Genomic DNA, 69,780 nt, shown 5'->3' on the forward strand with positions numbered 1-69,780 from the left:
CCTTAGGGCTGGCCTGCCTGGGTCCCGCTCACACCACAGACAGGAAGCACAGCCCACAATAGGCAGAAAGGAAAAGTGTGTCAGACAAAACAGCGGGGCAGGAGCAACACCATGGGATAGAGACCAAAGCTGTCCAGGTCATGGTGAACAGAGACACTGCACTGCAGGCACTCCAGGACCTCTTCCTCACTGAGTCACTACTTCCAAAAGCAGGAGACACAGCTTAGTGAGTTCATACACATGAACAGACAGAGAGAGGCAAACCACACAGGGTGAGGGAGAAATTTACCCCAAATGAAAGAAAGGAACAAGGCCACAGCCAGAGATCTAGGCAAAACAGATCTAAGAAACCTGCTTGATAGAAAATGTAAAGCAATGATCATAAGGATACTCATTGGGCTTGAGAAAAGAGTGAAGAATATGAGTGAGTCCCTTAACACAGAGATAAGGACCAACATAGCAGAGATAAAGGGCTCAATAAACAAAATGAGAAACACACCTGATGGAATGAACAGCAGCAAAGAAGAAGAAAAGGAATGACTTAATGACCTAGGAGACAGAGTAATGAAAAGTAATCAAGCCGAGGAAAAGAGAGGAAAAAAATAATTATGCAAAACGTGAATAGATTTAGGGACCTCAGTGACTCCATCCAACATAATAACATTCATACCATAGGAGTCCCAGAAGAAGAAGAGAGAGAAGGGGGGATGGGCAGAATATTTATTTCAGGAAATAATAGCTAAAAACTTCTTTAATCTGGAGAAGGAAACAGACATCAGATCCAGGAGGCACATCAAATGTCCATCAAAACCAACAAAAGCAGACCCACAGCAAAACATATTTTGCTTAAACTGGCAAAATATAGTGATAAAAAAGTCCTAAAAGCAGCAAGACAAAAGAAGGCCCTAACTTACAAAAGAAAACATCAGGTTAGCAGCAGATCTCTACACAGAAACTTGGCAGGCCAGAAGGGAATAGCAGGATGTATTCAACGTGCTGAATGGGAAAAAACTGTAGCCAAGAATCTTTTATCCAACAAGTCTGTCATTCAGAATGGGAGAGATCAAGAGTTTACCAAAGAAAAACCACTAATTTAGTGACCACTAAACCAGTATGCAAGAAATTTGAAGATGGACTCTTTGAGTGGAAAAACCAAAAGCCACAATACAACAGTAGGAAACACAAAAGCAGTAAAACGAATATTTCTATTTAAAAAATTCAGTTAAGGGGCGCCTGGGTGGCTCAGTCGGTTGAGCGCCGACTTTGGCTCAGGTCACGATCTCGCAGTCTGTGAGTTCGAGCCCTGCATCGGGCCCCTGTGCTGACAGCTCAGAGCCCGGAGCCTGTTTCAGATTCTGTGTCTCCCTCTCTCTGACCCTCCCCCGTTCATGCTCTGTCTCTCTCTGTCTCAAAAATAAATAAACGTTAAAAAAAAAATTCAGTCAAGAAACTCACAAAATAAGAGAATGTAAAGTATGACACCACATACCTGAAACCTGGGGAGGAGAGGAATAAAGAATGGATTCGAACTTAAATGATCATCAACGTAATATAGACTGCTATATGCAGATGTTATATACAAACCTAATGGTAACTACAAATCAAAAACCACTAATAAACATGCAAAAAATAAAGACAAAGAAATCCAAATACATCACTAAAGAAAGCAAAACATAAAAGAAAGAAAGAATCAGAGAAAAATTCAGAAGCAAAAACAAAAGTAATAATAAAATGGCAATAAATACATATCTATCAATAATTGCTTTGAATGTAAATGGACTAAACACTCCAATCAAAAAACAGAGGTGAAGCATATTAAGGAGGACACGTGTTATGATAAGGGTATTAAGGAGGACACGGATGTTGTATTTAAGTGATGAATCACTAAATTGTACACGTAAAACTAATATTATATTGCATATTAACTAACTGGAATTTAAATTTAAATTTTAAAAAAGACATAGGGTGACAGAGTGGATAAAAAATTAAGATCCATCTATATGCTACCTACAACAGACTCAGTTTAGACCTAAAGACACCTGCAGACTGAAAGTGAGGAGATGGAGAAATATGTCACGCAAATTAGGTCAAAAGAAAGCTGGAGTAGAAATACTTATATCACACAAAATGAATTTTAAAACAAATACCAGAAATGGAAAAACATTCCATGCTCATGGATTGGAAGAATAAATATTGTTAAAATGTCAATACTACCCAAAACTATCTACACATTCAATGCAATCCCAGTCAAACCTGTACTAGCATTCTTCTTGAAGCTAAAATAAGCAATCCTAAAATTTGTATGGAACCACAAAAGGCCCCGAATAGCCAAAGTAATTTTGAAGAAGAAGACCAAAGCAGGAGGCATCACAATCCCAGCTTTAGCTTCGACTACAAAGCTGTAATCATCAAGACAGCATGGTATTGGCACAAAAACAGACACATAGAACAATTGGAATAGAATAGAAACCCCAGAACTAGACCCACAAAAATAAGGCCAACTAATCTTTGACAAAGCAGGAAAGAATATCCAATGGAAAAAAAGACAGTCTCTTTAACAAATGGTACTGGCAGAACTGGACAGCAACATGCAGAAGAATGAAGCTAGATCATTTTCTGACACCATTCACAAAAATAAACTCAAAATGGATAAAGGACCTGAATGTGAGACAGGAAACCATCAAAACCCTAGAGGAGAAAGCAGGAAAAAACCTCTCTGACCTCAGCTGCAGCAATTTCTTACTTGACACATCTCCAAAGGCAAGGGAATTAAAAACAAAAATGAACCATTGGGACCTCATGAAGATAAAAAGTTTCTGCACTGCAAAGGAAACAATCAACAAAACTAAAAGGCAACCAATGGAATGGGAAAAGATATTTGCAAATTACATATCAGACAAAGGGCTAGTATCAAAAATCTATAAAGAACTCACCAAACTCCACACCCCAAAACAAATAATCCAGTGAAGAAATGGGCAGAAAACATGAATAGATACTTTTCCAAAGAAGACATTCAGATGGCCAACAGGCACATGAAACAATGCTCAATGTCACTCCTCATCAGGGAAATACTAATCAAATCTACACTGAGCTACCATCTCATGCCAGTCAGAGTGGCTAAAATGAACAAATCAGGAGACTATAGATGCTGGAGAGGATGTGGAGAAATGGGAACCCTCTTGCACTGTTGGTGGGAATGCAAACTGGTGCAGCCACTCCAGAAAACAGTGTGGAAGTTGTCAAAAAATTAAAAATAGACCTACCCTATGACCCAGCAATAGCACTGCTAGGAATTTACCCAAGGGATACAGGAGTGTTGATGCATAGGGGCACCTGTACCCCAATGTTTATAGCAGCACTGTCAACAATAGCCAAATTGTGGAAAGAGCCTAAATGTCCATCAACTGATGAATGGATAAAGAAATTGTGGTTTATATACACCATGGAATACTACATGGCAATGAGAAAGAATGAAATATGGCCTTTTGTAGCAACGTGAATGGAACTGGAGAGTGTTATGCTAAGTGAAATTAGTCATAGAGAGAAAGACAGATACCATATGTTTTCACTCTTATGTGGATCCTGAGAAACTTAACAGAAGACCACAGGGGAGGGGAAGAGGAAAAAAAGTTAGAGAGGGAGAGAGCCAAACCATAAGAGACTCTTAAAAACTGAGAATAAACTGAGGGTTGATGAGGGGTGGGAGGGGGGGGAAAGTGGGTGATGGGCATTGAGGAGGGCACCTGTTGGGATGAGCACTGGGTGTTGTATGGAAACCAATTTGACAATAAATTTCATATTAAAAAATAAAAATAAAACAAATACCATAAAAAGAGACAAAGAAGTATCCTTCCCAAGAAGGACACTATACAATCATAAATCATAAAAGGATCTATCCATCAAGAAGATCTAACAATTGTAAATATTTATGCCCCCAACTTGGAAAAATCCATATATATATATATATATATATATATATATATATGGATTACAATATACAATATACTATGTACAATAATACTAGGAGACTTTAACACCCCACTGACAGCAGTGGACAGATCATCTAAAAGGAAAATCAATAAGGAAACAATGGTTTTGAGTGGCACACTGGACCAAATGGACTTAATAGATATATGCAGAACATTTCATCCTAAAGCAGCAAAATATACATTCTTCTCGAGTGCACATGGGACATTCTCCAGAATAGATCACATACTGGGACACAAAACAGCCCTCAACAAGTAAAAAAGATTGAGATCATACCATGCATATTTTCTGACTACAATGCTGTGAAACTTGAAATCAACCACAAGAAATAATCTGGAAAGACCACAAATACATGTAGGTTAAAGAACATCCTACTAAATAATGAATGGGTTAACCAGGAAATTAAAGAAGAAATTTAAAAATGCATGGATGTAAATTAAAATGAAAACACAAAAGCCCAAAACCTTTGGGATGCAGCAAAGGCCGTCTCAGAGGAAAGTACATTTCAATTCAGGCCTATCTTAAGCAGTAAGAAAGGTCCCAAATACACAACCTAACCTTACACCTAAAGTAGCTAGGAAAAGGAAAAACAACACCTAAAGTCAGCAGAAGGGGGATAATAAAGATTTGAGAAGAAATAAACAATATAGAAACAAAAACAACAGAATAGGTCAATGAAACCAGGAGCTGTTTTTTTGAAAGAATTAATGCAATTGATACACCCCTAGCCAGACTTATCAAAAAGAAAAGAGAAAGGACCCACATAAGTAAAATCACAGGTGAGAGAGGAGAGATCACAACCAACACCACAGACATACAATTATAAGAGAATATTATGAAAAACTATATGCCAACAAATTGGGCAAGCTGGAAGAAACGGATAAATTCCTAGAAACATATAAACTACCAAATCTGAAACAGGAAGAAACAGAAAACTTGAACAGACCAATAACCAGCAAAGAAATTTAATCAGTCATCAAGTATCTCCCAACAAAGTCCAGGACCACATAGCTTCACAGGGGAATTCGGTCAAACACTTAAAGAAGAGTTAATACCTATTCTTCTCAAATTGTTCCATAATATAGAAAAAGAAGGAAAACTTCCAATTTCATTCTCTGAGGTCAGCATTATCCTGATACCAAAACCAGACAGAGTCTCCACTAAAAAAGATAACTATAAGCCAATATCCCTGATGAACATGGATGCAAAGATTCTCAATAAAATACTAACATACTGAATCCAACAGTACATTAAAAATATCATTCACCATGATCAAGTGGGATTTATCCCTGAGCTGCAAGAGTGATTCAATATTCACAATCAATCAATGTGATACACTACATTAATAAAAGAAAGTATAAGAACTACATGATCCTTTCAATAGATGCAGAAGAAGCATTTGACAAAGTACACCATCTATTCATAATAAAAACCTTTGAGGATTGGAGGGAACATGCCTTAACATCATAAAAGCCATATACAAAAACCCCACAGCTAATATCATCCTCAATGGGGAAAAACTGAGAGCTTTCCCCCTAAGGTCAGGAACACAACAGGGATGTCCACTCTCACTACTGTTGTTCAACATAGTGTTGGAAGTCTAGCCTCAGGAATCAGACAACAAAAACAAATAAAAGGCATCCAAACCAGCAAGGAAGAAGTTAAATATTCACTATTTGCAGATGACATGATACTCTATGTAGAAAACCCAAAAGACTCCATCAAAAAATTGCTAGAATTGATACATGAATTCAGTGAAGTCACAGGATACAAAATCAACATACAGAAATCTGTTGCATTTTTATACACCAATAATGAAGCAGCAGAAAGAGAAATCAAGGAACCAATCCATTTACAATTGCACCAAAAAACATAATATACCTAGGAATAAACCTAACCAAAGATGTAAAGGACCTGTACTCTCAAAACTATAAAGCATTTATGAAAGAAATTGAAGAAAACAGAAAGAAATGGAAAAGCATTCCAGACTCATGGATTGGAAGAACAAATACTGTTAAAATATCTATACTACCCAAAGCAATCTACATATTCAATGCAATTCCCATCAAGATAAAACCAGCATTCTTCACAGAGCTAAAACAAACAATCCTAAAATTTGTATGGAACCAGAAAAGACCTCGAATAGCCAAAGCAATCTTGAAAAAGAAAACTATGGGGGCGCCTGGGTGGCTCAGTGGGTTAAGCATCCGACTTCGGCTCAGGTCACGATCTCACAGTCTGTGAGTTCAAGCCCCGCGTCGGGCTCTGGGCTGATGGCTCAGAGCCTGGAGCCTGCTTCTGATTCTGTGTCTCCTTCTCTCTCTGCCCCTCCCCCATTCATGCTCTGTCTCTCTCTGTCTCAAAAATAAATAAAAAACGTTAAAAAAAATTTAAAAAAAATAAAACTTAAGGAAGCTTTAAAAAAAAAAAAGAGAGAGAACCATAGCTGGAAGCATCACAATTCCAGACTTCAAGATGTATTACAAAGGTGTATTCATCAAGATAGTATGGTACTGGCACAAAAACAGACACTTAGATCAAGAATATCCAATGGAATAAAGACAGTCTTCAGCAATCGGTGTTGGGAGAGCTGGACAGCAGAAGAATGAACCTGGACCACTTTCTTACACCATACACAAAAATAAACTCAAAATGGAGGAAAGACCTAAACATAAGACAGGAAGCCATCAAAATCCTAGAAGAGAGAGCAAGCAAAAATCTCTTTGACCTTGGCCGCAGCAATTCTAACTAGACATTGTCTCCAGAGACAAGGGAAACAAAAGCGAAAATGAACTATCGAGATAAAAACTTCTGCACAGAGAAGGAAACAATCAGCAAAACTAAAAGACAAATGACAGATGGGAGAAGATATTTGCACATGACATATCAGATAAAAGGTTAGTATCCAAAATCTATAAAGAACTTATTAAACATAATAACCAAAAAAACCAAATAATCCAGTTAAGAAATGGGCAAAAGACTTTAACAGACACTTTTCCAAAGAAGACATTCAGATGGCAAACAGACACATAAAAAGATGCTCAACATCACCCATCATCAGGGAAATAAAAATCAAAACCACAATGAGATACCACCACACCTGTCAGAATGGCTAAAATTCACAACTCAGGAAACAACGGATGTTGGTGAAGATGCAGAGAAAGGGGAACCTCTTGCACTGTTGGGAATGCAAACTGGTGCGGCTGCTCTGGAAAACAGTATGGAGTTTTGTCGGAAAACTAAAAATAGAACTACCCCACAACCCAGCAATTGCACTACTAGATATTTATCCAAGGAATGCAAATATCCTGCTTCAAAGGGGCACATGCACCCCAATGTTTATAGCAGCACTACCAACAATAGTCACGTTATGAATAGAGCCCAAATGTCCATTGACTAATGAATCAACTGAAGAAGGTATATGTGTGTGTGTACACACACACACACACACACACACACACACACAGGAATCATATATACTCAGCCATAAAAAAGAATGAAATCTTGCCATTTGCAGTGACATGGATGGAGCTAGAGTGTATTATGCTAAGTGAAATAAGTCAGGCATAGAAAGACAAATACCATGTGATTTTACTATGTGGAATTTAAGAAACAAAATTGATGAACATAGGGGAAGGGTGGGGAAGGACAGGGAAAGATACCATAAGAGATTCGTAAAGACGGAAAACAAACTGAGGGACGATGGAGGGAGGTGGATGGGGGATGGGCTAGATGGATGATGGACATTAAGGAGGGCACTTACTGGGAGGAGCACCGGGTGTTATATGTAAGTGATGAACCCCTGGGCTCTACTCTTGAAACCAATACTATACTATAAGTTAACTAACTAGAATTTAAAGAAAAACTTAAACAAAGAAACTGATTTGTGAACCCAAAGGTGAAAAGGGAATTCTCCTTTTCATTCAATTAGAGTGGATGAGATATTACACAACCCAGCCCCCACCCCATCTGGCCAGGGAAAGCAGACTGAGAAGCTCACACAAGCAGAGGACAACTTTATTCCTGCAGATCCTCATATCATTGCTGTGGGTGCTGCCTTTCTGACACTTGGGATGCAGCCTTGGACGTTCCTAACACCTGCTTTTCTACAGACTACTCATCAGGGTTAGTGCTCCTTTAGTTACTAGTCATGCAATGTCCTCTTGCCCTACTTCCTCAGGGTTTCAAAGTAGTCTGTAATATGCCAAGAGTGGATTAAATAAACCTCAGCACAATGTGAGCTACTGGTACGATCATGAAGTAGCCCCCGTGAAGAACCCACTAAGATCACATTGCATACCTGTTTAAAGCTGGGTAGTCCTTGAGGGAGGATAATATCCAGGGCCCTGTGTCTTTCTTAGGAACCATGAAGATAGAGCCCACAGAGATGTTGCACAATGTAGACAGGCTAGACGGTTAGCCTTATAGCCTCCAATCAGAAAGAAAAAGTGCCCCCACCCTCCTGATTAACCTGACTAACCTCTTTGGATATTAGAGGTAAAACATCCCATGAATCTGCACCAAATGCCTAGCAAGCAACATTTGAACAGGACCCTGGTGACAAAAAGCTTTGGAGGTGCCCAAGCTGCTGTAAAACAAGGCTGCCATTGGGGTCCCTGTCTCCTTCAGGAGATCTAAAAAAAAAAAAAATTTTAATGTTTATTTATTCTTGAGAGAGAGACAGAGTGTGAGTGGGGGAGGGTCAGAGAGAGAAGGAGACACAGAATCTGAAGCAGGCTCCAGGCTCTGAGCTGTCGGCACAGAGCCTGACGCGGGGCTCAAACTCACAAACTGTGAGATCGTGACCTGAGCTGAAGTCGGACACCTAACCGACTGAGTCACCCAGGTGCCTCCCACTTCAGGAGATTTTATTAAAATTTGTCTTAAAAAATTTTAGTACAAGGCAGTCACATGATTCTACAAACAGTAAAAAGTTTTACAGATACTTCTGCCCTAATGTTATGTATGTATCCCTGGGGGAAAGAAATTCACAAGTTGCAAAACGTCCACAGAAATAATAGGGTTTATAGTGGAAAATAGTGTTTTGGCAGCCAACTCAAAATCTACACACCTCTGTGACCACAATACCAACAAAATGATAACAATTCCCAGCACAGTTTGGGAAAGACGTGTTAAACTCCTAATAGATAAAGATTATAACATGAAATAAAGGGCTTTACTGATATAAAAGGCAAAAGTAAAGATCTCTTGAGAGTATGAGGGAAGAAGGAAGCTGCTGGTTCATGGAGACAGGCAGAGGGACATTACCACTTGTGTTTCAGGACAGGGGCATCTGGGTGGTTCAATGGGTTAAGTGACTCTTGTCTCAGCTGAGGTGTTATCTCAGGGTGATGAGGTGGGCTCCGAGCCAGGCTCTGTCCCCAGTGTGAAGCCTCCTTTAAAAAAACAGCTCTTTGGGGTGCCTGGGTGGCTCCATTGGTTGAGCAGCCGACTTCGGCTCAGGTCACAATCTCGCGGTCCATGAGTTCGAGCCCCGCATCGGGCTCTGTGCTGACCGCTCAGAGCCTGGAGCCCGCTTCAGATTCTGTGTCTCCCTCTCTCTGACCCTCCCCTGTTCATGCTCTGTCTCTCCCTGTCTCAAAAATAAATAAAACGTTAAAAAATTTTAAAAAAATACAAGCTCTGGGATAAGCAGTTGAGGTTTTGCCAGTGATGGTAGGCTCTGGCTCACCGCCTTGTGCTTGTTTCTGTTTGGCTTAAAAAAGACATCTGGGGGGGCGCCTGGGTGGCGCAGTCGGTTAAGCATCCGACTTCAGCCAGGTCATGATCTCACCGTCTGTGAGTTCGAGCCCCGCATCTGGGCTGATGGCTCAGAGCCTGGAGCCTATTTCCGATTCTGTGTCTCCCTCTCTCTCTGCCCCTCCCCTGCTCATGCTCTGTCTCTCTCTGTCCCAAAAATAAATAAAAGTTGAAAAAAAAAATTAAAAAAAAAAAAAGACATCTGGGTTCATTTTGCTGTCCTGCTACCTTCTCTCCTTAAGAAGCAGCTTAGAGAGCTCCAAACACAACCTTACCCCAGAAGTGCAGTCTGCCCAGCAGCGGTCACTTCTTCCAGTGCACACACGTCCTGTGCACATTTCCCGTGGAAGACAGCAGGGAGAGCTCCTGGGGGGCAGCCTAATGAAGACTTCCTGCTGCACTTTTGAGGGCCCGCACAGACTCAGTTGTGGCTGCTCTCATGCAGGAAGGGTCTGCAGCAGCATATTAATACTCTCATTCCCAAAAAAGGTGCATGATGATTGGGGGGGGGACATAGTAAGCATTTCAAAATGGAGGATGTATCAGGGCTCCTGGGTGGCTCAGTCGGCTAAGTGTCTGACTTTAGCTCGGGTCATGATCTCACAGTTCATGAGTTGGAGCCCCACGTCAGGCTCTGTGCTGACAGCTCAGAGCCTGGAGCCTGCTTCAGATTCTGTCTCCTTTCTCCCTGCCCCTCCTCTGCTCATGCTCTGTGCCTGTCTCTCTCGCTCTCAAAACTAAATAAACATTTAAAAACTTTTTAAACAGGGACTGTGTCCAAAAAGAGTGGAGGAGGATGGAGGAGGGGTGAACAGCATCACACACAGCCCTGTTCTTCCGTGGCCGGCTCTGTTCAGTTGTGTTTGGTACTTTGCTGAGCTGGGACGCTTGCGTGTGGCACAGTGCGGCTTCCATACTTTGCTGACACTCCCCTACTTACTCATTTGCTGTAAGGAACACTCACTGCCTCAGTAGGGACAGGAAAGTGTCCTGCCCCTGCTCCTGTCCACCATTTGTGCAGTTCACTTCTCGTCCTCAGACACATAGCAACTTTCTTTAGTTTCTTGTGTATCTTCTAGTTTATGAGAATATCAATAGAGTCTTTGTTCCATCCTCTTTTTTAATACAAAGGTAGCCTATCATACACTGTTCCTCATCTTGCTGCTTTCACTTAGGAATGTACCTGGAGATCTTACCAAAAGTACACAGAGAACTGCGCTGAGATTAGTTTTTCATTGAATAGGATTCCATTGTGTGAATACATGAATGGGGGAGAGGTCCAAAACTGATGGACACATGGGTACATGTGTCAGGATACATGTGGGATAATGTTTATAGCAGTGTTGACCATAATAGCAAAAAGATGGGGGGACAGACCAAATTCCAGGAACAGTAGAATGAAGAAGAAAAAAATGCAAATTGTTCATATCTGAAATACTACACAGCAATGAAAATGAAGGCATCAAACCTAAATGCATCAAGATGGTGAATCTCAAAAACAAAGACAAGTCACAGAAGAACACGTGCAGGGGGATTTCCAAGTACAGAAAGTTCACAAACAGGCAAAACCAGACAAGGTACTATTTAGAGTTACAAACATGTAAAAAAAGAAGCATAAACAAAAACCAAGGAATGATGATCACACAAGTGCAGATTGATCCTTATGTCTGGGGGAGACCACGAGTGAAATACTGCTTAGGGACACACAGTGAAAGGTACTGGGAATGTCTGATTTCTTAAATGAGAGATGAATGCCAGAGCCTACTTTATTACCTTACCATTAACGCTTTAAAACCTATAACGTATTATGTATACTCTTGAACACATGGTATATTTCACAGTTTTTAACAGACTGAGAGGAAAGGAAATGCAGAGAGCAGGTACAGACAAGATTTTCAAGTTATAAGGAACAGACACGAGAGAAGGGCTGGCTGAGGAAAAATGACTGAAAAACTTAGATATCAAGGAATGTTTCTCTTAACGGGAGATATTATATGTTTATGCTCACGAGTTAGTGAAAAGGTAGAAAATGCTGGAGCAGAAGATGGGATATTTGTGGATGCAGAATCTCAGAAAACAGAGGGGATGGGATCTAGCCTTGTCTGTGGTGGTGTCTCCCAAGATGGCTCCAGCCTTGTCTGTGTGGTGTTTCCCAGGATGGCACAATAGTCACAGAGGTTCTGCTGCAGGGGAAGTTGCTGGAACTTCCCAGAAATCCACCGTCTTGGGTGCAGGAGAAAGCCGTTCACACCAGGAACACTCCAATATAAAGCCACCCAAGCGGGGTGCCAAGAAGCTGCTGGTGGCTGTGTGTTGCTGACCATCATGCATTGCAGACACTGGATGTTAGGGAAGTTTCTGGTGCTTTGGGAGCTGGTGCTGGGAAAGCCAGGTGCCAGCTGCAGGAGCCTGGCATGGAGGACACCAGAACTAGGAAGCAAAAATCATTTTCTTCCTTCAAACACAGAATAAATAAACTGGTTTCTCCAACAAATTAATAGTGTGAAACTAAAGGATTATTATAGATAAAAAGAACATTAAAAGACATGATAATAAAATGCCATATATTGTCAAAGGATAATTTTCAAAAAGTTAAAAACAATGGTCCCCCCCAAAAAAAAATTAAAAAAAAAAACAATGGTCCTATACAAATATAAACTCAGCATGTATCAAAATTATATTAACATGGGGACCAGTAAAAAAAGAACTATTCCAAAGACATTTCAAAAATCAGAGCACATGTGCACATTGAGTGCACGTATTTTATATCTCTACTGAACAATATTCATTGGCATTGCTACTGACCAAGAATCACTTGCATCTACATCACTTTCCATAAGCTAACATCTGCCCAGAGAGAGTCCTCCAAAAATCCTGCCATGGTAAGTCCAACAGGGTTGTGCTAGAGAATTAGATCGTTGCTTTGTGGGCCTGTTGGAAAATGCTCCAGTGTTGCTCAGAAAGCATACACAGTCATCATTTTGCCCATTTCCAAGTTTGGGGTTTTTTTCCTTAATAGTGTGGCCCTTATTTGCATCTGGATTGAGACAACTTAATTGTAAAAAGACATCTTTGAGAAAATCAGGAGGTTTGAATATAGTCTGGGTGCTAAAAGCTATTATGAAAATATTGATTACGTGAATACTTTTACTTGGTGAGATGGTGGCATTTTGGTGATGTAAGCAAATGAAATCCCTGTGGTTAAAAGAGCTAACTTTTAGCTTTTTCTAAGCTTTTTTAGATAGCTTTTTCTAGCTTTTTAAGATAGTCATTTATTCTGGTCCTGATGCAAAGGCATCCTTCATATGAAAGATTCAGACAAATGCTTTGCATCTTTACCAATGGAAACCTCATATTTTCAAGGACTTTTGTTTGGAGGCCTCTTTGCAAGCACTCTAATATTCTTAAAGCCTTGAGATTTACAGATGCCACATTTTAACTCAATATATTTATACTGTGCAAAGTCAGTTTTAGAGGGGACCCCCTAGTTCTTCCTGAGGTTAAGCCTGGGTTGCTCCAGGAACATACTTACAACATCCTGTTGCTTAAGATTCTCATTTCAGGGGCGCATGGGTGGCTCTTTCAGTTAAACTTCTGACTCTTGATTTCAGCTCAGGTCATAATCTCAGGGTCTTGAGTTCAAGCCCTGAAGTGGGCTCTGTGCTGGGTATAAAGCCTACTTAAAAAAAAAAAAAAAAAAAAAAAAAAGATTCTCATTTCAAATGGAAGTAATTATACTACACCCTTTGGCCTCCCAACACTCACCGTTCCAGAAGTTTTATATGTATTATCTTATTTAATCTTCACAGCAGCTCTGTGAAGTGGGTATAATATGTATTATCTTACTTAACCCTCACAGCAGCTCTGTGAATTACCATCTCTATTTTGCAGAGAAAGAGCCTGTGGCACATAGTTTGAGCAACTCTCCAAAGTCACACCAAAAGTAGCTGAGAGTAGGATTCAAGCGCATGTAGAGCCAAACAGAGACTTGACTCCAAAGTCAGACATCTAATCAGCCGCATTTACTGCACTGGACTCCATCTGGTGTGAGCACCGGACCAGAGAACTGGAAGAAGGAATTTTGGCTGTGTTCCAAGAAAGGCGGGAGGCCGGTAAGTCTGAACATGCAGCAGCCAGAGAGGATAGTACTACCCTATGCTGCTACAAATCCATCTCTAACCACAAAACAAGGCCTGGAGTCAGCATTTCCACTGCTGTAACTCAGACCTGAGAAGGTATGGTGTGCTGAAGTGCATGACCAATACTGCAGCCAGGCCGGTTGACACAGCTTCAGAAAGCTTCCAGAAACGCCCAAGCAGAGATCATTCATTCAACATACATTTGCTGAGTGGCAGGCAGGTGCCCGGAAGGAGGCAGGGAACGTGTCCACTCTCATGGGACGCACAAGCCAGGCGGGCAGAGACACCGACAGGAGAGTAAGATGCTTTCCAATGCTGACACTTGCATGAAGACAGTGACAGAATGAAGGCCGGTCTAAGACGCCACCTGAGCCGCTAACAAGAAGAGAGCAGCTGTGTGAAGGGCAGGGGCAGAGTGTTTCAGGCCAGACGGGTTGAAGCGCAGGGACAGAGACAGAAGTGGCTCAGAGAGATAAGTAGGGTCTTCCTGCGTCTCTAAGTGGGCAGGGAAGGTATCATATAATTTGAAGCCGGGCGGGGGACCTCTATGGCTACAGAATGGCCTCTGAGTGGGGCAAGGGTCAGGGACAGGAAGAGGACACACCAGTAGCACGGAATCACTTAAGGAGCATTTTACGTACGCTTTCTCCCACAACACCCACCACAAGACCAGGTGGCAGCAGTTTCCAGGCTGTGCTGAGACCACACCCAGAGCCCAGGCCGGCCTGCGTCCTGTTCAGAGGGTGAGGACAACACCCCTCCACCCCAGAGAGGGGCTTCGAGTGGCACCGCAGCAGAAATGGAGAGAAGACTGCCTGGCGTGGGGGTGGGGGCGCACACGGAGGTCGAGAAACAAGGGCGCGTAGGTCTGAATGGCCCACCGCGAGAGGGTCAGGGGCGGGCAGGTGCTAGGGTTTAGGACCCCGCCAGCCACCCTCTTACCCCTACCCTGACCTTCCGGCGCCCTTAGAGGCGGAGACACGTTGGCGGCTGGCGCGGAGCCTGGGCGCACGCGCCGGAGCCGCCACGGACCCTCCCCACCGGGGTCTCAGGGACTCGAGTGTCCCGCATCCAGCCCCGAGGAGGAAGACAGCCGCCCTGAGCGGGGCCCGGGCACCCGAGCTCTGGGAAACTCGGTGTTCCCTTCTGTCCAGTGGGAACAGTAACGCCGTCCTGTTCAAGGGTATTCTGTGTACGGCCCCTCACTCGTCGCAGGCGCTTCGAAAACAGCAGTTAATTTTTGTAAACAGCGCCCATTAAGTCTGTGCTTGCTAAGGGCCTTCCGGGTTCCGGAGGCGAATTTAGGCCACGTTGGGGGCGAGGAGGCCTAGTTGAGGCCGAGCGCCTGGTGCGCGCCACCCCGCCGCAGAGCCCTCTCCGACGCCGACCCAGCGCAGGGGGAGACAAGGGATCCAGTCGGAATCCTGCAAACCAGCCGCCAGGTTTCGGAACCGGGTCCAGCCATCCCGCCGCCGGGAGCGCGCCCCGCGTACCTGGGCTCCGCCCGGGCGCAGGCTTTCCCCTCCCCCGCCGGGCTGGGCCCCCGATGCCCCGCCCCCTGCAGAGACCCGCGGATTTGCCCAGTGATCAGTGACGTAGCAGAGCTGCGGGTTCCCATTGGGAGGCGGAGTTTGGCAGCAGCCAATCCGGGCGCTGATCCGAGAAATCTCGGAGCCGCGCCCGGCGGATCCCGGAGACCGCGCGGCGGGGACGCGCGGGGATCGCGATCCGGAACCGTCCGCCGAGCGAGAGCAGCGCCCCCGGCCCGGGGCTCGCGGCGTGGAGATCGGCGGTGGGGTGAGTCGGCGGGGAGGGGGGGCGGTGCGCCTGGGTGCGGGGCCACTGCCCTCCCCGGCCCTCTTGGAGCCGGCAGGTGGCCCGGGGCCCGCGTCGAGGCTGCTTCCGTCTGCTCGTCCGCCAGGCGGGGGAGGGTTTAGTCGGAATGAACCAGGTTAGGCGCCGGGCTTGGAGCTACACGTTCACTCCATCCTGCAGCCGGTTCGCGCTGCCCGGTTGACTTCATGCCTCGTTCGCCTCAGAGAACAGGCTGTGTCAGTTCATCCTGGAGGAGCAAGTGGCGGGGGGGGGGGGGGGGGGGGGGGGCAGGCGCTTCCAGATTCCCGGTGCGCCCCGGGTTGTGTGTGACACCGCACGCTCTGCGTGTACGCCCCGGCTTGTGACACCGCAAGCTCCCCGTGTGCGCCCCGGATTGTGACACTGCACGCTCCGCCTGTGCGCCCGTTTGTGACTTCCCACGGGTCCTAACCCTTTCCCCCCCGTCTATTAACATCTTACATGTGGCACATTTGTTACTGCTGATGAACCAATATTGATACCTTATTGGCCAGAGTCCATAGTTACTCCGAGTGACTGAGTTTTCACCTAAGCACTTGTTCTGTGTCATGATCCCATCCAGGTCACGAGGTGACATTTGGTCAGCATGGCTCCCTAAGCCCCTTTGGCTGTGGCAGTTTCTCAGACTTGTTTGTGATGATGTTGACAGTTTCACTGCCTCCCGGTGATCTGTGTTCTGGGTGCCCCTCCACTGGAATCCCTGTGATGTGTTTCTCCTAAGACCGGCTGCAGGTGATTGGGTGGAGGACCCCAGAGGAAGGCCGCCCACAGTGTCAACACGATGTATGACGTGCTGTTGATTGTGACCCGTTGGCATCATGTAGCCAGGCCTCTCAGGTGTAAAGTCACTCTACTACATTTCATACTGAACTCTCTGGCAATGAGCAACTGTGTGCAGCCCACTTCCAAGGAGGGGGGCGTGCTCCTCCTCCCTGAGGACAAGTATCTACATATATTACTTGGAATTCTGCAGGGGAGTTTAGTCTCTCGTGTTCCTTATTTATTAACTCAGTCATTTATTTGTATCAGCATGGACTCGTGGATATTTGTTTTATACTTTGGGTTATAATCCAATACTGCTTTATTTTGATGCTCAAATTGTTGCAGCTTTGGCTTTTGGGTGCCCTGTCAAGTTGGCTCCTGTGTCCTTGCTAGCATGTGTTTATAGAGCGTCTTGCTGTTGAAAGCACTTTATGTGGCTTCACTTGAACTTCACACAGTGCAGTGAACTTGACAAGACATTATTATTCTCCTCATGAAGAGGTAAGGAAACTGAGGCCCAGGAGCAGTGAATGACTTCTTAGATGTCACTTCCCTGCAAGGGAGCGACAGACTGGTCTCAGACAAGGGCTGACCACCCCAGAAAACCCTGCAAACCGCAGAAGAAAGTCCTTAGTCCAAGCTGAGGTTTCTTGGGGCAACTTCAGCCTTAGGCCCCGGATCAGAACAGAAAAGATGGAGAATGGAAAGATAATGGTTTTGGAAAATAAAGGCTTAATTTGAGTGGCATCCAGGAGGAAGTACCACCTGCCAGATCGGTAGACATGAAAGGTTGACCTTCCCCCCAAGCCGGTGTGTGTCGAGGGAGGCGAGGGGCAATCTGGGAAGTGTTTGTGGTCAGAGCGTCTCATCTGAGGGGGAGGGAGGGGCGGGCAAGTGTGGGGGGAGCATGAAGAGGATGGTGCTCGGGAGACAGTTGACAGACCTCCTGCCTTGTGCCCAGTGCTGGAGCTGAGAGGGTCAGCGAGGAGTGGTCCTTGGGCAGAGCCATTAAGCTCTGAGCACGGGGAAGGTCTCACGAGGGGCTGGCCTGTGTCAAGTCCTCAGGGATGAGCAGAAGCAGAGACAAGAGTGGGTACAAGGACCAGGGGTGGGGAGCAGGGGCCCTGAGGACACAGCTGTGTTCCTGGCTCAGGGCAGGGGGCCAGCTTGCAGGAGGCTTTGTTTGCCATGCAGTGCGGGAGAGCCCCAGGTCGAGAGCTGTGTTAGGATGGCCCTGGTGGCCCTTTGTAGGACATCTGCTACGTTCCACCAAATCGTCAGTGCCGTCAGTTTAGGTATGTTCCACACAGAACACACATCCTGCCAGCTGAATCAGGATGTGCTGCTGATCACACTTGAGAGACTGAAATGTGATGCCATGGGCATCTGAAATTTGACGGAAAGTTGTAAATCACTCACCAGTTGCTCAGATCCCTCCGTCGTCTGGGAAGCGAACAGTCAGGATATCTCCATCTCACTAACCCGTCACTGGCTCTTTCCTGCCTGATAGCCAAATTGTGGAAAACCAGCACAGGGGACGCCTGGCCTCCATCTTTCATCTGTGCTTATTCTGTGTTGCTTGCTCCTGTTAACGGCCATGACTTTGTGTGGCACATCAGATATGCTGCTGTGCTCGGCCAACGTCTCTTTCAGTTTGCCCTGTGAGAGGCCTGGATGTCCCCCCCCGACCCCCATGTCTTCCTGGTGATACCGAGCTGTGTAGAGGTCAAGAATGTAGCCGCAAGCTCTACATCTGAGTGACTGCAGCTGGGTGAAAATCCCGGTTTGCGTGCTGACCCAGGAGTCCTCGCTGTCGGCTTTGGTTAGAAGGACAGCCCGGGGTGAAAGAAGGTTTTGATGGTGTTTCCTCGCACCATCCAGGAGCCGTGGGAAAGGGCCGTGGTGGGCCAGAGCAGGCTGGAGACCTGGCTGTCCTGGCAGGTTGTATTCCACCTATGGGGCCAGAGAGGGAACTGCTGCCCAGTGTCTGCCCTTCTCTGGATGAATAGGCTGTTTTTTTGGTTGTTCTTTTTTTTCTTCACAAATGCTTTGTACAGTTCAGCCTAGTAACCTTCAGCAACTTCCTGTGCTGTATCAGTCAGGATTCCTTTTTTTTTTTTTTCCAAATGACACACAAGTCCAATCTGGCTGGGCATAAAGGGCATTTATTGGCTCACGTGATGGCAGAACTCAAGGGTCAATCTGGCTTCAGGCACAGCTTGATACAGGGTTTTACAGGATGTCATCAGGAACCAGTTTCTCATACCTCCTCTCTGGGTTGGCTTCACTCTCAAACAGGCTTAGCAAAATTGCTCATGTAGCTCCAAACCATATGACCTCACCTCTTGCACGTTCTCGAGAAACCACAGAATCTTTTCCCCATCTAAACTAGGTCTCCTTGTGACTATCAGTCCTTGAGTCATGTTCTCACCTCTGAAGCAGGCACCGTGGCCAAGGCGGCATCACATGCACTCTCTCGCTCCACCCTTGAGCTGAGGGAGAGCTCTGCCCTAAGCACATAATCCCCAGAAGGGAACTGGGAAGAGTTAGCAAAGGAAGGAAGAATGGAAGCTAGGGGGACCGCTCGCCCAAAGACCGAGCTCTTGCAGCACTTACCGCCGGGACCAGGGAGCACCGTGCCGTCGTCTGCTCTCATCTGCTGCGGTGGGACTCCTCAGCCAGTGCTCGGCCTCTCTCATGCTGCTTCCCTTGCGCTCCGTCTTGCTTCCTCCCTCTGCCTTGAGCGTCACTCGCATATATACACATATCACACACATATGCACACATCACGCACATATATGCACACATCCTGTTTCCCATCCTCCACACTGGCAACAGTTTAGAAGCTGATAGTACCCGGTGTTGACAGGGCCGTGGGGCAGCATGGATGCCTGTAGCCTGCTGGTGGCAGCATACAGTGGTACAGTCAGTGTGGAAACAGTGTGGCTTGATCTGCTTAAGGATGTGTTTGCTTGCTTGTGTGTACCAGGACACGGGTGCAGAAACGTTCACAGAACCGTGTTTGTAACTGTCCCGAGCAGGAAACGGTCCAGGTGGCCATCAGAAGCAGACTACATGCATACCTGTTTTCTTTGCAGATACTGCATTATCACAAACGGAAAGTTTGAGGTAAGCCCACATCAGGCAAGGCTCTTAGTGCCACTTCCCATCGGCCTTTTCTTGCGTCGTATGTTGGCATCACATTTTGGCAATCCTCACAGTATTTCCAACCTTTGCATTATGATTACAGTTGTTATGGTGATCTGTGACCAGCGGGGACACTTACCCTGAAAGCTCAGACAACAGTTGGAATTGTTTACATACGGTATTTTTAATTAGGGAATGTACGTTGCTTCTTAGACATAATGTGACTGCACACCTCATAAACAACAGTATAGTGTAAACACAACTTTTTTTTTTAATAGGAAATTTATTGTCAAATTGGTTTCCATACAACACCCAGTGCTCCTCCCAACAGGTGCCCTCCTCAATACCCATCACCCACCCTCCCCTCCCTCCCACCCCCCATCAACCCTCAGTTTGTTCTCAGTTTTTAAGAGTCTCTTATGGTTTAACACTCTCCCTCTCTAACTTTTTTTTTCCCTTCCCCTCCCCCCTGGTCTTCTGTTAAGTTTCTCAGGATCCACATAAGAGTGAAAACATATGGTATCTGTCTTTCTCTGTATGCCTTATTAAACACAACTTTTTCATGCACCGGAGAACAAAACGATTGCTTTGACTTGCTTTATTGTGATCTTCACTTTACTGTGGGAGTGTATGACTGAACCCCCAAATCTCCAAGGTGTGCCTGTTCGTCAGAGGTAGAAATATAGTGTCAAAAAGCAATGAACATGAATGACCTCAGCTCACAATCACATGAATGCACCTTACAAACATGCTGATGATACCCACCCCTGCAAGAAGAGGTACCAGCTGTAGGATGAGAGGGGAGTGATTTGTCACCTGTGTCACATATGCCACGGCATCTGTCCCCCCAGACGTGGCTCTCCCTCCTCCCCCAGTGTCTGCATCCCTGCAGCCAGACCTAGGCACCGTGACAGGAGGGTGCTGGTGATGTGGTCTTGCTGGTCTTGCTGTGGAGAATGTGGAGAAATCACCCCTGTCTCCCTCTGCTACTTTGCCGTCTGGGCGGAGGGGAAAGGACAGGTGGCTGCGATTGCTTGCCCTTGTACAGACATGTGGGAAGCATCTGTGCGCATCAGATGCCCTGTGCCTGTGCTTCTTCACCTCCTGGCTAGGAGGTGCTGGCACTGGGCTGGATTCTGGGCATAAGGCAGACAGTCTCTGTCCAGATGTAATGAGGCTCATTAGCCAGGACTCAGCACTGCAAAGAAGTGCAGGGCACAGCGTGGGACGCTCTCAGGGTTTGTAAGGGAAAGAGCCTGTGGTCTCAGTCTGTCTGGTCAGGAAAGAATGGCCAGAGGAGGTGGCATTCAGCTAAGCGGGAAAGGAATAGTGTTCAATGCAGAGAGAGTAGCATTTTCTAAGGGCTCAGGCAGGAGGGAGCATAGCATTTGGGGGGACATGGAGAGGGTTTTGAGTTGGCTATGCGGTCGGGTTAGGGTGGGGGTGGCAGGAAATGAGACTGCAGACAAGGGCTGGGCCTCGGTTCCTTGGCCTCAGGGAGGACTGGAAGGGGTTTTGACTTGATCCCTGGGGCACCAGAAGAAAGCCACCGAAGGGTGATAACCGGGCTGGTCGCGTGGGCACACCTGCATCTGAACATGCGGTGGAATATGCGTGCTGGACGGGAGGCCGGCCTGGGGGACCAGAACACAGGCAGCGGAGGCAGGAGGTGTTGGGAAACCCTGGAAGGCTGTGTATCAATCAGCTCCAGTCTCAGCTTCCAGAGGGTCACGCACGTGCATCACTTGGTTGGAGCTCTGGGAGGGCAGGGACTTTGCCACGTTTGTCCTGTGCCGTATCCTCGGTGCCTGGCACGTAGCAGGTGTCCGGGACATGGGGGAAGCGTGACAGCCTGCTACCTACAGCCTGCAGTGGCACGTCAAAGCCTGTCCCATCCACCACCATGGCTGCCACAGCCCCTGAGCCCTGGGGTTTCCACTGCTCACAGCGCAACTCAGCCCAGCCCCACTGCGTGTCAGAACACCACAGACGCCGGTCCTGTGGGGACAGTAGCCCACGTGTGACCTCAGGAGTACACTGGCCACACAACCTGTGTCCCCCAACGCTGTGGCCCACCCGCCAGCCACAGCCAGGGCTGCAGGACCTGAGAGTTCCATCGTCAGCCAAGATGCGGCCACTTCTCTGCAGCCAGATCCAGATCACTTGGGTTTTGCCCTGAATTCTGTCGTCTCCAGATTTATAAGGCATCACAGGTGTTTACTTCTAGGAGATTTTGCTTATTTCGGATGAAGAATTGGGGCTTAGCCTGGGGCCCCAGGAGCCCTTAAATGGGATTCTCATGGGGAATGGAGAGCCATCAGCTGAGTGCTTTGTGATTACCAGCAAGAAGGGGCTCCTGTTTACACCCCACGCGTGGGCTTAGCAAGCAGCCTGGAGGCCACTGGCAGCTCTGGGCCGTGAAGCCCACAGCTGGGACTCGGTGCCTTCCAGGTCCCTTTCAGTGGCATCCGGGAGCCCAAGGCAGCGGGAGGCAGGGAGGACAGTGTGGGGCAGCTGAACTACAGACAGCTGAAGGGGAAGTTAGGACCTGCGGGGGCGGAAGACGGTTTCCATGAAGAAACAAGGGGCAGTTGGGCCAGGGCAGGGGCAGAGCGAGGGGTGTGCCTGCCACCCCAGAGCAGTGGTGCGTGGCCGCTGGTACCAGGCAGGCCACGAAATGATCTCAAGTGTCAGAATTCTCACTGAGGGTAATGGGGACTGGGTGGATGGTATGGCCTGGAAGGGTTTCCAGCTCTTTCCGTGGTTCCTTCTGCCCCAGAGCAGGACCATTGCCCCTCCATACTGTGGAATCCAATGGCATAGAATGTTCCAGAGGCATTGCACAAGACAAAGGGCAGAGTCTCGCTGGCGTGAGCAGGTCCAGCCTGCCAAGGCTCCTGCACTGGAGCCCTCTCCGAATCTGAGCTGCTGTGCTTTTGGTCAGTGCACACACTGGGCAGCTCACAAAGCGCTTCCATGTGGATGGCCTCACCTGAGCTCCTGGCGTTTCCCAGAGAGCCAGCCGAGGAGGAGGAGCCAGTCGAGCCGCCGTAGCCCTGTGCCCCTGGGCACACTGCTTGACCTCACTGAGCCTCAGTTTCCCAGAAGAGTGTCCGGAGAAGCTGGTCACCCGCCTCTGGGGCCCCAGACGTGACCCTTGGTTGTTGGACTGACCAGTTTACACATCCAGTCGTGTGTGCAACCGGCAGCGTGAGCTGTGTGTTTGGGATGGAATCCGTGTAACCGGGTGTGGGACGGTGCATGGAGACACCGAGCCTCAATTGCCTGCTCAGGCCAGGCTCACAGACATGGGGTTCACACAATTCACGTCACCTTTGGTTTCCCCGGGCCCACCGCCTGTGTGCCCACACTGAGCATCCACAAGGGGGCAGCGGCCTTGGTCATTCCAGACCCTTGTACGCATTCCTTTAAAAGTGATAGAAAACCAGAACGCCCTCCTCAGGAAATGGTTCTAACTTTGTATGATGTTTTGTTGAACCATTTAAAAGTGATAGTCCTTAGCCCCAAATACGGCAGGATGAATCACCTAAACGTGGATGTTCCCCTTCATCACCTCAGTAAACACTGTTAAAAATTAATGATGATTTTTTATGATCCAGAACCCAGGCTTTTTTTAATGTTTATTTTGAGAGAGAGAGAGAGAGCACAAATGGGGAAGGGACAGAGAGAAAAGGAGAGAGAGAGAATTCCAAGCAGGCTCCATGCTGTCAGCTCAGAGCCTGACCCAGGGCTCAAACCCATGAACCATGAGATCATGCCCTGAGCCGACTTCAAGAGTCAGTCACTTAACCGGCTGAGCCACCCAGGTGCCCCTAGTACTGTGTTTTGTCAGAGTTCCTCTAGTTGTCCCAAAACTATTTTTGTAGCATTAAAAAAAAACAAAACAAAACAGGTGCCTGGGAGGCTCAGTCGGTTAAGCGTCTGACTGCACCCCAAGTCATGATCTCACGGTCTGTGGGTTTGAGACTTCGCCTCAGGTCACGATCTCATGGTTTGTGGATTCGAGCCTCACATCGGGCTCTGTGCTGACAGCTCAGAGCCTGGAGCCTGCTTCTGCTTCTGGGTCTCCCTCTCTCTCTGCTCCCCCCCCCCCCCCCGTCCCCACATTCACACTCTGTCTCTCTCTGTCTCTCAAAAATAAATAAATGTTAAAAAAAAAAATTTTTTTTTTTTAACAAACAAACAGGATCCAGTCAAGGTATTTGCATTCAGCTGTTATTTCTCTTCGGTCTACGTCAAGAACAGTTTTTTGTTTTTTGTTTTTTTCCCCATGACATTGACTGATTTAAAGGCTGGGCCAGTTGTCCTGTGGAAGGTCCTATATTCTGAATTTATCTGATTGTTTCCTCATCCTGTGGGTTAGCTCATTTCTCTGTCCCTCATCTTTTCTGTATGTTGGAAGCTAGGTCTACAGGCTTCATCAGATCCTTTCAGGTCAAACATTTTTGGCAGGATTCCTTCACAGGGGATGTCGAGTGTTCCATATGGTGCCATACTGGGAAGCCAGTGCCAGTCTGTACCTCTCTGAGCGATGCTGGGTTTGGTCACTGCTTGGGGTGATCACCAGATCCTCCCCTCATCAGGGCACATTGGGAGGTCATCCACCGGGAGGGCCTTCAGCACCATGGGACTTACCGTGTTCCCTAATACCTTTCTTGCTTGTAGCATCCTACTGATAATGCGGGTTGCAACGTGGTGGTCTTCTGTTACCCCCGGACAGCCTCATGCATCTGCTACATGTGTGGGCATTTTCATGCAGTGTCGGCATGGGGCCTGGCTGTGACCATGGTCAGGTGCGCAGGTGGTGCTGTCACCAAGCTCCCTGCTGTCTGCTGTTCTCAAAGCAAGCTGCAGCCGTACGTCCCAGCCCCAAGGACAGCACATTCCGTCCTCAGCAGCAGTAACAGTAACGGTGCCCCTTGCCAGAGCCCGGCACCGGCCAGCTTCCTCTTGGTGAGGGACCAGCAGTTCCCAGGGTCTATCGCAGCCTCGCTGACACCCCAGACACAGACGTCTGTTCTTTCCCGTGAGCTTTCCCGTGTGTGCATGGCGTCCCTCTAGGCCACAGCCTCTGAATCTGTGCTGCTGTTGGTCATCAGCATTAGGAGCATCCCTTACGTCCGCACGGTACTCACAGCCTATGAGGCACTCTTGTAATTGTCGCATTGCATCTCGGGGACAAGACCTTATTCCCGTGTCATTTCTCTGGGGTTCATCTCCAACTCCTCCCAGCTCGTCACCACAGGGCAGGGCCTCCCCGTCACCGGGCTGTGACACACTCTCCCCGCACACAGCCACTAGTGGTAGTGATTTACCTGTGTCTGCAGGTGCGTGCTCCAGCCTTGCGGTGACCCATGTGCCCTGTGGGCCGGCTGTCTTCCCCAGCCTGTCCTGGTCCCTGCCCCTCGGGGACTGTAATTGAAGCACGTGCCACTGTGGCTGCTGCTTCCTCACCTCCTCTCCTGCTCTGTTTGTGCTTTGAACTGTCACCAGGTTTGGGAACCAAGGGTTCTGACTTCTGTGCCCGCCTCTGTGTCCTGTGCCCTCAGTAATCCTTTGTCTCCGCCCATGTAGAAACTTCTAGGTAAGCATCAGTGTCCCCATTTTATGGATGAACAGACCGAGGCTCAGAGTACTTGAGAGGCGTATCTGTTGTCACACAGAATCAGGGGCAGGGGGCCACTGTTCATCAGCTATGCTGAGGCTCCTTCCCCAGACAGGAGGTGGTCCTGGCCATATGGGTAGACAGGACCAGTGTCCTCTCCAGCCACCCGGGGTCTCCTCCCACATCAGTGTCCTGCATGAGCACCCCGGGAATGGTTGTGCAGCCGGTGCACAGCTGAGGGAGCACCGTACACACCGGAGACACCACAGGCCTCTGTGTGTTACAACACACTTCCACCACATAGTTAACACGCGTCTTACTCTGTCGCACTCGGTATGTCAGAGCACTTTCCTAACACTAAGGGATGGAGAGGGTCTTAGGCCGGAGCGCTGCCCCAGCAGCATGGCCTGGGCTGCTGGTGCTGTGCTCCCCAGCCCACCAGAGTGCCCTCTCTGGGCCTCCCTTTCCTCATGTGCACGATGTGGGGCTGGCCTGGAGGGTGGGTGAGGTCCTCTCGCCCGCATGCTGTGGGCTCTGGTAAGCCTCTGCTGAATGTCCCCGGCAGTGTGGGCTGCCACTCTGCGCCCCAGCCCCGCCCACTCTTGACACCGTGTCTGGTCCCCAAGGCAAAGAAGCCCCCGTGAGCCGAGGACGCCATGGCCACGTCGGCCCCACTGCGCAGCCTGGAGGAGGAGGTGACCTGCTCCATCTGCCTGGACTACCTGCGGGACCCCGTTACCATCGACTGTGGCCACGTGTTCTGCCGCGTCTGCACCAGCGACGTGCGCCCGGCCCCGGGCGGCCGGCCCGTCTGCCCACTCTGCAAGAAGCCCTTCAGGAAGGAGAGTATCCGGCCCGTGTGGCAGCTGGCCAGCCTGGTGGAGAACATCGAGCGGCTGCAGGTGGACAAGGACAGGCAGCCCGGAGAGGGGGCCCGGGAGCAGGCGGACAGCAGGCTGTGCGAGCGGCACCGCGAGAAGCTGCACTATTACTGCCAGGACGACGGCAAGCTTCTGTGCGTCATGTGCCGCGAGTCTCGGGAGCACCGGCCCCACTCGGCCGTCCTCGTGGAGAAGGCTGCCCAGCCCCACAGGGTGAGCCCTCCACGCCCCTCCCCCCACACGCCCCGCAGCCCCACCTCCCTCCCCAACCCGGAGCACCCACCTGTCCCCACCGCCCGTCTCCCCACAGGAGAAGATCCTGAACCACCTGAGCACCCTCAGGAGAGACAGAGACAAGATTCAGGGCTTTCAGGCAAAGGGAGAAGCCGACATCCTCACCGCCCTGGTAAGTGAGGCTGTCAGCACAAAGCCTGAGGCAGCTGGCTGTGCGGAGGGGGAGCTGGGAGGCCGTGCAGGGCAGGCTGTGCCGGGAGGCCGAGCAGGGGAGGCTCTGCCGGGAGGCCGAGCAGGGGAGGCTCTGCCGGGAGGCCGAGCAGGGGAGGCTGTGCCGGGAGGCCGAGCAGGGGAGGCTCTCCTGGGAGGCCGAGCAGGGGAGGCTGTGCCGGGAGGCCGAGCAGGGGAGGCTGTGCCGGGAGGCCGAGCAGGGGAGGCTGAGCAGTGGAGGCCGAGCAGGGGAGGCTGTGCCGGGAGGCCGAGCAGGGGAGGCTCTGCCTGGGAGGCCGTGCAGGGCAGGCTCTGCCGGGAGGCCGAGCAGGGGAGGCTCTGCCGGGAGACCGAGCAGGGGAGGCTGTGCAGTGGAGGCCGAGCAGGAGAGGCTGTGCTGGGAGGCTGAGCAGGGAAGACCCTGCTGGGAGGCTGAGCAGTAGAGGCCAAGCAGGAGAGGCTGTGCCGGGAGGCCGAGCAGGGGAGGCTCTGCTGGGAGGCCGAGCAGGGGAGTCTGTGCCGGGAGGCCGAGCAGGGGAGGCTCTGCCGGGAGGCCGAGCAGGGGAGTCTGTGCCGGGAGGCCGAGCAGGGGAGGCTCTGCCGGGAGGCCGAGCAGGGGAGGCTGTGCCGGGAGGCCGAGCAGGGGAGGCTCTGCCGGGAGGCCGAGCAGGGGAGGCTGTGCCGGGAGGCCGAGCAGGGGAGGCTCTGCCGGGAGGCCGAGCAGGGGAGGCTCTGCCGGGAGGCCGAGCAGGGGAGGCTGAGCAGTGGAGGCCGAGCAGGGGAGGCTGTGCCGGGAGGCCGAGCAGGGGAGGCTGTGCCGGGAGGCCGAGCAGGGGAGGCTGTGCCGGGAGGCCGAGCAGGGGAGGCTCTGCCGGGAGGCCGAGCAGGGGAGGCTCTGCCGGGAGGCCGAGCAGGGGAGGCTCTGCCGGGAGGCCGAGCAGGGGAGGCTGTGCGGGGAGGCCGAGCAGGGGAGGCTCTGCCGGGAGGCCGAGCAGGGGAGGCTCTGCCGGGAGGCCGAGCAGGGGAGGCTGTGCCGGGAGGCCGAGCAGGGGAGGCTCTCCTGGGAGGCCGAGCAGGGGAGGCTCTGCCGGGAGGCCGAGCAGGGGAGGCTCTGCCGGGAGGCCGACCAGGGGAGGCTGAGCAGTGGAGGCCAAGCAGGAGAGGCTGTGCTGGGAGGCTGAGCAGGGGAGACTCTGCTGGGAGGCTGAGCAGTAGAGGCCAAGCAGGGGAGGCCCTGCCGGGAGGCTGACCAGGGAAAGCTGTGCTGGAAGGCTGAGCAGGGGAGGCTGAGCAGTGGTAGCCAAGCAGGAGAGGCTGTGCTGGGAGGCTGAGTAGTAGAGACCCTGCCTGGGAGGCTGAGCAGTGGAGGCCAAACAGGAGAGGCTGAGCAGGGGAGGCTGTGCTGGGAAGGCTGAGCAGGGGAGGCCCTGTTCAGAGGCTAAGCAGAGGAGGGTGAGCAGGGGAGGGTGAGCAGTGGAGGCTGTGCCGGGAGGGTGGCTTTGGGCTAGCGTCCTCATCTGCTGCAGGAATGGTGGCCCTGTGTCAGCTAAGGTTCCTTCTGTGTGACTCACCATAGTTGTGGGTCCCGTCTGGCAGCTGCCGCTGTTGTGCTAGGGATGGCCAGAGTGTAAGGGACCAACGAGGTCCTGGCTGAGTCCTTCCTGTCAGAGGGGGGAGGGAGATGAGATTCTGACGGTGGAGGGGAGCCGGAGGGTTTGGGAAGAGGGAGGAGGCCAGGGACGGCCTGAGCGGCTCTGAGAACACTGTGGATGCTGAGTCCTGTCCCAGGACCGTCGCCCACAGTCAATGCAGAAGCAGCACAGCACGTGCATGATTAGGAACAGGTCAGGAGGACATGTTCCAGGTTCCTGGGGGAGCGTCAGTGTCAGGGAGCTGTGTGCTGCAGGGATATGGAGGCCCCACAGCGAATGATGAGACCCTGGGGGAGAAGAGTGAGGCAGGAGCTGGCCCAAGTCCAAGGAGCCCCTGTGCCCTCACTGTGCATGGACATCAGTCAACAGGGGTTCTAACTCTGGCAAGACTCCAGCCTGCACTAAGCAGGGAGATGTGGAGGCAGGAGAGGACACGGTCCCTGAACACAGATATTCCATGGTTTCACTGAGGGAATAGTCCAATGAGGCAGAGCTCCGGGACATATTTTGTACGTCAGACATAAGCTGGGGGTGGGGAGGGGGCCTGGATGGGGGCAGGAGCAGAGCCTGCGGGGATTCTCCACTCCACAGCAGAGGAGTCATGCCCTTCTCCCTTTCTTGTGCCTGCAGAAGAAGCTACAGGACCAGAGGCAAGACATAGTGGCTGAGTTTGAGCAGAGCCACCAGTTCCTGAGGGAGCGGGAGCGGCACTTGCTGGACCAACTGGCGAAACTGGAGCAGGAGCTCACGGAGGGTAGAGAGAAGTACAAGACCAAGGGTGTCTCGGAACTGGCCCGGCTAGCGCTGCTCATCTCTGAGCTGGAGGGCAAGGCCCAGCAGCCAGCAGCAGAGCTCATGCAGGTGAGCAACCTTCCCAGGGTAGGGGAGGGAGGCCAGGGCGCTGGGTCCCTACCCCACCGCTCACCTGCGGGACCTGGGGCACTCACCACTGGGTCTCTGCCCCACCGCTCACCTGGGGGACCTGGGGACACGCACCCACTAGGTCTCTGACCCACCGCTCACCTGCGGGACCTGGGGACACACACCCACTAGGTCTCTGCCCCACCGCTCACCTGCGGGTCCTGGGAACACGCACCCACTAGGTCTCTGCCCCACCGCTCACCTGTGGGTCCTGGGGACACGCACCCACTAGGTCTCTGCCCCACCGCTCACCTACGGGACCTGGGGACACGCACCCACTAGGTCTCTGCCCCACCGCTCACCTGGGGGACCTGGGGACACTCACCACTAGGTCTCTGCCCCACCGCTCACCTGCGGGACCTGGGGACACGCACCCACTAGGTCCCTACCCCACCGCTCACCTGCGGGACCTGGGACACTCACCACTGGGTCTCTGTCCCACCGCTCACCTGCAGGACCTGGGGCACTCACCACTGGGTCTCTGCCCCACCGCTCACCTGGGGGACCTGGGGACACGCACCCACTAGGTCTCTGACCCACCGCTCACCTGCGGGACCTGGGGACACACACCCACTAGGTCTCTGCCCCACCGCTCACCTGCGGGTCCTGGGGACACGCACCCACTAGGTCTCTGCCCCACCGCTCACCTGTGGGTCCTGGGGACACTCACCACTAGGTCTCTGCCCCACCGCTCACCTGCGGGACCTGGGGACACGCACCAACTAGGTCTCTGCCCCACCGTTCACCTGGGGGACCTGGGGACACTCACCCACTAGGTCTCTGCCCCACCGCTCACCTGCGGGACCTGGGGACACGCACCCACTAGGTCTCTGCCCCACCGCTCACCTGCGGGTCCTGGGACACTCACCACTGGGTCTCTGCCCCACCGCTCACCTGCGGGACCTGGGACACTCACCACTAGGTCTCTGCCCCACCGCTCACCTGCGGGACCTGGGGACACGCACCCACTAGGTCTCTGACCCACCGCTCACCTGCGGGACCTGGGGACACACACCCACTAGGTCTCTGCCCCACCGCTCACCTGCGGGTCCTGGGGACACGCACTCACTAGGTCTCTGCCCCACCGCTCACCTGTGGGTCCTGGGGACACTCACCACTAGGTCTCTGCCCCACCGCTCACCTGCGGGACCTGGGGACACGCACCAACTAGGTCTCTGCCCCACCGTTCACCTGGGGGACCTGGGGACACTCACCCACTAGGTCTCTGCCCCACCGCTCACCTGCGGGACCTGGGGACACGCACCCACTAGGTCTCTGCCCCACCGCTCACCTGCGGGTCCTGGGACACTCACCACTGGGTCTCTGCCCCACCGCTCACCTGCGGGACCTGGGACACTCACCACTAGGTCTCTGCCCCACTGCTCACCTGCGGGACCTGGGACACTCACCACTAGGTCTCTGCCCCACTGCTCACCTGCGGGACCTGGGACACTCACCACTGGGTCTCTGCCCTACCGCTTACCTGGGGTACCTGAGACACTCACTGATTCTAAGGCCTGGGTTTTCTCTCCCGAGACGTGAGCAAGATAACCCCACTGCCCCCACGTATTCCAGCAGTCAGGTGAGTGTAAGATGACATGACTGGCATATGCTGTCACTTCAAAAAGCAAATTTTCTACCAAAAAAACTGTCAGAATTTTAGAAAGTGCTGTAGAAGTGGAAGGGAAGGTCATTGCTCTTTCCATGACTGCTACTGTCCTCAACTCTATCGTTCACAAGTCTGCCTGCTAGCCAGTCCAGTGGGGGCTGATTCTTGTGGTTTGGAGCAGACGCAGCCTGGGTGGGGGGCTGAGCACGAGCTGAATGGCAGCTCCTCTCAGGCACCTGAAGGACTAGAGGATATGGGCAGCTGGGGAAGGAGACTGAGATGGGTGAGGTTTTTTCTGCAACTGTAGTTACCCCCAGAGGAAAAGTCAGAGAGCAGGCAGGGAGCCTCTGGAGCACTTCCTGGAGGAGGCAGCTTGGATGCTGTCAGGGGGAGAGTCCTGACCTGAAACAACTCTGTGACTCCCTGCTCCTGAGCCTGTCTGAGGAGTGCCCCCTCCCTGATCAGGGCTCACAGCCTCTCTGAGGTGTCCCGCCTCCCTGATCAGGGCTCAGTGCCTCTCTGAGGAGTCCCGCCTCCCTGATCAGGGCTCAAGCCTCTCCGAGGAGTGCCCCCTCCCTGATCAAGGCTCACAGCCTCTCTGAGGTGTCCCGCCTCCCTGATCAGGGCTCAGAGCCTCTTTGAGGAGTCCCACCCATTGACCAGGGTTCAGTGGCCTCTGGAAGGATGTGCTTGATCTTCCTCCCCCTCCCCGAGTCAGGAGGAGGCCTGGGATGGTCTCACTTGCTGGTGTGCAGTTGGGCCTGTTTGTCTGCGGTGGAGCCCCCAGGGTCTCGTCCAGGAAAATGCTGTCTGTTCCGGGCCAGCAGCCTCAGGGAGAGACAGCAAGGCAGGCCCTCCAGGTGTATGAAGAGATGGCCTTGGCCAGCCTCTGTGCTGCTGGGGATTCTGCCCCATGAATCTGGACCCGCGGCCCTGTGCCCACATGCTGGCACACCTGCTGGCCACGCGGGTGCATTCGTGGCCTCTCTGAGCTGGCCGTGGTGTATGTGTCGGGGAGGGGGGGGGGGGCAGATTAGAAGGATTTACTGGACACTCACAGCTAGTCTCTAGACAAGCGCTTCAAGGACAGGGCCCGGCCTCCCCTGCCTGCCATCAGTGTCCTGTCTGTGTACCCATCTGTGTCCCCGTTGCCCCCTCTGCCCCAGTCTGCAGGACTGGGGCATTAGGGCAGCTGCAGTGTCAAACCCAGTACCCTGGCTCAGAGAGAACACTTTCCCTTCTTCCAGGAACCGGGCGGCCAACCGTGAGGTTATCCTGGAGGCTGGGTGCCTCTACCTGCTGGTTCCACCTGCTTCAAGGGGTGTGGGTCTCAGCTAGGACAGCACCCCAAAATTTCCTCTCTGCTTCCTTTCACATCCCATTGGCTGCACTTGGTCATGTGACCAGGCCTGACCACAAAGTCATCTGGGAAGTGTAGTCTGCTGGGTGGCAGTCTGCCCACTGTGATCCCAGGGCTTCTGCTCTTCAAAGGAAATAGGGGCAGGGGGTGCCTGGGTGGCTCAGTCGGTTAAACGTCCAACTTCAGCTCAGGTCATGATCTTGAGGTCCATGAGTTCGAGCCCCGCATCGGGCTCTGTGCTGACTGCTCAGAGCCTGGAGCCTGCTTCGGATTCTGTGTCTCCCTCTCTCTCTGCCCCACCCCTGCTCGTGCTCTCTCTCAAAAATAAACATTTTTTAAAAACTAAAAAAACAAAACAAAAATAAAGGAAGAAGGGGAGGAGGCACCACACACATCATGAGCCACAACCTTTTGACCCAGCCATGCCACTGGGTGCCAGAGCCATGGGGAAGGGACTGTGCATGGGTGCCCTGGCTCCTAACAGACCTGTGACCTGTGACCTGTGAGTGGGGTCTGATCGAACCCCACTGATGCTGTGCTTTCTCCTTCCAGGACAGCAGGGACTTCTTGAACAGGTAAGAGAGCTCCCTGTGTCCCCCCTGCCCTTCTGCTAACCTGACCTGTTTGAATTGATGGTGTCCGTGTGCTGTGGCTCTTCCCACCACCTTCCCTGCTGGGGAGCAAGAGCACATCCTTGAGAAGTGCAGGCTTGCGGGTTCTGCGTGGCCCCAGCTATGCTGGGTGGAGACAGGACAGGTGACCAGGGGCCCAGTGCACAGCAGCACAGATGTCCAGTCTGTAGGTGGTCTCAAGTCCTGGTTCAGCTGCAGGCAGTCCCCTCTGCCTCTGAGCCCCTGGTTTTCTGTCATTTGAGTGGGGATGGTCATACCTGTCCTTCCCGCTTCATAATTGTTGTGAGAATTGAAAGAAATGCAGGGGGACCTAAGTAACAGCATCCCTGTGTCATTTCCCTAGGTATCCGCGGAAGAAGTTCTGGATTGGGAAACCCATTGCTCGAGTGGTAAAAAAAAAGACAGGAGAATTCTCAGAAAAAGTGCTGTCTCTGCAGCGAGGACTAAGAGAGTTCCAAGGTGAGGGCCAGGGTGGGGCACTAGGGTAGGAGTCAGGCCGGGAGGCATTGAGGTCGGGGGTCAGAAGCCAGGCAGGGAGGGCACTGGCGTGGGAGGTCAGGAGCTGGGAGTCGCGAATCGAGTCGGGAGCCAGGCAGGGAGGGCACGGGGGTGAGCGTCAGGAGCCGGGCAGGGAGGGCACAGGCATGGGGGGGTCAGGAGCTAGGAGTCGTGAATCGAGTTGGGAGCTGGGCAGGAAGGGCATGGGGGTGGGGATCAGGAGCTGGGCAGGGAGGGCACTGGGGTGGGGGGTCAGGAGCTGGGAGTTGCGGATCGAGTCGGGAGCCGGGCAGGGAGGGCACGGGGGTGGGGTTCAGGAGCTGGGCAGGGAGGGCACTGGGGTGGGGGTCAGGAGCTGGGCAGAGAGGGCACGGGGTGGGGGGTCAGGAGCTGGAAGTTGCGGATCGAGTTGGGAGCCGGACAGGGAGGGCACTGGCGTGAGAGTCAGGAGCCAGACAGGGAGGGCACTGGGGTGAGAGTCGGGAGCCAGGCAGGGAGGGCACGGGGGTGAGCGTCAGGAGCCGGGCAGGGAGGGCACAGGCATGGGGGGGTCAGGAGCTAGGAGTCGTGAATCGAGTTGGGAGCTGGGCAGGAAGGGCATGGGGGTGGGGATCAGGAGCTGGGCAGGGAGGGCACTGGGGTGGGGGGTCAGGAGCTGGGAGTTGCGGATCGAGTCAGGAGCCGGGCAGGGAGGGCATGGGGGTGGGGGGTCAGGAGCTGGGAGTTGTGAATCGAGTCGGGAGCCGGGCAGGGAGGGCACGGGGGTGGGGTTCAGGAGCTGGGCAGGGAGGGCACTGGGGTGGGGGTCAGGAGCTGGGCAGAGAGGGCACGGGGTGGGGGGTCAGGAGCTGGAAGTTGCGGATCGAGTTGGGAGCCGGACAGGGAGGGCACTGGCGTGAGAGTCAGGAGCCAGACAGGGAGGGCACTGGGGTGAGAGTCGGGAGCCAGGCAGGGAGGGCACGGGGGTGAGAGTCGGGAGCCAGGCAGGGAGGGCACGGGGGTGAGAGTCGGGAGCCAGGCAGGGAGGGCACGGGGGTGAGAGTCGGGAGCCAGGCAGGGAGGGCACAGGGGTGAGAGGAGCCAGGCAGGGAGGGCACGGGGGTGGGGATCAGGAGCTGGGCAGGGAGGGCACAGGGTGGGGGGTCAGGAGCTGGGAGTTGCGGATCGAGTTGGGAGCCGGACAGGGAGGGCACTGGCATGAGAGTCAGGAGCCGGACAGGGAGGGCACTGGGGTGAGAGTCGGGAGCCAGGCAGGGAGGGCACGGGGGTGAGAGTCGGGAGCCAGGCAGGGAGGGCACGGGGGTGAGAGTCGGGAGCCAGGCAGGGAGGGCACGGGGGTGAGAGTCGGGGGCCAGGCAGGGAGGGCACGGGGGTGAGAGGAGCCAGGCAGGGAGGGCACTGGGGTGGGGATCAGGAGCTGGGCAGGGAGGGCACTGGGGTGGGGATCAGGAGCTGGGCAGGGAGGGCACTGGGGTGGGGGGTCAGGAGCTGGGAGTCGCGGATCGAGTCCGGAGCCAGGGCTGTGTTTGGAGGAGTGGAATCAGCTCCTTGCTGTCACCTTGTTCGGCCTTACTCCTGGGTCTGCTGGTTGTTTTCTCTTCTCTTCTTGGGTCTCAGGGATGGGGGCCTGTCAGGAAATGATTCCTGTCCTAGTAGGACACAGGCCCATACGTGTGTGGGGCTCGAGGGTCACTGCTGTGTTTTTCCTCCCCAGGGAAGCTGCTTAGAGACTTGGAATACAAGACGGGTAAGTGTCCGAAGGGCTGTCCCAGTTCACCTCCTGTAGAGAAAAAGAACGCCCTCCCCCCAGAGAGGCACCCTGGTCCCTGCTGTCCCTGGCCCCTCCCTCTTGAAGCGAGATTTCCCAGCTGCTGGTCTGAGCCCCCGCGTTGTGTCTGTAATCAGCCACAGAGGCCTGTACTTGATCGTCTGACCCTCCTCTGCAAGACATGCAACTGGCCAGAGGCCGTGTGTGCCCCAGGCCCTGCTGTCGGGTCATGTCCTGCATGCCCCTGAGCTGGGATTGGTCCCCCTGGGCTTATTCAGTGGGCAGCCCTGGAGACCTGCCTCCCACCTACCAATGACTCCTGGTTCTGCTGTCCCCGCAGTGAGTGTCACCTTGGACCCGCAGTCGGCCAGCGGGTACCTGCAGCTGTCAGAGGACTGGAAGTGTGTGACGTACAGCGGCCTGTACCAGAGCACCTACCTGCACCCGCATCAGTTTGACTGTGAGCCGGGTGTGCTGGGAAGTAAGGGCTTCACCTGGGGCAAGGTGTACTGGGAGGTGGAGGTGGACAGGGAGGGCTGGTCCGAGGAGGAGGAGGAGGGGGAGGAGGAGGAGGAGGGGGAGGAGGAGGAGGAGGAGGAGGAGGCCGGCTACGGGGACGGGTACGAAGACTGGGAGACAGATGAGGACGAAGAGTCTTTGGGGGAGGAGGAGGAGGAGGAGGAGGAGGAGGGGGAGGAGGTCCTGGAAAGCTGCATGGTGGGGGTGGCCAGAGACTCTGTGAAGAGGAAGGGAGACGTGTCCCTGCGGCCAGAGGACGGGGTATGGGCCCTGCGCCTCTCGTCTGCGGGCATCTGGGCCAATACTGACCCCGAGGCTGAGCTCTTCCCTGCGCTGCGGCCGCGGAGGGTGGGCATCGCCCTGGACTACGAGGGGGGCACCGTGACCTTCACCAACGCCGAGTCACAAGAGCTCATCTACACGTTCACGGCCACCTTCACCCGGCGCCTGGTGCCCTTCCTGTGGCTCAAGTGGCCTGGGACACGCCTCCTGCTGAGACCCTGAGCCCCATGCCACCCCCAGCCCATGACCCCGGATGCCCCCCTCCCCTGGGAGCCCTGGACTGTGCTGGGAACGAGGTGTCTGGCCATCGCACCTGGAGCAGGTGGGCCCCCGCCCCCATGGCCGGGGCCCGTGGAGGCTCACTCAGTGCTGCTGCTGTGCCATACAGCTGTAGTCAGGCTCTTCCCCCAGCCCCCGGGGCTCCCCATGCACACTTCCAACCCGAGGGCCACGGGACCCCTCTTCTGCCCACTGCCTTTGACCCAGCTCTGCACTCTCCATGCTGAGTTAGAGGAGAAGCAGTGTTTTGCCGCCCCGTCCAGCATCCCACGCTGACTCTTCCTAGGAAAAAGCAGGTGACTGTGAGGCCCAATCCACATGCTTCCCGCTTGCCCAGACCCTCTCTGCTGCCTGCGTTCCCCAGCACTTGAGACAGCCGCACTGCCCCCCAGCTCAAGAGTCTCAAGCACCCACACGCACGCTAGTGGACAGGGCAAAAGCCCACCACAGTTTCCGGGCTGCGTAATAAGCCTCCTGGAGTGCCGCGGAGTCAGGGGTCAGCATGGGCTCCATGCTTCTCCAGGAGAGAGCTGAGCGTCTGATGTGTGTGCATTGAAGAAGGCGGGACCCCCTGGAGGACCTGTGGACTTGGGGGAAGGATCTGTGTACGTGTGGCTTTGGTTCACCACTTGTGACCAGTGATCAATATAACCCGTGGGTGTGGCCACAGGAGGCAGATTGTCCAGGGCGTCCAGAATATCCTGCTCTTGACCAGTCCTCTGAAAGCACCAGGGCAAATACCGCTGAAGCCACACCTGGAATCCGGTCCCCTCCCTGGCAGCCTGGACAAGTCTGCTGCAGGCTACGAAGCAGGAAGTCTGTGTCGCGCCTGACTCCACACACACAGTCTGTTCTCCTGGGAGAAGGGCGGTGGTGGGCACAGGAGAGGTCACTGGGTCCTCGGGTCAGGAGAAGGTTAGAGCCTGGCCTCGTACGCCCAGGCCCAGCCACTGGCCTCCACACTGTCTGGGACTTGCCCCATGCATGTGTCCCGTGCTGCCGGGTCACACATCCACCTGATCCTGCCTCTAGGTTTGTAAGGTCCTGGAGGGTGGAGACCGTGTCTTCTCCTCTGCACTCCCTGCGGCACCGCCTGCAGTGTGGGCACATAGTAGGTGCTTAATAAAAACTTGATGAATGAGCAGCCTGGGTTTACACATATTTTATTATAACTCAGATACCCCCAGACCTTCTTAGTCTGGCTACAGAGAGGTTCCACGGAAAGTGGCCCCAGGCTTTGCTCCCCCACCCCTTCTGGGACGTGTACCTGCAGCTCTGCTCACACACTCTTTGCACATAACGCTGTCCTCTGTACACACACTCTTTGTTCACAGGCTGTTGGCACACACGCTGTTGTCTGCACACACATTCTTTGCACATACGCTGTTTGCTCACACGCTGTCTGCACACACTTTGCTCTCATGCTGTTTGCGCACACACTGCTTGCTCACGCTGTTGCACACGCGCTGTCATTTCTGCTCCCCCAGACAAAAGCCCCCTTACCTCCCTTCCCACGGGGCCAGCCCTTGGTTGAGCCCCAGCATCCGCAGAGTGCATGATGGGGCCGTGAGAAGGTGACATTGGTGGCACTCCCAGAATCTTTCCTCAGAAAATAAGCAGTGCCCAAAGGAAAAACAGCAGAGACTCTGTCCTGCTGTGTGACACATTCAACTCTCTGGTTCTGGCCTCTTTCTGATTTTTTTAAACTGCCATATTAAAGGTGGAAACGGAAGAGTGGGGTAAAGCCCCTTCAAGATCTCGTTTATGACTCATTTAGGCTCTCCCTTTTTATTTAATTTTTCTTTTTACTTTTCTTTCCAAATACAGATATGCAAAATGTGTCAATTATAGACATACAATGTGTGTTATCAGTTATAATAAGGTCAGTTAATCTGCATTTGAGTCCTGAGAGACAATAATCACCAGCATATGCTTGAAATTCTTGAAAATTTATTTTGTTGGTTGATGTGAATTGTTCCCTGAAATTATACTCTACTAATCTTTTATTTATGGAAAATTTTCATAATTATCAAAATGCCTTTTCTCCTTTCTTGGAAAGAATTTTTATATAATGAGGTTTCTGAAATGTTTTAAGGTGATCATTGTATAATTAAAAGCTCATAGCTATTAAATAGGGAACATTTCCATTTGAACAAAATATGAATGCCTTCAGGTCATTGTTGCTTTACCGAGTCTCACAAGGGTCATGCTCCCAGGATAATCTGTAGACGAGCAAGTGTCAGCATAAAACGGCCTTGCAAAGTCATAAACAAAACTGCATACTGGGTGACACCATCTTAGAACAGAAAGTTAGCAGCAGGGTACTTACTCAGCAAGTTCTCTGGAACCTTTCTATTTTGTAAGTAGTTTTTATACGTGAGCTGCAGCTACACATATGGTCCAGTCTACCTTCCGTGTTCCCACAAAGGACAAAGAACACTGCCTGCCCTCCCACCCCCCACGGCGGGAGGGGGTCGAGCTCTGGGCTCCCATCCCCACCCACCCTGAGCTCAGGCAGCTGAGTCCGGTGTCTGAGGAAGCAGTTCACACCTGGACCACTGGCAGACGTGGCCGCTTTTCCTTCCTGTGCGGCTTCGTCTTCCCTGCTGTAGTTGCCCCTTTCTCCCCTTTTGCTTCATCTCCTACGTCCTTGGTACTAACTGAACCCCAAAGACTTGGCTGGGAGTCAGGGTCCCTCAGGGTGCTCACCTCCCAGGTTCTCTTCTCAGTGCCGTCTCTGCTGCCTCCTGACCTTCAGTCTGGGACGGCTGCCCCTCACCTGTGCCCCTCACCTGTGCCCAGCCTCCTGGCTCTCCCTTCTCTGCCGTATTGGAACCCTGGCTTTGGTTTCGTTTTCTTACCCTATTTTGTCCCTCTTCTTCATTACTTCCTTCTGGTGAAACATCACCCCCTAGCTTCCTGAGAAATGGGGCACGTAAGTCGAGTTTTTGAATTTGTAAACATCAGGATGTATGTGTCCAACCTTCCCCCACCATGGTGCTAATTAACTCAGTGGACCCTGTCATTCTAGAAATTCATAAGCTTTCGGTTCTGGGAAACATTACTGAATTATTTCTTGATGGTTTTTCTCTCCTTCAGTTTCTCTGTTCTCTCAAGTCTATTCTTTGCTGCCTTCGTATAGCTCCTGAATTCGTTTACTGACTGCCTGTGAGAAGCCAGGATGTGTCTAGGTTACAATAGCAATAAAGTAAACAAAGTCCCTGCATGGAGTTGATATTCTAGTGGAGGGTAATGGGCAGTGAGTGAGAGTAGAAAATACAACAGCAGTTAGCACCCTGCAGAGACCTAAGATAGGAGGAGGATGTGTAGTAAGCCAGATGGTCAGCGCCTCTCTCAGAAGGTGGCATTAAAGCTGAAATCCAAATTCCGAGAAGGAATTCTAGGATGGCAGCAGCCAGAGTCACAAGGCAGGGACAAGCTGGGCACAGGAAGATGGGGTGTCTGGAGTGTGATATTGGAGAGCAGGGAGAGGTCAGCAGAGGCAACTCATGTCAGACCATGTGAGCCTGAAGTCAGCACTGGGGAGGGGCTGTGCTGACCCCTGGGGTGAGTGTGACGTCAGCACGTGGGAGGGCCGTGCTGACCCTAGGGTGAGCTGACCCCTGGGTGAGAGTGAAGTCAGCATGGGGGAGGGCCGTGCTGGCCCCTGGGGTGCCCCAGCACCTGCCAGAGGGCCAGGCAGAGGAAGGACGCAGCAGCTAGCCAGGTGAGAAGGAGCCCAGCGAAGCAGCAGGTGGAACTGGAGAGGTTAGATGCTTCGGATTAATAAATAAACCTTTCAGGCATTTATACTTTTAGAAAACATGATTATTCAGTTATTATTACCTGAGCAGTTATTGTCTGGCAAGAAAATCATGTAATAAAGCAGGCACTGTACAGACTAAAAGTTTCACCAGATTCTACAGACTGCAGTCGTTAACAGCTGGAGCTGAGGAACCCTGGAAGAAAGCCTTGTTACGGCTAACATTGGCAAGATCAGCTCTATGACAGCAGAGCACAGAGCGCGTGGTCGTGGTTAGAGGCTTCCCTGCAGCCCCACACCCTGAATGGTGATGTTGCCGTGGACACCCATGGCCAGACCCCCCTCAGAACAAGCAGGAGAGGTCCCCAGGCCCTAGCACGAGGATTCCACAGGTTAGGAGCAGGGGAACAGGGCAGAAAGAGAAGGTCACAACTTAGACATGGAAAAAGTTTGAAACAAATAGGGGGGTGGGGGTGGGGCGGGGGCAGGCATGCAATGTTTTGCTCTGACAATGACACTCATGTCTGGCTTTGGTACCTAGGTCCTGGTCACTCTTTTCCTAATGTTCCATGAATGTTCAAAAAGACTGTTTCCTGTTAAGTCTATGGTTCCACATGTGATCGTTAGATGAACTTTATTTTGTTATTCCAATACACTGTATCTTTATTCTGGAAATCTTATTTTGTGCCTCAAATATTCTATATATCTTTACAATTTTTTTTGCCTTTGAGTATCAGTGACTGAAAGAAATATGTTTTAAAATCTGCTATTAAGTTCTTTTTGTAACTGACCATGAATTATTAGATGTGTTAGGGCTTAGAATTGTTTCCAGATAAATTGTTCCTTTTACCAGAATGTAGTGTCCCTGTTTCTTGCACCAAATAATACTTCTTGCATTGAAGTATGTTTTCTCTGATAGTAATACAGTTACATCAACTTCCCATCACTATCATTGCCCAGTATATTATTTTTAATCTTTTTTTGTACTTTTTTTTTTTTATCTTTGTTGGGTTGGTTAAGTTTTCTTTATTCCATTGTTCTCCTCTCCTGGTTTGGAAGTTACATATTTTCTTTCTCTTTATCTATAAAATTTTACATGCATACTTGAATTAACAAAAAATAAAGCATATCAATGTCCCTCTGTCCTTCCAGCAACAGAAGACCTTGGAAAGTTTTAACTGGGAACACACCTTCATCTACATGATGCTATTATTCACAGCTTTGTCCCACATCTGTGTTGTTTCCAGTCTCGCACTGTGACAACAGTGCTGCTAAGTGGGCACCTGACTTTCGCTCAGGTCATGATCTTGCAAGTTTGTGAGTTCGAGCCCTGCGTTGGGTGAGCTGGAGCCCCATTTCTGGTAAAACAGGAGCCATGTGTGAGCCCAACTTTCTCCCCCCCCCCTTGTGAGACTCTCTGTCTCCCTCTCTCTCTTTCTCTCTCTACCCCTCGCTCACTTACACCCTGTCTTTCTCTCTCAAGACAAAACAAACAAAAGGGCGCCTTGGTGGCTCACTCAGTTAAGTGTCTGACTTTGGCTCAGGTCATGATCTTGCAGTTCGTGGGTTCAAGCCCCGCGTTCCACTCTGTGCTGACAGCTCAGAGCCTGGAGCCTGCTTCAGATTCTGTGTCTCCCTCTCTCTGTCCCTCCCCCGCTCAGGCTCTGTCTCTCTCTCTCTCTCTCTCAAAAATAAAATAAAATAAAAAACCACTGCCGCTAAGTATATTTCTGCATCCCTCCTGATGTATATGCAAGGGTTTATCTGGATATGCACGTAAGTGGAATTTGGGCCGTAATGTGGTATGTTTTCTTTACCAGGTGTATGTTGGCTTTACCAAGGTGATGCCAAACTGGTTTTGAAAGTGGTTGCATTAGTTCACACTCACGCTGGTATCTGAACCTCCTCACTGCTCTTCGTGTTTGGTAGCATCAGCCCTGGAAGCCTGTGCCCAGCGGCAGGTGTAACAAGCTCACTGTGGTTGCCGTTTGCGTTTCCTGGGTTGCTAACGATGGCGGCTTTGGGTTTCCTCTCTGGGTTCTGCCTGCTCACATCTTTTGTATTTTTCTCTGCAGTTCGCTTGCAGCTTGACATGCAGTTTCCATATACTCTGGATTCTAGTCTTTTGTCAGTTACATGTATACAGTCAGTGTCTTTTCCTAGTTTGTGACTGACCTCTTCACTCTCATCTGCTGTCACGATCAGAAGTCCTTAACTGTAATGCTGAGGAATTGATAGATCTGTACGTTTGTGGTGAGTGCTTTATTCACTTATTTACTTACTGGTCTTACGAGATCTTCCCTTACCCCCAGCTCCTGGGGATATTCTCCTGTCTTACCTTGTAAACGTTTTACAGCATTTCCCTCACACTTTGATGTGTACCTTACCTGAAAACCGTCGTGTGCACTCTTTGTTTTGAATGCCTCCAAGTAGTCCCTGTTACCGCTGGTCTATAGAATTAATGCTTCTTTATATTTGCTCATGTTTACCGGTTCTGAGCTGCCAGACAACATTGGCAGCAGCAGCAGCAGCATCGCCGAGTCTTACCCTGAGCCAGGCAGTGTGCCCAGCACCATCACGTGTGGTGAGATAGTAAGACACATATATACAGGTCTCTGCCCCCAGTTCCTGGTGCAGAGCTCCTAAAACCCTCGCAATTTCCTAAGTGCAAGGAGCATTAGGAGCACCTCTTGTTCTGATGAGGGGACTCTGGGTGGGCTTCTGGGTGGGGGCTGGTCACCAGAAAGGCCAAACCATGATTAGAAGCTTGGAATCCGCGACCCCATCCCGTACTCTCCAGAAAGGGAAGAAGGACTGGAAATGGAGTTAATAATTCCTCCTACCCGCATGAGGGAGTCTCCATAAAACCCCAGTAGTACAGGGTTGAGGAAGCTTCCAGGCTGGTGAATACACCCACACCTGGAGGGTGCTGCACCCCAAGTCCATGGGGACAGAAGCTCCCATGCTCAGGACCCCATGCATTCCCTGTATCTGTTCATCTGGCTGTTCATATGAACCCTTTATCATGTCCCTAAATAAACTAGCAGACAAATCAGTGTTTATCCGAGTTCTATGAGCCACTCTAGCAAATTAATGGAACCCAAGGAGTGGTCAGTCAGAAGCACAGGTGATAATCTCAGCATCTGAAGTGGGGGTGGAGGGACAGTCTTGCGGGACTGAGCCCTCCCGTAACCTGTGGGAATCCGATGCTGTCTCCAGGTGGAGAGGATCAGAATTGAGTTAAATTATAGGACACCCAGCTGGTGTCGCAGAGAATTGTTTGATGTAGGGAGAATTCTCCGCACACCCGGTGACCAGAAGTGAGTTGTTACATGTGAGTAGGACGGAGACTTACGGTAGGGAAAAGCTGCATGCTTCTCTCATAGAAGGAAAAATCTGCATTTCTCATTGCACATGTATCGTCTCATTCCCTCCTGATTACAACCCTAACGTAGGCATTTGTTCCTAGTTTTCAGACAAGGAGAGTAGAAGTTTAGGGAGATTAAGTAAACCTCCCTAAGCTCACACCAGTAAAACGTGAGTCAGGATTTGAACCAGGGTCTCCCTGTTTCTAGAGCCCATGGTTTCCACTGAGCACAAAGGTATGAGGTCATTGCTCCGCCAGGGGACCTGGGTGAAAGTGCATGAACTTGGTCCCCAGTCCTAGGAGAAGCAAGGTGACGCTTTAGGGGGTAGAGGCCCACTCCTCAGGCCCTAAAGTGCACAGCTCCATGATAGGCATTAAGACTCACAGATGGGAGGGACCCTCTAGTTGTTAGGCCCTGGGCATATGGGAGGATCCATCCCTGAGGTTGAACCATCATCAAGCCCGGAGCAGGGCCCTCACATCCCCAGGCAGGCACCCTGGTTTGTGTGCATACTCACCGTCACTTCTGCATGCTTCTCGGGGGCACCCAGCCACTCTCAGGAATCTATACAAAGAGACTTCTGTGAGCAGATGACACTGGTGGCAACGGCTTTATTGTCATGAGGATAATTAGCTCTGTGTCCTCCTTCTGAAGGGGGCGGGAAGGAGAGAATATACAAAGATAATACTCACTGGCGAAGGCCATGTAGTCCAAACCAAAGGTAATGTACACAGCAGTTCTCACTATAGTGGTTTTGCTCTTCTGTAGGTTTGAGCACGTTTTTAATTCCCTGTTATGACTCTCAGTCAGTGAAGCCGCACCGCTCTTTGAATTCAGGACATAACCAGACCCAGAGACACAGGAAAGTTGGGCATGGCCACCCCTGGCCCCATTCTCTCCTTCCTCCGTGGGGCTGTGAGCTCTGCTACCCAGTTCTCTCCGTCTGGAGTGTTGCCTGGACTAACTTAGGCCAGATTTTTCATTTTGACCACAGACTTTTCAGTTACATGTAAGAAAAAAGAATGGATAAGTGGAGATCTCCCTGCTCCTAAATAGGTCCTTTTTGGTGCACATTTAAAGGTTCCCACCAGTTTGACCCTGACTCTGAAGACCACTCACTGAGCCTCCTGGCAGGGTCTCATCATAGAAGAATTTGTCCCAAGTCCAAACACCAGCATTAAATGCTTACTAAATGCCAAACAGGGTACCAAGCCCCTTACATGTTGTGATAATGCGATTCAGTCATACAACCAAAATACAGTTCTCATATATATTTGGTCTTTGTCCACAGTTCCTGGCTCACAGCTCCCCAAACCTTGCAATTTCCTGAGCCATCTTTTGTTACAATGGTGGCTCTCTTATCCTCAGTTTCTGAAATCTCTTCAGAGTCGTAAAGGAGAAATGGATGTCCTGTGGTTGATAACAGGCCCCTTTCCTCCACAAGTGGGCTTCTGTTAATGAGGGACTTTGGGGAAGCATGTAAGGAAGAGAGCTGGTTGCCAGAGGGAAGAACCATGAATCAGGAAGCAACCTCATTTCTGGGGAGCGGAGGGGAGGGGCTGGAAGCTGACTCAGTCCCCGATGGCCGGTGATCTAATCAGTTATGCTTCCACGTGCTACCATACTGGTCCCCAAGCTTCACAAAGACAGAAGTCCCTTTGTTTGAGACCTGACTTATACAGCTCTTCATCTAGCTGTTGATTCAGATCTTTTAATATCCTTTGCAATAAATCAATAATCTAGTGAGTGAACAGGTTTCCTGAGTTCTATGAGCCACTCTAGAAAATTAATTGAGCCCAAGGAGAGGGTCATAGGAACTTCTTTTTTTTTTTTTTAATGTTTATTTTTGAGAGAGAGAGAGAGAGAGAGAGAGAGAGAGAAACAGAGAGCTTTGGGGGAAGGGCAGTGAAAGGGAGACACAGAATCCGAAGCAGGCTCCAGGCTCCAAGCTGTCAGCACAGAGCCCAACGCAGGACTCGAACTCACATACTGCGAGACCATGACCTGAGCTGAAGTCGGAAGCCTAACCAACCAAGCCACCAGGTACCCTGGGAACTTCTGATTTACAGCCAGTGAGTCAGAAGCATAGGTGTCAGCCGGGGTTTGTGATTGGCGTCTGCAGTGGAGGACAGTCCATCAGCACTGACTTACCCTGTGCAATCTGGGTAGATAGTGTCAGAATTGGGCTGAATTGGGGGACACCCAGCTGGGGTCAAGATAATTGGAGCTGGTGTCAGGAAAACCCATGTACCTACTTTGGGATTGGGTTCCAGTATCATATTACACGTATCAATCCATGTAAACCACACAATAATCCTATAGAATAGGCATTTTGATCTCTTCTTCACATGAGGAGACTAAGATTCAGAAAAATTAAGTAACTTGCTTCTGGCTGAGCTAGGATTTGAACTCATAATAACCAAGCCAAAGGGCTATGAACCATACCAGGTCCTGCCAGCCACATGATCAGCCCTGAGGTCATTTTCAAGGGTCACCGGACACTCACAGGCTAGTGACTTGCAATCTGGCATAAAAGTCAGTACAGAGACGTCCAAAGCCTCTCAGGAGTTCGGGATTTGAAGTTCAGGTCTGCCGGTGACAGCTGTGATCTAAAGCCCTAACTAGAGTAGAGTCCTCCTTATACCTGTGAATCAGAACTTGCACTTGAACAAGTCAACACTAAAGTGTTTAGTTTAAACACTAAAGTTTGCAAAGCAGGGCAGGGGAGGGGCGGGTAGATGGTGGCAGCTCAGCCCAGAGGGTCCTGCGCAGGTTAAAGAATGTGTATGTGATTGTGAAACACTTCAACAACGGGCTACACTGTTATCACATAGAGTTCACCTCTGACAGGCAATGATAGTCTAACATCAGAAGATCCGACGTGGGATGACCACATCCATGGGCAGACAGAAAAATCACAACGCTTATCTCAAAACGTGAAAAGAGGTATTTGATAAAGCTTAAACCCCAGGTATTATTTGAAAAACTCTAAGAAAACCAGGACTAGAAAACCACTCTTTAACTTGATGAAGGCTCTCTACCAAGAAATCCACAGTCAGTATACTTAACGGAGAAACCTTAGAGAGCTTATTCTCATGTTAAAAAGGGACCAAGGGTGGCCTCTATCAGCACCGCTCAGCAGCATGTTGCAGGTCCCCTGCCCACACAGCAGGGTGCAAAATGGCAGTAGGAGTTACACAGATTACAAGGAAAGAGTCAAAATTTATTTTCAGATGATAAAATAGTAACGATTTTCTACATAAGTGACCCTATGAATTAACAAACTATTAGAATTCATAAGAATGTGGCAAAATTACTAAAAAGACTATCAATATCAATATTGTTCCTTCATATCAGCAATAACCAATACAAATTATAATTTTTTAAAGGAAAGTTTTATAATAGCAATGCGAGCCTTGTGAATATCATAGCTTCCCCAAAAGGTACAAATTTTAGGAAGAGCAAGTTTTGGTTTTCCTTATGAAGTATTTCAGATCTGCAGAAGAGTGTTCTAAGTAACCTAAGGAACAGTCACCACTCAACTCCATCAAACTCTTATCCCTTGATGAACATGATCTAGTTTTCCCCCCCCAGAAAATAAAACATTACACATACAGCTGAGAGGCCCTGTGTGCACAGTCCTTTTCTAATCACAGGCCGCCTGCCTTCCTGACCAGAAAGACCCACCGGCCGGGTTTGGTGTGTGCCCAGGTGTGCTTTTGAAGTGTATCCATACAGATTCGTGTAGCTATGATTCATTCATTTTCACTGTTGTATGGTACTGTATTATATGAATAGACCACAGCTGATTATCTGTTCTGTAATTTAAACTGTGCTGTATAAGAGACTCTTAAAAACTGAGAACAAACTGAGAGCTGATGGGGGGGAGGGAGGGAGGGGAGGGTGGGTGATGGGTATTGAGGAGGGTACCTGTTGGGATGAGCACTGGGTGTTGTATGGAAACCAATTTGACAATAAATTTCATATATTTTAAATAAATAAATAAATAAATAAATAAATAAATAAATAAATAAATAATAAACTGTGCTGTGACAAACCATCATGAGGTGTTTCATTGCACATTTGTGTGAACGTTTCTCTCGAGGGAAAGTTTCCGGGCCAAAGGACAGGCATGTTACTAGATGTTGCCAAACTGTTCTCTGGAGAAAATCTCAAAATCCCATTAAAGACACAAAACAAGATCCAAACAGCTGGAGGGAGACAACACGTGTATGGATAGGATGACAATGTCCATTTTCTCCAAATTAATTTCCCTCAATCATCCAATTCAATAAAATTTCAATCAATGCCAACGTAAGTTCAGTTAAAAGAGCACCAGCATTTTTTTTTAAAGAATCTGACAAATTGATTCTAAGTTCATATGGAAGCATAAATGTCTACAGATAACTGAGATATATCTGAAAAAGAAGCTAAGGGGGTAGAGCCGTCCTATTAGACGTTAACTTGCACTACAAGGTTGTCGCAATAAAAAACAGCATGAACTGGCCCAGGAGGAGACAAATAGATTGAGACAACAGAGTAGAAAGCTCAGAAACAGCTCTTTCACTCATGGGAAGCTGGTACAGCAGAAGTGGCCCTACTGGTCAGTAGGACTAAGATGGATTATTTAAGTAAATGGAGTTGGAGGAACTGCTTACTCTATGGAGAAAGGCGGCGTCCTCCTAACTCCAGATAAACCAAAGATTTCATGTGCACAGTAAGTTATAAAACTAGTGGAAATATATATAAACACACACATGATCTTGTGGTGGCGAAAAAGATCTCAAAAACATAAATCACAAAGTGAAAATGTATTAAATTTATCATGAAAGTTCAGGATTGCTATCTAATTAATAACACCACCAGCAAAGTTAATAAATGAGTGATATTTTCAAGCCTAAGATGAGCAAGAGATTACCATCTAGAATATGTAAGAGATTCCTGGAAGTCAATGAAAGGAAGAGGGGAACCTGAAAGATACGGAAACAGCATAGAAAAGTCCAGAAGAAACGCACACTTTACAGGAAGAAAAACACAAACATTTTAAAAATACGTTATCAGTTTGCAGTCATCAGATTTGCAGAAATGAGCAAGTTTGATGGCACCCATTTGTGGGGGGGGGGTGGGAAGCAGGAACCTCTGTGCCCCTCCAGCAGAAGTATAAGTGGGTACAGCCATCTTGGGGAGCAACTGGTGGTACTTAAGGAAATTAAGTGTGCAAACGCCAGCCATCCCTTCCTGGGGTATATCTTAGGTTCACAAGGGAAAAGCATGAGGCTGTTCATCATCAGTGTTGCTCATTGTCACAGGCAGACGGAGGTAACCCAGACATTCTTTGCCAAAAGAAAGCAAAGTAAACGTGGTTGACGTGTTCTATAGAATACTATTCAACGATTAGAAGCCATAAACTAGATGTATATACAGCAACATGACTAGATCTCAAAACCGTGGTACTAGGTTTAAAGAAGGAAGAAACAGTCCTGTACTACTTGTGTGTGCAAGGACCCCTCTGTATCCGAGGGTTTGTGAGAACATTCGAGAGCCACTGCCCACGGGGTGAAGAGAATGGGAATGGGACTTGGAGACAGGGGAGAAAGTATAAATAAAACAAGAAGACCCTGCACAGTTTTGCACCCGGAACCATGGAGTATGACTGAGTCAGCTGTCTGCACTGGGGGTCCAAGGAAAAGGAAAGAACGGAGATGCGTGGGGAAAACGGCATGAGGAAAGCCAGCAAGCCTGCGGAGCACGACCAGGGCACAGAGGCAGTGCTCTGGCCCGGGTGTCTGTCACATCCTGCCTGCTGTAATTACTGTTCTTGGGCTTTGGACAGACTCCACCTGGGCCGCCCTGGTCCTCAGGGGCACGTCCCGGTGTGTGACAGCTCCTCACGTAAACCAGCAGCCACACACTTGTTTTGTGGAGTCTCTGTTTGCCTCCTGCCCGGTAGTGAACAGTGCTCAGCCTCTCACATTCCAGATTCCCGGAGCCCAGCAAGGCTTGCAGAAGCATGGAGCCCAAGGTCAACTAGGCTGAGGCTCCTGTGCAGGCGATAAAGGCCGGTTTTACATCACAAACATTGCAACACAAATATTTTCAGGTTTTCCAGTGGGGCCACCAAGTGGATTCTTTCCCTCCAGGCAGCTCCAGTCCTCAGACTCAACTTTCCCCTGAAGCCTCTGAATCCTACTCTCTTCCTTATGCAGGGCAATTTAATTTTGGCCCAGGGCCTCCCTAGATGCATACCCACAGCCTAAATCACTGGACACTCACCATGAGAGTAGCAGCACTAGACGTGGAAATACAATGTAAGCAGCTCATTTGTGTTCTCAACTTCATACGCGGCCAAAACGCCTGGCCTGCCCAGAACACGAGTTGAGTGCAGGGGAAGTGAGACAAAGCCTCATCATCCAACAGGAGCGGGGATGATAATACATATTTGAGAGGTTAGTTGGACCTGAAAGCAAATGTCACTTTATTGAACAGTGGGGTCTGGTAAATCAGGAAGCTCGGAGTTACAAGGAGGGACAGGCTTGTGTCGCGGTCACAGATTCCGTTGTCTTTCAAGTTTTCAGCGTCTGGCTGGTTCGTCGTACACTGTATTAGGACGCCCTCTACGAGAAAGAAACGACCCGAATGTCAGAATGGAAGGGAGTCTGGGTCCACCCTGCGCCCCGCAAAGACGGGAGCATGTCTGCGCGCATGTCAACGGAACAAATTAATGCAGGCCCAACGACGTTGTTTTTCCCCACGACGGTTATTTTGAAGCTTTGGCAGTTTCTATTGTACTGGTGTTTGGTTTCGTTTTTCAAACTCGCGCTGGCTCCCCGAGCCGTGCGTGTGTCCGGGAGCAGCCCCTGGGCTCCCGAAAGCTCGGCCGCTCTCCGCCCCAGCGCCCCTCGGACTTCCCCCTCGGCCCTTCATTCTGTTAGGAGCCTGTTTCCCAGACAGCTCCGACCGACCGACCGAAGGAGGTGGCGAAGGCGGGGTCGCGCTCCGCGGCGGGCGAGACGGGGCAGGGCACTTGCGCGCTGGGTGCAGCAGGTGCGAAGCCCTAGAGGCCTGGTGCCGGTGCGCGCGCGGCCGAGCTCAAGCGCCCCCCACCACCCCCACCCCCACCTCCACCCCCCGCCTTGCTGCCCGCCCACGCGCCCGCCACGCCCACCGCCTACCCGCGGGCTCTGGGCTGCACTTGCACATGCCCGCGGGGGCGCCCGGAGGTGCCGCCGGGGCAGCCGAGCGCCAAGGGGACACCCTCGGAGCTCCAGGGGCAGTGAGGCAGGTCCTGCTGGTCCCGGGTGAACCTCGTCGGCTTCCTGTCCTCGGAGAGGGCCGTGCTCCAGCTGGCGGCCGGAGGGTCCCGGGTCCCGGCCCCTGGGGGAGGAGAGCAGGGCGTGGAGGGGAGCCCTGGGGCGCATGCGCCGCTCGGGGCGGGGCAAAAAGCGCTCCAGTAGGTGCCACCTGCCAGCGCCTTTCTGTCCTGAACCTCGGCTTCCCCTTCTGTTCTGTAAGGACCGAGGCGGGAGCAATGCTACCCAACAGGCAAGTGCTGCTCAGCTGTGAGATTTTGTTTTTCAAAGTGCAGCCCCTGAACGGCCTCGCCAGGGAGCTTGTAAAAGTGCAGAATCCTGGGGGTGCCTGGGTGGCTCATTCGGTTAGGCGTCTGACTCTTGGTTTTAGCCCAGGTCATGATCTCCCTGGGATCAAGCCCCACATCAGGCTCTGCACTGACATTGTGGAGCCTGCTTGGGATCTCTCTCTCCCTCTCCCTCTCTCTTTTCTCCTCCCCCGCTTTCTCTCAAAATAAATACATAAACTTTTTTTTTTTTTGATGCAGAATCTTGGGCCCCATCCCTACTGAACCAGAATCTGCATTTTAACAAGATCCCCGGGTGGTTTTTCTTGCACATTAAGTGTGAGAAGCAGAATGTGGTGATATTTGTGGAAATGGTTTCTTCTTTAAGTAAATGCTAGGTTTTAAATTATACAGTATCTGTTCAAGTCAGCAGAGTCTGGCACAGTGCCGGGCATTACACACACACACACACACACACACACACACACACACACACAACCAAGAACTTCATAAATATTTGGGGGGAAATAATGCCTACACAAGTAACAAACATTGAGCCCTCACTATGTGCCAGGTGCTACACTAACTGCCTCATTACCTGGTGGTAATGAGGCATCTACTGCCTCACTTACCTGGTGGCTACATGTGGGGCTAGAACCAGTGTGTTTTCCATTGTCTCTTTCCATTTCCAGTGAAGAGACCGGAACAAAGAGGCTTAACGGCTTGCCGGATGCCTCTTACCCAGCGAGAGCTGGAGCAGAGAGCCCAGTAACCAGGCTCCAGACTTGGTGTATTTAATTGCTCTGTTTGCTGCCTTGGGTTGAGTGAGTGGATGAGCGAAAGACTCCCGAAACCCCCAGCTGTTTACCTGAGTCTGTTTCCAGATGATGCACCAGGCTTTCTGAGCGAAGCAGAAATAGAAAGGTATGTAACTTGCCATCTCTTACAGGTACTCCCCAGGGCAGACCTGGGGACCCCGTGGGGAAGGAGGAGAAGGCATCTGCTCCATGCCTCCTGCTGTGCTCTAATGGCACAGCAGCCCCCACCTGCCAGTGCATGTCCCTGGAGAGAGAAGATCTCTGAGGAACGGTCCCTCTGAGCAGAGCAGGGTCACTAAGGGAAGGCTTGGGCGGAAGACAACTGGAGCCAGGCTTGGAAGGCAGGGGAAGGTGGAGAGGGATGGGGGGGCAGAAGGGCAAGCGGTGGAGGGGGGAGGGAACAGCATGGGGAAATCTGTTACCCCTTCCCCTTTACCTGAGAAGGTCCTCAGCATCTCTGGGAGGGGCAGGATTTTCCTGTGAACATCTCGGATCTTCTTGACAAGGGCAGGAGAAATGGTCTCTGGACTCACAAAAGTCTTCTCACACCTACAACCAGTTCCTCCAGAATTAGAGGAAGGTCCTTTAGGAGAATGTTTGGGGCTTGTGGAGGCTGCAAGAGGTCGTTACCCTGTTTGCCTCTAGAGGACAGTACAGGGTCACTAGGAAAAGGAGAAGGCGCTTGAACTCCTCTGTGACTTGTTTGCTGCTCATTACTAGGGGAAAGGGGATGGGGGACAACAGCGGGATGGAAGAAAATGTGTCCTTGCGGGTCACCCGCTGCATGACCTTGACAGCACCCCTACCCCCTCCCCCAACCCCTCAACCCCCCAAGCCCCTTCCCCCACTTCCTGGTCTCAGCTTCCTCCGCAGACCAGAAGGCCTGCAAAGCCCATCTAGATCGGAATCTCTAACACAACTTGAAAAGTATGTTTGGAGATGCTTCTTGGCTCATGGGCCCCCAGGGTAGACACCCCGGGTTCAGGCCCCTGTGGATGCATGACCCACGGCTGTGACAGCTGCTCCCTAGCAGAGCACCGGGAAGGCGCAGGCACTTGGAGCAGAGGAAGGGAGAGGAGCTAATATTCACAGTTCCAGCGGCTGCCCCTTGAGAGTAGTGTTTGTAAATTCTGAAGGAAATGGGGCAGTTGAGGGGGGAAATGGTTGAAGGCAGGCTGCCTGGTCTTTCCACATTCCATGCTGACTGTACTTAATAGAAGATGTTCCCCTCAGAATTATGTTTTGGTGTTAATGCTGCCTCGAGCACTAATAATTTCGGGAATTAAATGGATGTTCCTGGATCAGCCTAAAAACCTGATTGTTGTTTGTTTCTTCACTTTTAAGGGGAAAATGTGTCTTTGATACCAAACAATCAATTTTCAAAACGAACTCTTGGAACACAAACCTTTGAGTGGAGGCTGCCTGTGTGTGTGTCTGCCAAAGCAGTTTTGCGTTTCCGCGCAGCCCGCTGGAGGGCGAGGTCAGAGTGCCCCCCAATGTCCGTGCCCAGGGGACACAGGTGACGGACACAAAGTATACACCCTATGTGTGAAGGAAGCAGGACTGGGAGGAGGCCCTACCTGCTCTGGCTGACGCCCACATCCTACAAAAGAAAAAGAACATGCACTCAGTGTCCTCAGGTCCTTCCCGCCGGAGAGGCTGCACATCCGTTCTTCGTAATGCATTGGCTCAAAGTTCTCCTCTTGAAGAAAGTTCTGTGTGTCTAATGACCTACCCATCAGACTATTCTTTTGCACCATGCCTCCCTACTAATGTGGGACTCTGGCCAGATCATTCAAGCTCACTTCTTTGTCTTAGCCTCGTCTTGGGAGCATGTTCTGCCTCCAGTGATTGAGAGATGGTGGAGAACAGGGTCCAGGCCTTGAGTTACCAGCCGAACCTGATGTGACGCAGGATAATGTGAGGACCATCGAAACAGACGCCACTATGGAGTTCTCTCTGTGAACCAGGACCATGCGAGGCATTTGGCATGGATTGTTTATCATCTTTGCAGGAGCTCTAGGAAGGAGGTGCTACTGTTATCCCCATGTTTAGGCGGGCGCAAGGCTCGCTGAGGCCACACGGCTGGAAGAGCCTGCCCTCAAACCCAAGAACGGCTGATTCCAGAGTCTTTGACACGACCGCAGTGCGGGGTCAAGTCATCCAGCCTTTCGGGGTCTGCCCCTCTGTAGCGTCTCTGGGCTGAAGAAACCCGACAGCTAGCAGTCCCTCCTAGCAGAAGACCTCTGCTCCCCTCTCCTGCTCCTCTGCAGCATCTCCCAACCTCAGCTGCTGTCCCTGCCTAAGAAATCCCTCTCCCATCCCACGAGGCAGGTTGTGGACAGCCCCCCACACATAGCAGGACACTTGCCAGCTGCTGGCAGTTCTCCAGCTCCTCGGCCTCGGCTCTGTGCCTGGCAACCTCCTCGGAGAACTTGGAGATGTAGTCTTCTCGCTCCTCACAGACCTGCACCTCCAGCTCCCTCAGCCTGGCCAGCAGGAGGCCCCGCTGTTCCCTCAGCTCCTGCTGCAACTTCTCAAACACGGCTTCTACCTGCTGCTTCCTGATTTCGATGTGAGTCTGTGAGAGGCAAAAATACAGACGTGGCCAGGAGGAAGCTCAGAAGCTGTGTTCCAGGAGGGTCATCGGTATTCTTACTGTTAAGAGTGATAAGGACTAACTAAGTCTCTTGTATAATATGATGGGTCTCAGGGTAAACTTAACATGATGAGGGCTATGTTCTTGTCCTACCTGGAGATTCTACCCGTCATACACATTATATCCTCCGAGCCACACTGAACTTTCACACTAACCTCACCCCACCTCCCCTAGGGCCCAGGGGAGATGGCAGTAGTCATTAATCGGAGAGCCACGCAAGCGAAGGAAGTGTGGTTACAGGCAACGCAGAGTGTGTGGCATTGGTCTTAGCCTCCGACATTGCCTCCTGTAGGGCACACTCTGAGGGGGGCACAGGGATGCTGGAGATCCCTTCCTGTCCCAAAACTTGTCTCTTGGTCAGGGTACCAGAAATTCTCATACTGCAGCTTTCCTCTTGGATAAATAACCATGTAGCTGGGAGCAGGGAGCCCCACCATTCACCTACCGTGCCCAGGGACACCCTCATGGTCTAGGGTTAGCCTCACGGCCAGACTAGAGGGCAGACCCTTGTATACACTTCCTGGCCCCAAGCTTCCCATCTGAAGGCGATGCTTTCAGGCACTGAGACTGGGATGGGAAGGGTTGCTGAGGGCCAAGGTTCTACAGCCATGTCAGCGTGAACGTGGGCTTTGCTGTGTGGCCTTGGGAGCATCACTTTCCTGGACCTCAGCTTTCTGCTCTGTAAAGTGGCTGATAAGTGGATCTTGGGCTAGAAGTCATCACAACCATTTCCAGCTGTGATGCTCTGGGATTCCAAAGCCTTGACCCCAAGTGCCCTTGTGCACACATAGGGAAGTGAATGAGAACAGTTTGCCTCTTCTCACCTGCCAGGCCCCCAGTCTGCTAAGAAAACCCCCAGAGGACAAGGTGCCCAGAAGCTCTTTACCAGAAGCATTTGGAACTTCTGGTCTTCCCGACTCTTTATGTCCTCAATCTCTTCTCCCTCCACCCTCAGGGCTTCCAACTGAGTCCTGACACCGTCCTGTGGGGAGAAGAATGGGCAGAAAGGGGTGGCTTAATTCACAGATACAAGTTGTCTGCTGGGTCCCAGGCACACGGCTGACCACTGAGGGATTCAGCGGTGGAAAGGGCTGACCTGAACAGACCAGCACCTGAGATGAGTCAGTCACGACGACACTGGCAGCCGAGGTGGGAACACAAAGGGCACAGGGGGGATCTCAGAGACAGAAAGCACGTACAGTGGGTCTAGAGGCGTGGAGTGTACTGTGTGTCCCTGGACTGCACACGTAGAAATTGCTGAAATGGTTTAAAAAGGAGTGGGGGGAGAGAGAGCAGTGTCGGAGGAAGTAGCTACGTGAGAAGGAGCTGGAAGCAGGAAGGAGCAGGTGCCCAGCCGCCAGTCCAGCTGGATGCTCAGGTCCTGGGAGGGGCGGCTGGGAGATGAGGGGCACGAGGGAGCCACAGGAGGGTTTTGAGCAGGGAAGCAATGTGGTCTGCTGTGTGTTTGTGGAAGATGTACCTCGTGGAGGGTTGGAGGGTGATCGGAGACAGAGAGAGTGGAGGCAGGGAGCACGTCCGAGGCCGTCCAATGTCTGGGTGAAGCACTGAGAGCCTGGACTTGGTGGCGGTTGTGGGGATGAGGCCGAGTTAAAGACCCAAGAGGTGCCTCTGAGAAATCGCTTGCAGACCTGGTGACTGGATGATGAGAGAGATCTGGGGGCAGACAGAGGGGGCAGCGTCCCTGAGACTGGATGGGCCAGGTCATGCCCACTCTCACAAGGAGGAGCCCTGCCTGCCAGTCACCCTTGCTGGCCTCTCCCGCCTCATCCCTCTGAGTCCAGCAGCCAGGGCTTTGTGAAGTCTCCAGTCTGGGTCCCGGGAGGCCTGGCTCAGCCTGCACACAGTGGGTGGATTGTCCCAAGGGCAGCCAACTCATGCTTACGGTTCTTGGCGTCCATCACCGAGGGGCCTCTGAGGCTGGAGTTGAAGTTCCTGCAAGACTGTGAACAGCCACACATCCAAGTGACCCATGGCCCTCTCCGTCTGGAAGTGTCCCCCGTGTCCCTACGCTGGAGTCCCCTGATGTAGCAGCCAGGGCCTTCACCTGGACCCCTATCCCGTTCCCTCCACTACGTGTGACCAGACACCGTCCCACCCCCAAAGGCCCGAGGTAAAGCCATGCTTCTTACCTGGTTGGGCTGGCAGGCCCCGTCCAGGAAGCCCACGGCGTGGGTGTGGTGGGAGGGGCCCTCTCGACAGCGCGTGCACAGGAGCTGAGCATCATGTCCGCAGAAGAAGCATACCTTCTCCCCGTGTTCCTCACAATGCATCTCCTCCAGAGTGCCCAGCGGCACGGGGACTGTGACAGGGTCTGTGTGCCCCTCCTCCTTGCACCATGGACACAGCAGGACCTTGCAGGAGGGCTGGGCCCCCATCCCAGAGGGCAGATGAGGCACGGCCAGCAGGAGGTGTGTCCACAGGTCCTTTGTGGGGCCTCTTGCAGGCCGGACAGGTGGCCTCCTCGTGGGAAGGGGCTGAGGGCATCACGGTGCCTTCTCCAGCCTGTCCACTGAGGCCTCTGCCTCAGGCCACACTAATGTCCTTCCCCAAGATGAGTCACGTTTGCGTGAGTCACTGAGGGAAGACCACGGGAGGCTGAGACGGGGAAGCCACGTGGGCTTCCCCGGAACCACCCATCAGCTGAGTGGGTTCAAACTCCAGCATGGCTCGAATCACCCAGCATTTCCCAGCCTGGTCAGCCTGCTCTCTGTTCCTGGGCTGGGGAGCCGAGCACGGTTTCCTGGAACCACTCCCTGGACCACGGAGGGTGGAGAGACCTGGGAAGAGACTCCACTTCCTGTCCAGCAGAGCAGGTGGGAGCCATAAACCTCCGGCTCTGAGGTGTGTCCGGGGCGGCAAAGTCCATCCTGGGACACGAGGTGCTCTCGGGGGCCCCTCCTCTGCCCAGGCTGGCCTCCTTGGCTTGTGCGCCCTGCCAGCCCCAGAGCCAGTGTCCCCAACAGGATGACGCTGGGTCACGTTGTGCTTCAATTTTACTCTCTAACTTCAGGCGAGAGAAGGCGAGAAACTGCAATATGAATGATTTGTATTGATAAAATTTGCAAAACCCAGCCCCAAAGGTAACAGACATTTGTGTTGGCTTAGTATTCTCATATTATTGTGTCCAATCTAATACCAACCCTTTGGGACAGGGATGATTACTCTCTTTTTACCGAAGAAGACATGTGAAGTCACGAAGCTGGGAACTGTGGGGCTGGGATCAGCCCTGGCCTCCAGTTCGGGCCTCCTTTCCTGGCCTCCTCTCCCAGCCTCCTCTCCCAGCCTCCAGTCTTGGCCTCCTCTCCCGGCCTCCAGTACCAGCCTCCTCTCCCGGCCTCCAGTCCCAGCCTCCTCTCCCAGCCTTCTCTCCTGGCCTCCAGTCCCAGCCTCCTCTCCTGGCCTCCTCTCCTGGCCTCCAGTCCCAGCCTCCTCTCCCAGCCTCCTCTCCCGGCCTCCTCTCCCAGACTCCTCTCCCAGCCTCCTCTCCCAGCCTCCAGTCCCAGCCTCCTCTCCCAGCCTCCTCTCCCGGCCTCCTCTCCCAGCCTCCTCTCCCGGCCTCCAGTCCCAGCCTCCTCTCCCAGCCTCCTCTCCTGGACTCCTCTCCTGGCCTCCAGTCCCAGTCTCCTCTCCCAGCCTCCTCTCCTGGCCTCCAGTCCCAGCCTCCTCTCTCAGCCCCCTCTCCTGGCCTCCAGTCCCAGCCTCCTCTCCCAGCCTCCTCTCCCGGCCTCTAGTCCCAGCCTCCTTTCCCGGCCTCCTCTCCCAACCTCCTCTCCCGGCCTCCAGTGCCAGCCTCCTCTCCCAGCCTCCTCTCCTAGCCTCCTCTCCCAGCCTCCTCTCCCGGCCTCCTCTCCCGGCCTCCAGTGCCAGCCTCCTCTCCCAGACTCCTTTCCTGGCCTCCTCTCCCAGCCTCCTCTCCTGGCCTCCAGACAGGTGCTCCTCCTGAGCCCCAGGCCCAGGTGACAGTCAAACAACCATGGTTCTTCATCCGATCCCCTGCGTCCTTGGATAAAACCAAAGAAAAGTCCCATTGTCACACGGACTGCTCACCCCTTCCCACCGGCCCACCCCTCCGGAGGGTGCAGCCGTCAGTCCCCTGCGATGGCCAGGCCTGGAAGTGTGGCCAGTCCCAGCTGAGATGTGCCACAGTGTAAAATACACCCCGATTTCAAAGACTTAGCACCAGTTAGAAAGAGCACAAAATCTCTCATTTCTTACCTTTAGACCAATCACGTGTTGAAATGATAGTATTTGGGGTTAACAAAACATTAAAATTAATTTCACTTTTTAGAATATGGCTACTAAGGAAGTTTGCTTGCATCTGTGGCTCACACTGTATTTCTACGTGGGACACACAGCTCTGAGTGCATATTATGGCCGTCCACCTTCCTCCTGCTGCCTTGGGCAAGAATAACCCAGCTTTGCCCAAGCTCCACGCTGACAGCATGGGTGTCATCGGGCTCGGGGGTAGGAGTGTGGGGTGTGCAGTCACCATAAATGAGTGCTGGCCGCTGCTCTTTTTCTCTCCCCCACGGGGGGTTTGGTGCAGCCTCCTTGGAAGCCTGTGGCAGGCCGCTGGGGGCATCACTGGGGAAGCCGTCTGGGCTGTGTTGCCCTGAGCACCGCCTTATCTGGGTCCCGACACCCCCTGCCTGCCCACTGCTTGCCCTGGGACCGCTGATACCTGTAATCTCCCTGGGCACAGCTGGCCACGTTGCAGGGGCTGGGCTGGCATCTCTGCTCTCTGACTCAGTCTCCCTCCCACCCCCAAAGGAGGGACCTATCTGTCAAGTGTGGGCGGCCGAGATAGCAGCACTGACATGCGTGTGGATGAACAGGAGGGAACGCTGAGCCCCAGGCTGCGGACACCAGCCCAGAGAGTAACCGAGGTCACCTCTGCAGCTGCGGGCTCTTCGTCCCCCCTCCCCTCTGCTGCTTGTCCGTCTGTCTTGGACCGTCGCATCTGTGGCTTTGGGACAGGGACAGAAGACCCCGGGCGTGTAGGCGGATGCCTTGCCTCTGGGCACGTGTGTGTGCAGGTGACCATGAGGGTGCCCGTGCGTGTGTGAGATGTGCCCGTGTGTCCTGACCGCTTCCCCAGCCAAGCAGAGAGGGCGACCTTGAGGAGCCAGTGGGCACAGCAGCACCATGGCCTCGGCCGCCTCTGTGAGCAGTCTGGTGGATGAGGTCAGCTGCCCCATCTGCCAAGGCACCCTCAGGGAGCCGGTCACCATCGACTGCGGCCACAACTTCTGCCGCAGCTGCCTGACCCGCTACTGTGAGGTCCCGGGCCCGGAGCCAGAGGAGTCCCTCGCCTGCCCGCTCTGCAAGCAGCCCTTCCGCCCGGCGGGCTTGCGGCCCAACTGGCAGCTGGCCAGCGTGGTGGACAACATCGAGCGCCTCAGGCTGGCGCCCACGCCGGGCCTGGATGAGGAGGACGTGTGCAAGGAGCACGAGGAGAAGATCTACTTCTTCTGCGAGGACGACGAGACGCAGCTGTGCGTGCTGTGCCGCGAGGCCTGGGCGCACCGGGCCCACACCGTGCGCTTCCTGGAGGACGCAGCCGGGCCCTACCGGGTAGGAGTCTGTCTCCCCCACTCTGTCAGCATGCAGGCAGCTCCGGGTGCAGGGTCGGTGTTTGTGCGTCCGCACGTTCTGAGCTGTTCACTCACGGCCGACAGGTAGCTCGGTGAACGTGCACCGAGCGATGGAGTGGCCATGACGTGAGAGTGTGTGTCCGCACACAGGGCCTCAGGACACAGGGTTTGTATGTGAGGGAATGAGGCCCAAACAGTACGGAACAGGCAGGAGTGTTTGCATGTTCACCAGTGCGCACGGGAAGGTGGGGGGGGGGGGGTGGCTGACTGAGTGTGTAAGTGTACTGTGGGACTGGTCATGTCTATGAGTAAATGCATGTTTGCACGCAGGTTGGGTACACGTATGTGGGGTGCAGCTTTATCTTTCATTAAATCTGAGCACCTTTGAGTCACTCACACACTGTGTTTCAGCAAACGTGGGTGTCTGCATGCATTGGACGGCGAGGGTCCTAACTGTACTTCTGAACGTACACCTACGTGTGTGTATCTCTACCCAACTCTGTTCTAGAGCAAGCAATGTTTAAAACAATTACGGACTATTCTCACATCATCCGAGTTTCTTCTCCCTTCCGGAATCACACGCAGGAAATTGACTGTATTCACAAGAAAAGGTTGTTTGAATTCGTTTCCTCAAGATCAGGGAGAAAGTGGGAATACTTTCAAAGCAGGCCTTGTCGAGCTCAGGACAGTCCCACAGACAGCTTACCAAAGGTGAAACAAGTCAGGGTGCTTATCCTGAAGACAGGAAGGCTCGGGGGGGAAACCAAGGCACAGCAGGTGCTGGCACAGGTGAAGAGGACAGCTTCGATCACAATTCTTGGAAAGCGAAGCAAGAAGAAAAAGACCCCTCAGGCCACCAACCCCTGGAGGGAGGGGGTTGGGTGGGATGACCCCTCTTTACAAGTCGATGTTTCCGTCTTAAATGGTTCATGCTCTTTCTCTCCAGGAGCAGATACAGAAGTGTCTTGAGGGTCTAAGAAAAGAGAGAGAAGAGATTCAAAGAATCCAGGCAAGAGAAAACCAGAGGACCCAAGTCCTGCTGGTAGGTCCGTGTCCCTTCCCAGACCCCTTTCCTCCGTCCGGACCCAGGTGGCCTGGCACGGAGGGCTTCCAAGTCACTCTGCGTGTGAACCCTGACTCCCTCGTGCAAATCTCTGTCCCGAATTTATCTTCCTGTGAGATTAAAGTCGTCATGACCTCATGGAATTGCCATAGAACTGAATGAGATTGTGTGTTTAATGGGCTCAGTGCCGTGCATAGAGTCACGTTGTGAAGGGCAGGGGATTGGGTGTCCCCATCACCTCCTCATCACCTCCCCTCAGGCACGTGTGCGCGTAGAAGCCCCGGCGGATGGGGCGACAGCCGTGCTGGGGGATCAGTGCAGCGGCGGGAGGGATGCCGTACTGTCTAGGGACCTGGGGGTTGGAGCTCTGAGTTTCCACCAAGCCCCGGAGGGCATGAACCTGGGCCAGAGGGAGAAGGCAGTGAACCAAGGAAGGAAAAGAAAGCTGAGGAAGGGAAAGAAGGGAGAAATGACCCCCCTGGCCTCTCCTCCTGCCCCTTCAGTCGCAGGTGGCCACCAAGAGGCAGAAAGTGATTTTCGAGTTTGCGTATCTGAGCCAGTTCCTGGAGGAACAGCAAAGCGTCCTCCTGGCCCAGCTGGAGGCGCTGGATGCGGACATCTTGAGGCAACGGGAGGAGTTCGACGTGCTGGTCAGTGAGGAGATCTGCCGCTTTGGCAGCCTGATCTCAGAACTGGAGGAGAAGAATGAGAGGCCAGCGCGAGGGCTCCTGACGGTGAGGCCTGGTCCCACGTGCTCGCCTCTGAACCCCTGCACCTGCACCCCCTTCCTCACAGGCCTTTGACTGTTCATCCCACTGCCCATCGGCAGTGCCGACCTCTCGGGTGGTTTGTGAGGGTCCAACAGGAAAGTGCGGCTGAACGCGGCACTAAGCATCGAGTGCTTTGCAGGCACCAGGAGCTCTTTCCAGGGCATCCTGTGCCATGTCACCCCCACCGGTCAGGAAGTTCTTCCCGGTGCATTTCACTTCTGCACACAGGAGGGAAGACACGCGGCTCCCTGCTGGGGGTGCTGAGAAAGCAGGGGGCCTGGGCCTCCAGCCGGCAGCCAGGTCGCTGAACTGTATGGATCCATAAGATACAGGGCTTGGTGTCTGGGATCCTGATGCCTTGTAAACCCCAGAGCTCTGTGACTCTGGGATCGGGGGCCCTTTGCCTACCGGGGAACACGGTGTTTGTCTTTTCTGGGTATAAGGAAGTGGGGACTGATCTGCTCTCCCCTCTTTCTCGCAGGACATCAGAAGTACTCTGCTCAGGTGAGTCGTGGGCTGCCCTCCCCACTCCCGCTTGCGCACAAGCACGCTTCACCCCATGTCTGCACACGGCACCCTCACGTCAGGGGCGAAAGCCCTCAAATGCATGTCCACACGCAGCTGCCGAGAGTAGGTAGTGGGGTCCATCCCAGAGGAAGAAGCTCTGCCCATGGGAACTGCACCTTCACGCCTGGTCGGCAGGCAGCCGGCTGAGTCTGGGGACATTGCCATGGGGGACGATTCCCAAATCCCGACCTTCGTGTGCCCCTAGATGTGAGACCAGGAAGTGCCGGAGACCAGAGGCTGTGTCCCCCGAGCTGGGCCAGAGGATTCGGGACTTCCCGCAGCAGGCCGTCCCACTGCAGAGGAAGGTGAAGCTGTTTCTGGGTAAGAGGACCCGTGAAGCCTGGGCTGGGAATGCCCTCCGCGTGCCCTGCCCCATGCTCGAGTGATGTCTGGCAAGGCTTATGCCCCTCTCCTGTCTTATCCGCACATCTTTATAAAATATGCTCGTCAGCGGCACCTGGGCGGCTCAGTCAGTTAAGCGTCCGACTTCGGCTCAGGTCATGATCTCACGGTCCGTGAGTTCGAGCCCCGCGTGGGGCTCTGTGCTGACAGCTCAGAGCCTGGAGCCTGCTTCAGAGTCTGTGTCTCCCCCTCTCTGCCCCTCTCCTGCTCATGCTCTGTCTCTCTCGGTCTCTCGATAATAAATAAACGTTAAAAAATTAAAAATAAAATATGCTTGTCAGGATAACGTGACAATGAGAAGAGATAATGAAGATGAAGATTTCTGAAAAGATTTAACTGATTTGAAAAATAATTAAATAAATCTGATCTATTGGCATTAACCACTATAAAAAATAATGGTTAACAAAACCTGTCATTCTCAATACTTTAAAAAAGAGGCATTTGTAATGCATGATAAATTTTTTTTTTAATTTTTATTAATGTTTATTTTTGAGAGAGAGAAAGACAGAACACTAGTGGGGGAGGGGCAGAGGGAAAGGGAGACAGAGAATCCGAAGCAGGCTCCAGGCTCCCAGCTGCCAGCACAGAGCCTGACATGGGGCTTGAAGTCACCAGCTGCAAGGTCATGACCTGAGCCGAAGTCGGACACTTAACCGACTGAGCCACCCAGGTGCCCTGCATAAGTTTTTCTTATATAAAGTTTACGTATTTATTTTGAGAGAGAGACAGGGAGAGAGCAAGCGGGGGAGGGGCAGAGAGAGAGGGAGAGAGAATCCCAAGCGGGCTCCAAGATGTCAGCTCCGAGCCCGACGTGGGTCTCGATCTCACAAACCGTGAGCGTCAGAGGCTCAGCTGACTGAGCCATGCAGGCTCCTCTGCATGATAAGGTTTTGATGGTGAACACTGCTCATTAATAACCAGCAGCACTATTTCTCTCTGCCCTGCGTGGCTGACCTGTCTCCCTCCCCTTCCTCCCACACGGCCGGGCACACGGGTGGGAGACCCCAGAAAGGTGACGAGAAAAGGTGTGAATGCTCAGAAGCGGGTCAGGCCTGTGGCTCTCAGCCCACACCCACAGGACATCAGGAACGCTGCCCCTGGTCTCTGAATGGCCCGCCCGGAAGAGGCCTGCACTCAGTCCATCCTACGAGTCTGCCCAGAGGGCTGGCAATGAAGAGCATTGTACTCTAATCAAAGGCTGGCCGTTGCCTATTCCAGAAATCATCTGCAAGGAAAACAAGAAATAAATTAACCCCTTATCTGCTCTTGGAGTCGACGTTTCCGGAGCACCTCACATGTCCTGAGCTCAGTGAGGTCCACCCAGGGCAAGGCCAGTGACCCACGACCTCACCCTGGGATCCTGCTAGGAGCCCATGTCCTCGGCCGTCCGAGTCGCAGTCAGGCTTTGGCAAGCGCTGCAGGGATCTGAGGCCAGGTTTTGAACCACTAAACCTTTGTCCCTTCTCTCTCTGGGGCTCAAAGTTTCCTCTTTGTGAAATGTTCTGTGGTTTTGTGAGACTAAGGGAATCTCATCCTGTTTCGCGTCCTCTCTACAGAGAAACTCTGCTTCGAGTTGGACTATGAGCCAGGTGAGCAGCGGGTATCAGAATGGGAGGGCATGGGGAATCTGAAATCGAAACGGAAAATTTTGCAGGGCTCTACGCTGGGCACGGCCAGAGTCCCCTGCCCACACGTGAGGAGGGGGGAGAAAGGTTATATGGGACTGGGACAAGGTCTTATCAGGGAAGGCTTCCCGGATGAGGGGACTCTGATCTGGTTCTACAATTAACAAGTGACCCAGTGACACACACACTGCTGTGCCTGATGTGCACAGTGACTCCAGCAGGTGGGAGGGAGGGCCTTCAGGTCTTCTCTGGAGGTGCTGAGTGAGTGGCCATCTCTGTCCCTCCGGGCTTTCCCCGCAGCGTGCCTCTCTCTGGACCCCCAGACCTCGCACCCGAAGCTCCTGCTGTCTGAGGACCACCAGCGGGCTCAGTTCTCCTACAAATGGCAGAGCTCGCCGGACAACCCGGAGCGTTTCGACCGGGCAACCTGCGTCCTGGCCCGCGGTGGCTTCACGGGGGGGCGGCACACGTGGCTGGTAAAGCTGGACCTGGCCCACGGGGGCAGCTGCACGGTGGGTGTGGCCCGTGAGGATGTGCGGCGGAAGGGGGAGCTGAGGCAGCGGCCCGAGGAGGGCGTGTGGGCCGTGAGGCTGGCCTGGGGCTTCGTCTCGGCTCTGGGCTCCTTCCCCACGCGGCTGGCCCTGGAGGAGCAGCCCCGGCAGGTGCGGGTGTCCCTGGACTACGAGGTGGGCTGGGTGACCTTCGCCAACGCCGTCAGCCAGCAGCCCATCTACACCTTCACTGCCTCCTTCACCCAGAAGGTCCTCCCCTTCTTCGGGCTCTGGGGCCGAGGCTCCAGCTTCTCCCTGAGTTCCTGAGAGGGCATGGCCGCCCTCCTCCAAGTCCAGGCTCACCCGGGGGAACAGAAATGTGTCGGTTGAGGACTTTGTAAGGACCAGGGGAGTGCCCTGCAGTCTGCTGACCCACCTCTCTCTGGGACCCCCAGCAGAGGCCAGCGCATGCGGGGGGCGGACCCTGGCGAGTCCCAGGTCTGGAGCTCTAACCCCAGCCTGAGACCAACCGGCTGTGTGATCACAGGCAGGGCACAGGCCTACGTCACGTCTTCTCCCAAAAACATCGGGTTCGTTCCCTCGCACCCTCCAGAATCATTTAGTGTGTGCTGACCGTGAACCAGGCAGGATGGCAACCTCTGGTGGTCTGAAAAGGAAAAGGAAAAACTTCAGGATCTGAAGGAACTCACACACCAGACAGAGGACATGGGAGTGATGGAGGCTGGGGCCGGGCTGCCCTGGCGGTTGCAGAGCTCAGAGGATGGGCCCTGGCCCCCCAGGAGGGCTTTCTGGAAAGGACGGCTCTGAGAGATGAGTGTGTTCAGAGGGGGAAGGAGGCTGACTGGTGGCCCCGGGCCATATTGGGCCGCAGTCCTTGTGAGACCTTGACGCCACTGAGGCCTCCCTCCGCCGGGGGGCTCTTTCGCCTGAGACCAAGGTGTGGGCCTTGCTGGGAGGCGAGGCCATAACCCACGGACCCTACATTCCCCTGCAGAGAATCTTACTCCACTCTGCTGACCGCCACCTGGGGCCTGGAAAGGGTGGGCAGGGGTGAGGCTTAGCTGTGGAGCCAAGATGCAGGGGTGCAGAATAGCAGGTGGGGGGGGGGCGGGGTGCTGGGTAAACTGCATCAGAGTTCATGCAGCTCCAGGCATCAGGGGGAGAGGAGGGAGCCAGCTCAGGGAAGGGCACGTGCAGGACGCCAGGAGAGACCAGGCCGCGTGGGGCCGCGCGGTACGGGGGATGCCGTCCGGTGTGGACCCAGGACGGGCACGAGCACTAGAGTGTGGAGAAGGACTTCAGTCGCCCCGGGTGGAATGTTAACTCCTGTGTGCAATAAAAGCATTGTCTTCATGCATTTTAGTCACTGTCTTCCTTTCTGCCTGGACATAGCCCTCACCACAACCTCTCAGTGTTATCTGTGTTCACTCTGCTTCCACACCAACTAAATGTTGGGCCACCTCCTCACTGGCGCCCAGGTCGGCAGGTGGAAGAGGCGAGGGCACCGGGAGCTGGAACTGTGGGGGGGACTGATGGCTCCCTCCGGGCGCATTCATAGTGTTTCATATAAAATGTTGTATATTCAAAACAACGGACACATAACAAGTCTCTGTATGATGATAATACACATCCAAAACCCCAACACCCGGGGTTCCACCAGAAAGCGGATTGTGTTTTTCTGTTTATTTTTACTGGTGTTAGCGGGGTCCCCACCTGCGGGGGGTCTGACACGCATCACACCCCCTAACCTTGGCCACTCCACGAGGCGCATCCCCTTCGTGTCCTGTCTTCAAGGGAAGGAAGCCGAGGCCTGGTGAGTTTGGGCTGTGTGTGCGGCAGAGGTGGTGCTCCCAGGGCCGTAATGCACGTCTGACTAACGGGTCTTAACCCCTACACGGCACCGCCCTGTTCCGAGACAGGTGCGGTGGGTCCCGGTGAGCAAGTCGGTGCGGCCACAGTCCGCACGACGACTGGGACTCAGGACGACAGGACCTATTTCTCATGCTGAGCAACACAACCACTCGTGCGTGAAAACGCTCACGCTGCCGCTCCGCCCCTCACCCCTGCTGGTGATGCTTACCTGACCTGGAGGGTGGTGTCCGTGCAGGGGAAGAGGGTAGATCCTGAAACACGGTGACTCCGTGAAGCTCCGTGCTCTGCTAGTCACAGATCTGCTCTTGGAGTCCCCCCTCGAAGGGCTGATGCTCCGCATCGCTTCCTCCAGGACCCCACAGGTATGCACCTGAGTTTTCACAACTTACACTCCACTCCACGACCAAGAATGGAGGCTCTCTCAAGTTAGTTCAGAATACTAGGAAAACAGACATGCAAATAAGGAAAATGGGATTTTCCACCCCAGGCCTCATGGGAAGGTATGGCCGGGGCGCTGGGAGCACAAAACCAGGCCTCAGAGCAAGGACTAGAGAATTTAAACTGCTAATAATAATAATAATAGCAGACACACGCAGCCCTCCCTCTGGCCTGTCACCACATTGAGTATTTTATATGCTGACTCTCACCACAACCCTGCAGGGTCGGCCGACAACCGTCCCCGACGGGCAGGTGGCTAAGGGCAAGCGGGCACATCCCATGGCGCACACTAGGGCTCAGGTGATGTGGCTCCACGTCCACGCTCAGGGCCACCACCCAATACTGCATTTGTGTGTCTGGAACTGCTAGAAAAGGACATGAGGCCCAGAGACAGGGCGACCCTGCGGCCACTCAGCAGGACGTGTCACCATACTTGCTCCAATACGTGGCTGTGTGCTCTGCTTTCTTCCGCTACGGGTCCTCCGGTGCCTAGTGACATGTTCATCATGGTCCCACTTTGAATTTCCAGGAGAACCTGATGTGCAATGAATTATCATCCCTCACCCCACAGGCTGGCCTGGCCATGCCTCTGCTGGTCGGGCCAGTGGAGGACAGAGAGCCGGGCAGTCACCTGCAGGGGGAGTGAGACCCTGAGGCCTCCAGCCTCTTCCCAGCCCTGGTGGGATATTTGTGGACAATTCTGTGTGACATTAGTCCTAACCATGATGCAGGTGTTCTCAGCTGTCACCTGCAGGGCTGCTCTTGGCTAACGTCCTGTTCCCTGATTCCAGGTCTCCTGTTCCTCTGACTCCTACAGCTTCCTGCCAACTCACTATCCCCTCTCTTTTCTGAACATCCATACCAGAGCCTTCTCAGGCCCCTGCCCCAGGTCCCCTACTCCCTGCCCCCACTCCATGCCATGCAAGAGTCAGAGAGGTTTACCTTAAATGCTTCGACACCACATGAGGGTCAGAGGGCATGAGGTGACCCAAGTCTCACAGCCAGCAAGCCCCAGGACAGCACCCCTCCCAACACACACACCAGGCTGCTCCAGAGACACACAGGGGCCAGAACAGGGAGCCAGACCCCCCCCCCCCTACAGATGCTTGGAGGGGAACCTTCCCCAGACTCCGCGAACTTCACCGGACCTGCAGACAGTCTCTCCTCTTCCTGTGCCCTTAGCCAATGATGTTCTGCCATAACTTTTCCTAGCTTCAGGTTCCTGTGGTGGAACCACTTCTAGAGAGATGTACATGCCTGTGTGTCAGCCCCAGAGAGGCAGGTTGCTGGAGGGGGCAGATATGGGGGCCCTGAGCCCAGGATGAGGAAGAATAAAATTCTGCCCAAAACCAGAGAGTCCTAGAGGCGCCAAGCTTGGGGTGAGAGGACCAGAGCTCACTGAAGGGAAGATGGTGGGGTGAGAGGACCAGAGCTCACTGAGTGGAGGACAGTGGGGTGAAGGGAGCAGAGCTCACCGAGGGGAGGACGGTGGGGTGAAGGGAGCAGAGCTCACCGAGGGGAGGACGGTGTGAAAAAGCAGTGGGTAATTTTTTAAAGTGTTTACTACACAAAGAGAACTTAGTAACAGAACATTTTCCCCTTGACTCAGGGTGTTATTCTCCCAACACCTAAATGCCACGTGCTGATTCCCGAGACTCTTCACCCCAGGTAAGCCAGTCTTGCGGGACTGACTTAGCAGCTGTGCAGCCTCTGGTGCCGGGTCCCCCCCCCACCACCGCCCCAGTCCTGGCGATGGTACACCAGGGCCTCTGTGGGACACAGACCCACAGCCCAAAGAGGCTCAGCCTCTGTCTGAATCTTAAATCAGCATCTCGTTGGGTCCCTCTGTCCCTGAAGCTTGGGACATACTCAATGGTTTCTGTTCCTAAAAAAAGTTTGCTTCCAGGTTTTTGATAAACAAAAATGAAGAAGTCTGGTGCTGATGTCGACATAGGCCTTTAAGAATTAAAGGAGAAGGAGAAGGTGGGGGTGTCACTGAGGGCTCTGGAAACATGCTTTTCGTAACCCTTTTTAGATCGGTTACCGAAGGCACAGAAGACCCACAAAACCGTGGTGGTAATGCTGTATGGTACTGGGACAAGATCACACAGAAAACAGAAGAAGGCAGAGCTTGCAGACAGACCTATGTTTACAAAGGAGGTTGAATTTAGGACATAAATCAGTGAGAGAAGGGACGGAATCTGGACAAGACCATGTTGTGAAAACTGGCTTCCAACAGTAGAGAAACATCCAGCCAGTTCCTCCCTGGAGCCACATGTGAAGGTCGCGTCTAGACGGGTTAAAGACCCAAGTGTAAAAGTGAAACTCTTAACGTTTGTAGAAAATAATGTTAGAGAACAAACTGTGGCCTGAGGGTAGGGAAAGACGTCTGAAAAGGAACCCCAAAAGCGCAAACTATGAGGGAGTCATTTGATTACATCAGCATCCAATACTGCGGTCCAGTGACAACAGCACGGACAATGCTAACAGGGAAAGGCCAGGCTGAGAGATGATACCCACACGTCTGAAGCCAAAGAGACTCGGGTGTGGAATATAAAAAGGAAAGCCTACAAATCGGTAAGAAGGCAGGAACCCGACAGAAAAGTTTGCAA

At 52.6% G+C, this 69,780-nt stretch overlaps 2 protein-coding genes and 2 long non-coding RNA genes across 5 annotated transcripts; 2 read left to right on the forward strand and 2 right to left on the reverse strand.

Moving 5' to 3' along the window:
• Positions 1–10,961: 10,961 nt before the first annotated feature.
• LOC122489051 lies at positions 10,962–15,406 on the reverse strand. 2 transcript variants are annotated; one of them, XR_006298814.1, is made up of 4 exons: positions 13,599–15,406; positions 13,513–13,548; positions 13,280–13,423; positions 10,962–12,177 (listed from the first exon to the last, which is right to left on the reverse strand). It is a non-coding gene; the product is annotated as an uncharacterized LOC122489051 (long non-coding RNA). The 2 variants fall into 2 exon arrangements; XR_006298813.1 differs by having other exon boundaries at positions 13,280–13,426.
• A 128-nt stretch (positions 15,407–15,534) lies between these two features.
• On the forward strand, positions 15,535–40,738 carry LOC122489050 (tripartite motif-containing protein 26). The gene is made up of 8 exons (XM_043590549.1): positions 15,535–15,683; positions 25,902–26,369; positions 26,467–26,562; positions 28,883–29,113; positions 32,695–32,717; positions 33,118–33,233; positions 34,987–35,019; positions 35,381–40,738. Exons 2-8 carry the CDS (start codon positions 25,932–25,934, stop codon positions 36,061–36,063), a joined length of 1,620 nt encoding a protein of 539 aa, XP_043446484.1. The 5' UTR covers positions 15,535–15,683; positions 25,902–25,931; the 3' UTR covers positions 36,064–40,738.
• An 8,964-nt stretch (positions 40,739–49,702) lies between these two features.
• LOC122489053 lies at positions 49,703–50,646 on the reverse strand. The gene is made up of 2 exons (XR_006298815.1): positions 50,424–50,646; positions 49,703–49,865 (listed from the first exon to the last, which is right to left on the reverse strand). It is a non-coding gene; the product is annotated as an uncharacterized LOC122489053 (long non-coding RNA).
• Positions 50,647–59,152: 8,506 nt separating this feature from the next.
• Positions 59,153–66,215, forward strand: LOC122489055 (tripartite motif-containing protein 10-like). Its single transcript, XM_043590550.1, has 7 exons — positions 59,153–59,899; positions 60,866–60,961; positions 61,486–61,716; positions 62,234–62,256; positions 62,525–62,640; positions 64,278–64,310; positions 64,647–66,215. Exons 1-7 carry the CDS (start codon positions 59,471–59,473, stop codon positions 65,162–65,164), a joined length of 1,446 nt encoding a protein of 481 aa, XP_043446485.1. The 5' UTR covers positions 59,153–59,470; the 3' UTR covers positions 65,165–66,215.
• Positions 66,216–69,780: the final 3,565 nt, after the last annotated feature.

The sequence above is a fragment of the Prionailurus bengalensis genome, chromosome B2 (genome assembly GCF_016509475.1).
Source record: "Prionailurus bengalensis isolate Pbe53 chromosome B2, Fcat_Pben_1.1_paternal_pri, whole genome shotgun sequence".
Lineage (NCBI taxonomy): Eukaryota > Metazoa > Chordata > Mammalia > Carnivora > Felidae > Prionailurus > Prionailurus bengalensis.

Excerpts from the sequence above, each read along its gene's own strand:
- LOC122489055 (XM_043590550.1), top strand. The coding sequence starts at position 59,471 with ATGGCCTCGGCCGCCTCTGTGAGCAGTCTGGTGGATGAGGTCAGCTGC. Across the intron at positions 59,900-60,865 it reads ACGCAGCCGGGCCCTACCGG|GAGCAGATACAGAAGTGTCT; the intron begins GTAGGAGTCTGT and ends CTTTCTCTCCAG. Across the intron at positions 61,717-62,233 it reads CAGCGCGAGGGCTCCTGACG|GACATCAGAAGTACTCTGCT; the intron begins GTGAGGCCTGGT and ends TCTTTCTCGCAG.
- LOC122489050 (XM_043590549.1), top strand. The coding sequence starts at position 25,932 with ATGGCCACGTCGGCCCCACTGCGCAGCCTGGAGGAGGAGGTGACCTGC. Across the intron at positions 32,718-33,117 it reads AGCAGGGACTTCTTGAACAG|GTATCCGCGGAAGAAGTTCT; the intron begins GTAAGAGAGCTC and ends TCATTTCCCTAG. Across the intron at positions 35,020-35,380 it reads AGACTTGGAATACAAGACGG|TGAGTGTCACCTTGGACCCG; the intron begins GTAAGTGTCCGA and ends CTGTCCCCGCAG.